The sequence below is a fragment of the Orbicella faveolata genome, unplaced genomic scaffold, assembly GCF_042242905.1.
Source record: "Orbicella faveolata isolate gen_17 unplaced genomic scaffold, um_ofav_v1 contig_34, whole genome shotgun sequence".
Lineage (NCBI taxonomy): Eukaryota > Metazoa > Cnidaria > Anthozoa > Scleractinia > Merulinidae > Orbicella > Orbicella faveolata.
The window spans coordinates 15,401,455-15,473,543 of record NW_028301563.1 but is presented as its reverse complement, the minus strand read 5'-3'; the positions used below and the strand labels follow the sequence as shown (position 1 = coordinate 15,473,543).

The window sequence follows — 72,089 nt, the reverse complement described above, 5'->3', positions numbered from 1 at the left end:
CAAAACTATGGATAACTGGAAGGTGTGGTTCTTTAATATTATAGTACCATAGGTCTGCAGTGGGTGCAAATTACTACTTAAACAGCTACGTACCCCACTGTATGTCCAGTACATGTATGCACGCAGCTGGTAGTCTAATGGTTAATATACATAGACACGAGCCTGAGTCTTCTATGAGCAAATAATCAATAGTAAACTCATGGTTCAAACCAAAACAACTTTGGAGGGGAATGGAAAGAATAAATCGCGGAATGAATAATTCATTGCTGGAGTAACACATACATTATATTTTTTGGACATAACTTCTACAGCTTACCTACCTATACATGTACTAAACAGTAACTGTACGGCTCAGTGCACAGATTAATTAGCTGAGTTTGTAATTCACTAGAGATTGAACTGAACAGGCAGCCAGGGAGCAAAGTTGCAAAGGTTCTTAGCTAAAAACCAGTTACAACATGCTATAGGAATCTTCTTGGGGTCATTTGACAAATTGAGGAGAGAGAGACAGTATGTACCTGCCACCTAAAATTAAACTACCTTCATAAAATAATAGAAAAGAAAACCTAACAATGCACATAATAATAACATTTGGTTTCCTTTTCATTGCAGCCTTGTGAGTCTTTGACGTGCCATAATTTCTGGCACTGGGCTTTGTACTATGTTGAAAAGGTGAGTTCTGCATAAATGTTTTGTCAGATTCACTCAGGCTTTTAGCCAGATGGGCGTCCAGGTGTCCTGCAGATGGCCACTTGTTAAAGAAAATCTAATTATTTTTCATATGTTGCCCCATAAATTGTTCATTTGAGTAGGCGCTATGGCACATTTTGGAGGCCACTTCTCAAATCCTGGCTGTAAAAGCCTGGGTTTGCTACAGTCATGTCATGAAACTAGTTTGTGAAGGTGACTTATCCGTAATCTTTGTATTACAGAGCACTCCTTTTCCCTCTTATTCTAATAAGTGACAGACTTATGACTTGCTCGACACCAACAACTTCGTGGAATAAAATTGATCGTCAATTTGTCTTCATATTTTTCATCTTGTTTTTTTCTTACTTCTTCTCAGGGAGACTATGAAAGTGCATTGAACATATATGACACAGAGGTAAACTATTTATCTAATGTGTATGGTGACCATTTTATTTCCTCTTAACTTACTTTACAATGTATCGATTGGAATCTGTCTGCTGACAGGGATATTTTCCTTGACGAAACCATTATGCGCAACCTTTGTACCTTTCTTCTCAGTGCCTTAAGGGTGTTTTTGTTGTGTATCAAAGACAGCCACAATCAACTCCCCTCCCTGCCACTACAACATGTAAACAAGATATATAGCTTTTTAAAGCTCAATACAGCTTGTTTATATGTTGGAGTGGCAGGAGGGGGAGTTGATGGTGGCAGTCTTCAATACGATACAATACAATATGACAACTTTATTTATATACATGGTATTTCCATCAGTCTATTTATGATAATCAACTAGCTATACTTATCTTCCTAACTTAAACTACAATAAAAGAATAGAAATCGTGTAAGGTAAGCCAATTGGGGAAGAAATCAAACAAGTGCTCAATTCTACTATATAGGTGCTATTTTTGATATCAGTTAAAAAAAAGAATTATTGCACAACTTAATTTGCCCATCAAAGAAATCATGCACAACCTAACTGAGGTGAGAAAAAAGTTTCATGTGCCAGAAAACTGCCCACCCCCACCCCCTCCAAAAATATTGTCTTGTTTAAGAGCACAACTCAAAAACACTGGTCAACATTCAAACCCAGACTGCTTACTCAGGAATCCAGTGTGCTAAGTCTTATTACAACTGCAAACATGCTCACAACAAACCATTTCCCTCTCTCCTCAACCAGTTGATTTTATGTGAACACTTGACAGTTTTTTTGTATATATTTTAGTAACCATAGAATGAGGGCTCTTCATATTGAGAAGTTTATTTACTAGCATTTTTTACACTGTAAGAACGCTAAACGGATGCGTATATCTGAAGAGCCTTCATTGAGGCCCCATTAGGCGGGGTAGCAGGGGGGGGGGGGCATTTCTGAGTATCCGATATCATGTTAATTTTTGGCTTTAATATCCTGTGTGGTGTTAACTCAATTTAAATGTTATCACTTTTCCTAATGGATATCCCACAATATCTGTTCTAAATATCCCACATCCGTTAATTTTTCCCCCAATTATCTTGTATCCTGTTATTTTTTTTTTTACCTAAATATCCCTCAAGTGACCTCAAGTGTTCACGGAAAGTTTCCTTACTGTAATATGTTGATAATTTTTCTTTCCCCAACTTGCAGATTGCGCCAAGATTTAAGAAAAGTCAAACTTTTCCACTGACAGATGGTTCATCGCTGTTGTACAGACTGAAATTTGAAGGTACGTATTAGAGGAGGGACATTGATCTTGGTTCTATAAAGCCAGTGGGTATTTAATTCGTCTCAAGGCTGATCTACCACCCGGGGTGGTGGGGGGGGGGGGGATACTCTATAAATTTAGGGTAGGGGTTTGCTGCTTGGACGGTGAACCCCTTACCCTATTCCCAAGACCATGATCAGCTTGATTTTGCAACCCTATTCTAGACTAGCCACCAAAACTCCCTGTAGTTTTCACTGCGTAATATTTATACCCTATCTGAACTGCCTGAAAACCATACCCTTCACAGCAGCACATACCCATATAGCTTATAAATAGGATCCCCTCCCGGACCTACCGCCTGTATCCTGACCCTTTCTCAGACCCACATGTAGCTAGATCACTTTCCACACTATGGTCAAGGTCGTGCACAATACCTGGGCTGAATTGCACCCTATCATTTGGAAAAACGCAATTTTTGTTTCGTTTGAAATATTTGTTTCCTTTGTTTTAGTGGCATGCCTGTAAACTAGCTAAGCTTGCATGACCACTATAAGAAAGATTTACATTTTACATTTTTACATTCGAAGAGGAAAAGGCCGATGAGCAAAATAATGTCAATACATTATTAATTCATTCATTCTCATGCCCAACATTTTTAAGAGCAAAACAGGTCAAAACCACGCCCTTTGTTGCGGCATGTACCCACATGTTGCATGTATATCTGTGTAGCCTATGCATAGAGGATATTACACGGCCGCGTGAAGATATGAATTATATTTTCGAGCGGAAAATATTGGTTTTTTTTATGGGTTTAAAGAGGAGAAAATAAATTCATATCTTCAAGCCATCGAGTAAATTTTTTATTATGATTAAAGACAAACTGACTGTGTGCACAAACAAAAAATGATCGATAAAGCAGGAAATGATAAAGAAGTCGTCAATATCCTCACAAGCGACTACATCCGGAATGCGAGTGACGTACATCATAACAATGATGTACGTCACTCGGGTTCCGGATGTAGTCTCGTTTGAATTATACGAGTGGTGTATTTTCCGTGATAACACTCCTGTTCATATAATAAAGGGGAATACACACTACTGGACTTCAATTTGACTTTTTGACTGTTACTACACTTAGCTTATGAGAGCTCTTGTAGCAAAATGAAATGTGTACTGACGTAGAATAAGTGTTAAAGGTAACTGTAAAAATCTTATCTTGCTAGGAGTTGATGTCGGGGACAGATGGCAGCAGCTTTGTCAGTATTGGGAAAGCCATGCAGATGATCACTTTTTGGTGAGTACAGGGCCTAGAAAAACGCCAGGACAGAAATGTACCAGGCGGTTTTTAAGCCTGGTTCACACTTTTGAGATGAGCAGAAGCGTGTACACATTCAAGCCAAAGCACAAGGATGTTCGCACTAGTTAGCAACATACGCATGTGCAGTGACAGTTACATCGCTGGGGAAACAAAATGGTGATTGGTTCAATTCTTGCGCCTATGCTTGTGCTTATTTCATGCCAGTTCCCACTTGTGAAATAAGCGTAACACTAGTGAAATAAGCAGAAGTTCCGGCAAAAGAAAAAAGTAGAATGTTTCTTTTTCTTGTACTTATGCTTCGGCTTATTTCACCCCGTGCACATCAGCGTTTTGTTGTGCTTATATTTACGCCAGCGCTTGTGCTTATCTCACAAGTGTGCACCAGACCTTATGGGTTGAGAGATGTTTGCTTAATGGCTACTGCATTGGACCAAGGATAAGGAGCTGGGGGTTTGAACTTTACGCCAAGATCACTGTATGGTTTTTTTTCTTAAGACACGCTTCTCTGACTCTGTCCGCTCTCTTTACCCAGGAGTAGTATTTTATGGATATTGATAAGGTGTTGAGGACAACTTGAAAAAAATTGTGGTACCAGTAGCGTGTGAGGTATACCATTTAGTGGGACTAACATTTTATCAAGTCTCTACCTGCTGTGGAATCCGGGATTTAATCAGGCTGCATGCATGTAAGCCGGCCGGCTTTGCCATTTGACTTGCTTTTATGAAGGAATTGACACTTGCTTAATTGTTAGGGAATAACCTGAAAAGTTGTTTGAGATAACTGTAGCGTGCGAGACATCCCATTGAGGGGGACTAATATTGCATCTAGTCCCCACCTGATGTGGAACCCGAGATTTAAATAGGTTGGATGAGCCTGCTATCTTTGTTTGTTGGTTTCTTTTTAATTGCTTGTGTGAAGAAAGTGAGGCTAATTTAATTCTAATGACGTTCTCCAGGCATTTAATGACAGTCACATGCTGATGAGCACGCTGGGAGCCCAGAATGAAGATCTGACTATGAAGGTTTTAGATTCATTGAGAAAATTTGTCAGGTATGTCACCGTTAGTAGCAAGTACACATACATGTATTTAACAAGGCACAAAGAAAAAATAATTAATCGGCTTTTCCTTCGGGTAAGCTGTGAAAGTAAAGTCTGCATACGAGCCAAGTGGCCCATCAGGCTGGAGCTTATCCCGGTTTCTGTACCATGAAGCGACTAGGAGTATTTCTACTACCCCCTGGATGGGATGCTAGTCCATCATGGGGTTACCCTCCAGCATTAAATTTGCCGGTACGCATTTATACACCTGGGTGGAGAGAGGCCGACCGTGAGAGTAAAGTGTCTTGCCCAAGATCACAACACAATGTCCCCGGCTAAGGCTTAAGCCCGGAGCGCTCGTTGTGGAACCGAGTACATGATGTACTAGCCCGAAAGACGTTCTCACTAGCTCCACAAATGTTCATCTCTTATCATAAGTAGTTCTATTATTTCACTTCCCTTCAAAATCTTCCCGAGATATTTCACGGTTATTGCGTGGTGTATTTTAGCATTAAGAAGACTTTATTGTCACAGTGCCACTGTCAACCCAGGTGTACTGGCGACTGGTGATTGCGCTAACCCTGCAATATAAGCATGTGAGCTGTATAAATTCCTCGAGTCTTTTCCTTGAATGGAAAGCGGACATGAGTGCCGACCTGATAGGCCACTAGGCTCTAACGTAAACTTAACTTTTACGATTGAAATGAAAATGGTTGTGGAAACATGGGCACGTTGTAGTTTCGCGATTATTATTTTTTTTTTGCCTTTATTTATTTATTTATTTATTTATTTATTTATTTATTTATTTATTGCTACAATTACAATTACAACAATTACAATTCTTTTTTTAACAATTAAGTTACAGAAGAATGAATAAAGTTTGGTTTACAGAAATTAACAATAACAATGACACCATATTGAATTAATTAAGAAAATAGATATTGTCAATTCTTATCTACATACTTATTTCACTTAACGATTTTCCTTAATAATAGCGTTGTCCGACTTTAATTATTAGTTAAAATTGTATCCTCAAAAATCTTCCATATTTCTTTCAACAAATTCGTTTTATTCGATATGAAATATATGTGTTCAGTTTCGCGATTGGTTTTGCTCAAGACGTTCACCTTCAACTTTCTTGCCTTTTTTTCAGAGATGGATCAGGCCCAAATTGTGAGGTATCTCGTGAAGTTGGCTTGGCAGTGTGTGAAGCATTTGTGGAGGCTGACAAAGTACGTGTGCATCTTAGGACCTCCACAGACTAGACACTTTTTCGGCAACTATTTGTTATCGACAACAAAATGTTATCGGCAACTAAAAAACGTAGTGTGTGACAACTAAACGCTTTATCTTGAGTTGTCGACAGCAAAGCAGTTTCCCTTTTCAAAAAGGCAAACTGTTCGGCCGTTTTTTCCGTGTGTGGGAATCATTGGTTTAGTTGTTGACAAGTATCGAAACATGACACACATTTGAGCGTGCGTTTTGCGTTTTGAGCATGCGTAGTGAATGTTAGTTTCTAAGGTCTTGCTGACCTGACTTAGACAACGACAACAACCACTCCAATGTGTGGAATGCTCGTGTCGAACACAATTAGTTGTCGATAACATTTAGTTTTTGGATAACAAGTAGTCGTTGACGACTAAATGTCTAATCTGTGGAGGCCCTTAGCGAGAGTAGCTCGTGAAGTTGGCTCAGTTGAAGTCAAACCAAGTGTAACATGGTTTACGGTTATTCATTTGCAGGGAAACTTTGACAAGGCCGTGGAGATTTTAAAACCTTTGCGCTACAGATTGGATCTCCTAGGTGGAAGTCGAGCTCAGGTGAGAAAACTGTGTTGATTGTGTGGGAAATCTAAGTATAATCTGGAAATGTTTTTTTCTTTGGGCGAGAATTTGGTTAAAAACTCTTGATATTTATGTAAGGATACTGAACCGTGCGGGTGGGCGTCGTCCTCGAAAGAACTGCTGTTGTAACTGACGTTTCGACAATCCATGGGCGGATCCACGATTTTTCTTAGGAGGGGGTGCGCCACTAAGGAATGGCGTAAATGACTGGTGAGGTAAACAAATTTAAAGCAAATACGAAGTAGAAGGCGGAATCATCTGGGAGAGGGAGGAGTGGGTGCGCACCTTCTGCAACCTCCCGCTAGATCTGCCCCTACAACCTGAGCGGAAGTCATCTTCAGAGTGAATTGAAAAGTTGTTCCTCAGTCGACGGTGTTGAAAGTCCGGTCCGTTGTCAACGATTGGCTAATTTAGTCGTGATAGTATTAGCCGTAAGATTCGCTTAAAGTTCAACAGTAATTGGTCAGTTTGTTCTTGTAAGTTATGATATGCTGATCTATTTAGCTATTGTAAAATTGTTTTTAGATAACCGTATGTGTGTTTGTACAGTGTGGCTGTAATTGTTATGTTTTTGTAAATAAATTTTAGAGTAGGTAAGAATTTCGATCCATCTAAAGTAAAAATCCGCGTGTAAGAACCTGGTGGTTTAAGATCCTACTGGCGGAAATTTGCAATTTTAATAACCAAAAATGTAGGAACCTGTTTGGCCAAGCAAGGTCAAGCAGGTTCTTATATGTGGGTTACAGTTAAATTATGAACTCTTGTTATAGAAACAACACTACATAAACATTCTGTAATCAGTTGTGTTAGGCCTGTCATAATACAGTACTGTTGTGAATAGATACTCTATAATTTAAAAAAAAAAAAAAAAATTATTTCAGGACCAAACCCAAGTTTATTTATTTGTTTGGTAATTAACAACTATTTCTCCTTCATAGAGATTAAGACACTAATTAAGAACCAACTTAGCCTAATTTGCTAATAACTACCCTAAGATACCGGAGCCTATTTTCCCAGACTTCAAAAAAATATGTGTTAATCGCTGTAGTCGAAGTGCCATTCAATTTTTTAGTTGCGTTCATCGGGTTTGTTGTATCGTGACTACATACATGCAGGTCGTTTGTTAAAGTGCAATTTGCTATGTTGCTTTTCAACTGATAATGAGCAAATATCTTTAGGGGTTGCCGATTACTAATAGCATGGTTGTATCTATTCTAGCGTGATGTTTACGAGCTGTTTTTGATTAATGCTGCTATGCAGTCCCAACGTAAAGAAGATCATCAATATGTCAGGTAAAATTTTATCCACGTGAGTACGTCCCTTCTCTCGTAACTTTACAGTGTCTTTTGTCGTGCTAAGCCTTCATCACGTTACGCGTGTTCCACCATTTAGATACATACAGCAGCCCATTGCACAAGGATGTACAATAGGCCACATTCGAGATATCAATATTCTAACATTGCTCAGAGGCTTTCACGACAAAATTGCTAATTTGTTAAGTTCCTTTTGTCTCTCAATTCCCAAAAGAGACTTGGACACCTAGAAAACACCACCGAATATAGAAGTTTGTCCCGGAGCCATGTTAGAATTTTGATATATCGAACGAGGCCTATTATGTGTGTATGCAGCATCCATGTACAGGAACAACGTCGCCGTTTGCGCGTCTTGAATAGTTAAGCTTAAATTTTTCAAGTTCGTCGTTTGCAATCCGTGTCAATCTTCTCCATTCTTAACCATCCTTGTTCCTTTGTGGTTTAATATTAGCTCTTTGGTGTTTTTCTATCTTAACAAAGCACTATTTTCAGATTTACTTTCATTTAAAGGTAGTTTTGTAAGTGGTTAAGATAACTCAAAATGCTGCGACTAAGCTCCTTTAAGTTTGCTAGTCGAGTGTACACGTTGGCAGAAGGAGATGGACCCGCAAAGCATTTCAGCGGCATTTTGTGCATTTCCCTTTTTATGTCAACCCTTTAACTCCAGGGGAACTTAGGCCTTCTTTCTTAATTGCCTGCACAATTCTCCGCCCAAACTAACCTAGCACAAACCCGCAGACTGGCCCTGTTTAAAAGGGACACCGTCCTCTAACTAGCGGTTGTTTTCAAATGGTACACCCTGCTTTTATTAACACCTCTTGGTTGATACAACTACCTTATCTGTCGGCAGTTACATGTTTTGATTACTCCGATCCTCTTAGTTCTTGCATTTTAATTGTTAAATTGAGACAAGGGCCATCAAAAAGTGGCCAAAATAGCTGTTTGTAAATAAGAATATGACTACTACTGTTATACAAAAGGCTGCTAATGATCAAGTTAAAGGGGCTCTGCAGTAAAACATTGTCGAAGAAAAGTCAAAAGTAATTTCATTTTGTAGTAGAACGGAGCTTATCAAATAACAGGAAGCGGGGTTTGGCAACGAGAACGAGTATGGAGTTGGTAGTTTTAATTAGTTTAATCTTACCTGTACAACACAGGGTCGTTTATCCAGTTTGATTCTCATTCCTTATGATTCGGCTTGGAGTTCTTTAAACCAAAGAGAGTTCATAAAATTAGTCGACTTCGTGTTCGAACGATTTTTCTTTGCACAGTTACATGTAGGTACACCTGCGTTCTTCTTCGAGGCCTGAGCGACCGTGCGCCTTTTATTCAAAATATTTGCGTTTCAATTTCAGATGCCTCCTTGCTGAGAGAAAAGCCAAAAAAGATAAAGCACCTATGACAGACAGGTTGATGGCCAAAGCTCTTGCACTCCAAGTCGATTAAAATGCATATGGTCCCTCCACACTGCAATTTGAAATTTAACAGTAGCTTCAAAATAGTTTCGAAAGTGTTCCGCAATTGCTTTTACAACGCCCTTTGATTGGCTTAACACAGCTCGCGCCACCTAAGCGTACTCCACCAATGAGATGTGTAACCAAAGTCAATAGACAACTTGGTCACGTGGTTTTTTCCCGCGCTTGGTTACAGTTACATGTTCGACTGTTGTGATTGAGTTTGTGTTGGTGTCGGTTTACGAAGCTTGCTTGAAAGCCTTTTTAAGAGACGAAGTAAAAGTGAATTACTGAGCTTCGAATCTCTGTCATCATCACTCCTTGTTGCGCCATGGGACTCATTTATAAGAACTCAGCATGTGCCATGACGGCTAAGCCAACGAAAACTCTTCAGCTGAATCATCCAATGATCCAGGTTTTAATAATGTCCTTCATAGTTTTTTTTAATTTTTTTATGACAGTCGTAACTGTTTTTTTAATCTAGCGATAAAATCGCATGATAGATCGAGTAGTATCGATGGAGAGTTGTTTTCATATGATCACAACGATTGCTGAACGTTTTTGTTTGGTGATCGTATAGTAGCGATGACAGCGATCATATGAAAACTATGATTCATTTTTCTCAAGTACCTTCAGCACATATCGATATCGTGATGAACATTTATTCGCCGGGATGTTTACGGCGTTAATATAAATTAAGAAACAAACAAATGCAATAAAGAAGATCACTTTCTTAACGTTCTGATTGTTATCACTAGTAAAGTAAGTAAGAAACTTAATTTACGTTTCTCAAACTTATTAATAATTCATCAAGTTAAAACAAAGAAAATCACAACCGTGAAGGAGGTGTGGATACCCGGTCTTAATTAGCATAGATTTTGACGGTTTTATCTCTCCGTTTACGCCTTAGTTTTTGTGTCGACTGAGAAGATATATCAAGCACTAGACACAGTGTTTCATCGGCAATCCAAACACCTCGAATTTCGTCAAAAATACTCTGCTGCGTGTCGCATTTTCAACTCCATTCTCGGTGTTTGGACATCGCGATGAACCACTGTCTCTCGTGTTTGATTTATTACGTCAAATACTTCTAGCGGGGTATGGGCTAACTGGGAACACAGTATTGTCATATGACCCGTACGGCCCCGCGCGCAATTTCCATGGAAAACCGTAAGAAAAATGGTCCCGTATGAGGGCCGTACGCGTGGAAGTGATAGGGCCGGATAAACGCGCAAGGCCCTACTAGCAATGCGTACGGCCCCACTAGAAACGCGCTCGGCAAAATCGATGCAAGTTAATGACAAAAACAATTTTGTTGCTGCAAAACTTTGTTCTCTTCAAAATGAGTGATGAAAGTGAACATTCTGAGAGTGAATTTTACTATCCAGGCGAACTGTCCGATGCAGAACTACTTCAATCGCCAGTTGACTCACTACGAAAGTCAACACTCCTCGCAAATGAAGAAGCTCACAACTTTCTCAGGACCTCTCAGAACCCAACAACAAGCAAACAAGCGGTCAAGAAAACAACTTTTTGGATGAACTGTCCGATAATTAACCTTTGGAATAAGCAAACAGGCTTGAGGCGAAACTTCTTTTAGTGGAAAGCATTAAAGAATTCCTCGTGGGTCAAAAGCAAGAAAACCGGCAACGCGAAGAAAACAAAATACGATATAAATGTTTTCTTCGAGTTTCCTGAGTTTCTGGGAGAAGTTTGTTAAACCAGAGAAATCACAAACATACCTTGTGTACAGAAGGACGGATAAATTGCTCTGCAGTTTCTACATCAGTGTTTTTGAAGAGACAAAACTGAGTACGAACACTAGTTCATTACCGTACAGTTCATCCAGATAATAAAACTCGCTTGTGTTTAATTTAAGAAATGGACAGAGTGGATGAAAAAGTCTGTGCGTGTTTATCTTCGCCGAGAAGAAACTCTTCAACCCAGCGCAAGTTACTTACCAAAACAGCGAGAAACGAAGCTAAAATCAACCAAGCATTGGGCGTTCCGCAGGTTAGATTTGCCTCTTGAAGCTTTTGCCGCGTTTTGCTGATGAACGATCTTACCTAATCTCTAAGCTTATTTCTTTCACAAAAGTAGAATGCTTGAACCTCTCGTCTTCAAAAATAAGATGTGAAGGCTCCGGCGACGTCTTTTTGGGTCCTTCTTCGTGTTTTGCCTCGAAATACAGAATAATTTTAACCTGTATTTCTCAACTGGGATTTTGTACTGGCGTCGTGTTCGGCTCCGGCATATTTCACTTCAAGGTTAGTTTATGTTTTTGTCCTCACCACTTGGCTTTGTAATGAAGTCTTTGTATCAAAATTCAGATAAAGAACTTCAATCATCGTCTATTTTTGTCCGCCATTTTGTCTGTCCAAGCTCAACTTTATCCGAGCTTTCAATCATTTTCAATTTCATCATTTTGCACTCAATTTTACTTTTCTGCACTGATGAAATTGCACTGACTTGGGATTAATTGACGTGTTCTTAGCCAATCAGAATATAGAAATTATTGCGTCCATATTATTAGGAGTGTCAGCAACAACTTGCTTGAGCAATCTGCAAATATTGAGTCTTAAATTCACCATGTATTCTGTGAAACTCTTTCATTAGATTTTGTCGATTGCACCTCGAGGTGTGAACTGAACCTTAAAAGAAGTGGGTTGTTCAACAGTACTACTCAGGTCAGTCATTTCACTTCAAAATGTGGTCATGGCTTTGTATAGGTAAAAAAGGTAAAGTCTGCATACCAGCCGAGTGGCTTATCAGGCCGGAGCTTATCCCGCTTTCAGGAGCATGAAGCGACCAGGAGTATTTCTACTACCCCCAGGATGGGATGCTAGTCCATCGCAGGGTTATCCCCCCAGCATTAAATTCGCTGGTACCCATTTATACACCTGGGTGAAGAGAGGCACTGTGAGAGTAAAGTGTCTTGCCCAAGAACACAACACAATGTCACCGGCCAGGGCTCGAACCAGGACCCCTCGATCCGGAGTAGAGCGCACTAACTATGAGGCCATGACGCTTTGTGTATTTTCCTCATAAAAAAGGTTTGTGGAAATCTCATACTTGTGTTCTGAAGGGGCTTAAGAGGATCTGGCACCATTTTACTAACAGTTTTTGGCCAAAGGTTTTGGTTGTACATGGTCTGCTGATCACATACACTCAAAGGTAAAGCTGTGGCAATACTTGAATTTATGGAAACAATTCAGCGTTGGAAGAATGACCATTTTGCCTGTCTACCTTAAAATTACTAGCACGCTCATTCAGTTAACATGGCTCCTGCGCCATCTCTGGGTCCATTTCAAATCTCCCTTAGCAGACAAGTTACAAATTAAGCTATACGGAATATCACCACCATACAAATACAACTGTTTCCTTATCAGCGGCACAAATTATGCCAAAGCATGTAAGCAGAAGTTGATTTCTTGACTGCATGATCTGTTTCTGTCTTAAAATTCACTCGTATAAATTCTCGAAACTGATCATATTGTAAGTAATCAAAGACGTACAAACCTTAAGTGAAGCTTATCTTAATGTGTTAAAGTTTGAGCCTAAATGTACAATGCTGAACAGTTAAGTTGAGAAATAGAATTTACATCCGGAGGCTTCGCCATATACGATGGCAGTGATATATAACAATCGTTTTGCATTTCAATCATACAACAGTTTATTCCATACTGACGGCAGTTAGCAAAGAGAAGGGTTGCGTAAAAACCCAGGCTAGCTAGCAACACGATAACACACGATAACATGATTTTTTCTCAGTCTCGGCTTCTGTTCAAGTTATCTCCTCGGCTCCTGGGTGCTTTTATCTATAACATCTATCACAAATGCGCAATCGCAAGCAAATCAAACCAATGGCCGTATTAGCCTAAAAGAACTATGACGCCCCATAGAAATAATACTGAGGCCATGAGTAGTGAAATAAAACGTGTTATTGATCTTCTTACAAATATGACCATCGCCCGTAACTCAGTGGGTCAGACACCATTACGTCTCAGCCGGGTCCGGAGGAACTCCCCATAATTGACTATTCGGCCGTGGAGGCTACGCCCAAACAGGGGTCCATTTTTCAAGCTGGAGGTATATAAAAGGGAAATGCTTTTACGAGTTGAAGTATAATAACTTAAGATTTTTTGAAAAAGAGTGTTTCAAAATATCCCTTTCAGGTCACAATGGTGTCCTTTTTCAGTGAGTTTTAAATTAATGTTAAGGGGATTTTTGGGGGTAAAAATTTCCTAGTGGACCTTTCTTGGGTCGAAAGATTTCAGCAGGACATTTTTTAGGGAATTTGAAAGGAGTACCATTTTCTTTGGAAGATACATATGAAAGGGTTACCTTTATGTCAAAAATGGTGTATAGAAGAGGCAAAAACTATGTTGAGCATCTCCTCCCGTCTTTCCAACAGATGTTTTAGACATTTTTTCTGGTAAACACGGCCGACCCGGTCCTTGTCAAGGTGGCCTTAAAATGTCTTTCAAAATCACAACTTGCAATTGTAATTTTCTTGTACATGGCATAGTTTATCCTAAATCTTTAAAGGCTGTTACTACCTGTACGTACTTGTGTTAACTAATTTGAGGTATGCAATTGCATTGAGAAGTAGAAGAGATGGTATCAGGCGCCGATGCTAAAAATCTATCGGTCTGATCTTCATTTCAGCTCTCTTAATGGGGTGAATGCTACTCCATAACATAGTACCATTGTCCTCTTCGTTTCGATAGACACCATTAAGGTTGCTATCTCTACAATGAAAGTACCACCAGGTTCCTTGCACTTGCCGTTGTGCGGCACAGTTAACGCGAGATGGGTCGTTATCCTGATCCTTTGTAGAGAATTTATGGCGGTTATGACGAGCCAGAAAATCTCCAGCAGTGCCTAAACCAAATATAAGAAGAAGATACGTCGTTATCATGATCTTGTGTAGAGAATTTACGGCCATCATGATAAGTCAGCTTATCTCCAGCAGTTCCTAAACCAAATATATCGGAAGACTACAATAAGAGAACGAACTTCATTGTAGTCATCGAACGAAACTTTCGGAAACAATTGCGCTTCTGACATGGTGATGAACATGACAATAAAACGCATTGTTGGAAAACAAAAACTATATCTTTTTACTTGACCTTTCGTATGTTTCGACATGCATCTCCAGAAGTGACCGTTGAGAATAGAAGTAACAACTAAATCTTAAATTTAAGATAGGTAACTAATGAACAACAAAAATTACAGAAGCTGGTAGATAGGTTTCAATTCCCGAATTAGCAGTCTCCTTTATCCTGCAATGTGTATCCGACCGACCGTTTGCTAATATGTCAAAGTGGTCCCATTTTAAGTTATGACCAGTTGACGTGACCGGGTCTGCAATAGCAGATTCATGACAGCTACTCGTGATCACTTTACATGTAAAATGTTAAAAATATATAAACTAAATTTACTTTGTTTAACCAGGGTAACACACAAAAGTCTTACGACTGACAAAGCCGTGGCACTCGAATTCCCGATCGAATTGGAATGTAGAAATGTTGATTTTCGTGGAGGGAGGAAAACTGGAGAAACCCGGACAAAAACCCTCAGAGCAAGGACGAGAACCAACAACAAAATCAACCCACTTATGACACCGGGTCCAGGATTTGAACCCCGGTCACATTGATGGGAGGCGCCACCCGTACTCCCCCAATGTTCAGTTTTTCTACGTTTTGTTTTTCCAATGTTGAAATCCTGGCAGTCCCAACAACAAGCCTTATATACAGCTTTTGGCATTTAGGAACGGTTGATCCTATCTTTGTAGGGTGATGAGATGCGATGAGACATTTGGAAAATAATCCTGAGGTCAATGCAACCATAAAATTCATTAATGCAGGCCTTCAGTTGTTTGGTAATAATTTTGCTTTGTACCCCTGAATAAGGTAGAAATTGAATGCACTCCCCGATCCACCAATACTGCCCTGCTCAGTCTTGAAGAGCCATTTCATGTTTGATGCTAATACTACGACCAAATTGAAGCTAATTGACGTCAAGTAAAAAGAAATAGTTTCTGTTTTCCAACGGTGCGTTTTATTGTCATGCTCATCACGGAAGTTTGCGTGGTTTTTCTTGTTAAGCTACGATGCCAAAGGAAAAGAGTAACGTCACTTATGTTTTAAATTTCCTTCAGTTTGTTAAAACCTGTCAAAGGTCCGTAGGTGCTGTAATCGAACGGTTTGAGATAAAAGAATGGATATTTTCAGAAAGATATTAGCATCGGACATGATGAATTACTAGGAGTATTTGCCCAAGACGTAGCGAAATAGTACGTATATCTCCAGAACCACCTTTCCCTAGTACCAAGGCCCCGTTGCGTGAGAGCGTCAGGTGAGTCTGGTGACGAAAATTCCCACAAAGGGCGGGAAGGCGGCGGAAATGGGTTCTTGTCTCTTGCTAATTTCTCCCCTAAAAACACCCGCCTCTCTTACAAGCTGATTTTTTCGGAAAAAAGAGAGACAGAGAGAAACAAAACAAAACTGCAAGCAGCTTCCCTCAATTCGCTGATCAGGGGCGCTTTCCATTCAACCAGATCTTCCGAAATTTTCGAAACAGAGAAAAATGGTACGGAAATTTCCTGGAAAAGGTTCCAAAAAATCCGTGAATGTTTGAATTTCAGAAAAGCGAAACATTCAACCAAAAATGACGGAAATTATAGGATGAAAATCAAATGGAACGGAAATTTCCAGGAAAACGTTTAAAAAAAATTGGGTATACCTTAGGGGGTTGTCCTCTTTTTCGGAAATTATGTAAATTCGCAATTTTCTATTGAGCGCTTGTTCTTTTGGCCGGGATCACAGCGAGTTGGACAGCCCACACAAAGGTTACTGCACACAGTTGTCCGTTTCGTAAACGGTCGATGCCATTTACGCGACACATTTTTCTCTACTAAATTAAAGAAAAGAGAATATTTGTAAGTAACCACCCAGTATCGTACCCGGAACCGTTCTCTGTTTCCTAACACAACACTACCAGGTTGATCCGCCAAATCTCCGCAAAATGTAATCATGAAAGGAGACTTTCTTAAACATTAATGACAGAATTGCCCCAAGCATCAAGTAAAAGGTAACCGCAAGCAAAACAGTGTGAGTATGAACCATTAAGCATTTGGTGAGAGCGTTATACTCCATCAACAAATTGTAACCAGTTTCTACATTGTCCAGACCTAAACTAAAGCAGAAATGGCGTCGTCCATTCTGAAAGGCTTGGTTACCAATGATGGCATCGAACGGAAATCAGCTACGGCGACACGTATTCGAAATAAGATTAATATTCTGCTTCAGAAACTTGCCACTTGTCTTTCAATAAATACTAACTACAGCTAAATTCGCCAAGAAAGCGTTTAATTTCAATAATAATGATAAAAAAACCAAAACAATATCCCCCATGGTGTACAGTTGTTTTGCATAGGTTGGCTAAGAAATGTACGAGGATTTATAACGCGTGCAAAGGCCATTGTACCACTCATTAGGGAGTTTACGAAACCACGACGGCAACGGCAACGGGAACATCAGAATTAATGAGCAACAAAAGAATTAATGAGCAGAACAATGGCTGTGCACGTGCGTTGTAATTCTTGGTACATTTCTTTGCCGTCCTCTGCAAGACTACAACGTGAAGTGACCAAATTTTGCGTTGTCTGGAGAACGTGAACCACGACGGCTAATTTGTTACATTTTTATTTGAAATTTATCGTCATGTTCTGGAGTTAGTTTTGCGATAGTTTTGACAGTGATAAACAAAGTAAATGACTTTAGAGTCTCGCGAGATTCGTAAGTAAAATATAAATTCGTTTTTTAATAGACGTTATCCTCGACGTCGCCGTCGTGGTTTCGTAAACTCCCTAATAATTATAACATGGCGCGCGCTAGTCCTATCTAATTCCTATTGAGCCATCATGAACGAAATCTCTATATACGCACGGCCGTGCGTAAATTAGATGACGTGTGCCGCTTCAATTTATCTGCAAAATTTCGGCCGAGTTTAGTGTGAGTTTCTTTTGTTTAATTTTCGGCAATGTGAAGATTATTTTGAAAAATCCAAACTCTACTTCGAGCCTTTGATGTTTGCCAAGCTAAGATGTTTACTTAAGGTCACTCCGCTGAAGTAGAACCTGCACTGAGATTTTTGTGAAACTTTGCCTATCGATTGTTTATATTATAGGAACTTAAATTTTGAAATAAAAATGAGGGGTTCCCATGTTCGTTTAGGAGCAAAAGCACCTTGTTTATACCCATATAAATCCTTATAATAGCACCATGATTGTAGTTACGATCGATTGCTAAATTCACGTTTCCGACGATTGCTTTTTGTTCCACACTGAGAATTGGTCCATATTTATTTTACACAGAGAAATTTATTACTCAATTCAAAACAACAGAAAAAAATGATAGGTCACCATACTCGTTTGCGAGAAAATGACGATTTACCTCTATGGCGAGGTCCAGCTGTAAAGAAAAAGCCGCCATTTTTTAATGTGCGCGCGCTAATCACGCGTGAAATTATGCGCAGTAGGGATGCGCAATGCAATACTGGGGAATGACCTTAAACGTGAGGATTTTGACTTTGTTTATACTTTCATCCAGTATTTTTGACTTTGTCTGCCTACATTTTCATTATAACCAATTCGAAGAAGCGAATTTTTCATTGACAATTTTAGAAACCAGGTTAAGCGTTTTCGCTCAACCGTTGCTCAACTAATTGTGGCGTGTTAGGATCCTAATGACCTTTGTTTTTCAGCTTCACCGTGCATTATGGGAACTTTGTAGTCAATCAGAAAAAAAAAAACAAAAAAAAAAAACATGTTTTAGCGCCCAATTTGTTGACGCCATGTTATAAAAGAATCGGTTCATGGTTTTAGCCGTGCGTATATCGAGATATGGATGCACTTGGGAAGTTTGGAGAGCACTCAAAAAGCTAGAGTTGCTCTCGGCTGTCGCCTCGCTTCTTTCGATTCGTGCTCTCCAAACCTCCCGCGCGCATCCATAACTCGATATACCCACGCTAGACATGAACCAATCCTTAATATAAACCCTTTGTTTTGCGACGTTTTCGCTGCCGTTGTGGTTTGTACAAGGTCCCTGCTGTTGTGGTCTACAATAAGTCAGGACGTCAGCTTATAAGTCTTCTGTCTGCTTCTATGTTTACGATTTAAACCTCGAAGTCATTGAAAAATTCCAAGCAGCAGAAGTGCAGAATATCGTTCTCCACTCTTGTACAATCAATCAGAAAATTCTGTTCCATTCGTCCCAAGAAATTTCCAAAAATTCAAATCGGAATTTTTGTACGAATGGAAAGCGTCCTAGATTTTACGGAACCTTTTCTAAACTTAAATTTTGTTCTTGCTCTAAAAAGGTCGTACTAACTGATATTAAAATTCATAAATCGATATCAAAGAAGGTAACGAAATCAAACCTGTGTAACTTCCCAGGCTCAATTTGTATTTCTCTCCCTCACTCGCTACTTTAAAGGAATCGTATTCAGCGCAATAGGTGTTCCCTGAAAAGTTTTCCAGATCAACACGAAGTTTGTACTCTCCACGGGTAGTCAGATGATGTATCTTGTCAAGCCCAAGCCAAAATTCACCAGTCAGATTTCCAAAGCCACCTTTGTACTCGGTCCAGCCTCGGTAAAAATTCACCGAACCGTCCAGTCTCTTCTGGAACACTAACCACCCCTCCTCCGGCTGTTGTTTGGTCACAGAACACCTCAATGACTCGTGCAACATCTGGGTTGTTCGTATACACACTGTTTTTCCTTTTTCTAGATTTGTAACGGTCAGTACACACTGTGGAAACTGTGGACCCCAAAAAAGTTACGATCCGTCATTGTAAGGCAATTATGTGGGAAATTCTATTAAACCATAACAATTTAATCGCAACATCACATTTTTGGACCCCACAGACATAACTCCTTTCTTATACTTGCCTCGTGTGAACGCCGACTGCACGAAAAAAACAAATGAAAAAAAGACTAAAGATCAAAAGGATGCTTGTAAATGAAATCGAAATGGGTCATTTGACTTATTTGTGGGGAATAAGATTTCAGATTTAAATTGTTGTTTCTCCTAAACATATTTAAGAGAGGAATCTGGTTGAACTTTGAGGAACTTTGCAGAACGTTAAAGGAAAGGACCAATAAAATCTGAAAATTAAAAGGTTAAATAGCATCAGCAAATTAATTATCCCCTTGCACGAGGACACGTTGGGTTGGCGCAGGCCTAGATTGAATTTGGCCACTTAACCCTCAGAAGAAAAAGGGAGAAGGAGGTGGAGCCACGGCAACTGCAAATTTCATGTAGGTCTGGCCAAAAAAATTTTTTTTGACATAATTTTTTTCATTTTTTTCCAGCTCTCTTAATTAAATTGCATAAATTAACCAATTTGGCTTGATTTGGTATCAATTTTCATTACTTCCTTTACTTTTAGTATAATCCAAGATGGCGGATATAAGATGGTGCGTCAAATGACGTCATTTGACGTCATATGATGTCATAACCAACAAAAATGGTATCGTTTTCTAGAGCAACCTCAGGGCTATCTAATCAATGTAAATTTATATCGCCGTGCCTTAACAGAACGAAACTCCAAGGGAGGGGTTCCATCCATCCCCTCCCCTTCTACCACGTTGGGGTATGAGTTAGCTTGTACGTCCGAGGGTTAAGCAGACAATAGATATGTGAGATATTTGTGTGAATAGCTTTTTTATTATGCCGTCATTTTAAAATATACTTTACGAAAGGCAGAACTACACAATATATGTACCTTGTTCCCAGTGTTCGCCATAAAATCCAGGATTACACAAGCATCTATATCCCTTGTCTGTAAACCCCGACTGACAAATGGCGCTGTGCTTGCCCGCGATTTCTTTTCACAGAAGTTCTTGAATAGGGAAAAACGCCAGAACAAAAAAACAAAAACAAAAACAAAAACAAAACAGAAACAGAAACAGAAACAGAAACAGAAACAGAAACAGAAACAGAAACAGAAACAGAAACAGAAACAGAAACAGAAACAGAAACAGAAACAGAAACAGAAACAGAAACAGAAACAGAAACAGAAACAGAAACAGAAACAGAAACAGAAACAGACACCTTAAGAAGGAATCCACCGTCTGGGCAACTGTATTAAATTTCTTATCAAAATAAATCACTTCTACCGAGACCAAATGGGGGAAACAAATTTTGAAGTTCATATGAAACACTTGAGAGTACTGGTCAAATGAAACTGATGATGAAATTTACCTGTGATGCCACAATTTCTAAGAACTTTGAAATTTACTTTCTCGAGTTCTCATGGTTAATTGTTTTTGGTGTTATTTCAGACAACTATTTACATCTTTAGCGTTTAGAAATTGCTCGATTCCCTATCGGATTTTGTTTTATAGTGTGTTAACTTTAATACTCTTTGACTTACAGGGTGAGAGTCTCAAAAGCTTCTTCCCCCAATCTCCCTTCCTGACCACAAAAAGCCTGTACCAGGTTGTTCGAAAAGTGGATAACGCTATCCACCCAGGGTAAATCACTATCGACTGGATAGCGCGGTTTGTTTAATTAACACTTATCCACTGGATGCCTTTATCCAGCTGAACTACTGGGGCCAGTTCTTAATAGGATTAAGAGAAATTCTGTGGTCACCACTCTTGATAATAACTTGTTAATTAAATAAACGAAAGAGAACAGCATATATGTCCTCATTACCTGTGCACCGCGATAGTAGAAAACAGGGTTATTAACGAGGTCTGCGTCATGTCCCGATGAGTAGAGTTATTAAGCTCACACGCATGTGTTCCACTTTTGGGATCCTTATCTTTAATATTAAGACTAACACAGTTGTCATCCAGGTGGCAAAGATATTCACAGTCATCTAGGTTGTTGACGAAAAGTTTTTTTATCCTGTGGTTCATTAAACGTCTTTCGGCAAAGAAGTAGTTGGCTGGAAAATACAGTTCACGATTTTGTCCTGAAATAAATATTTTTATAATTATTAAGATGCTATTAAACTGCAGCTCGAAGCCTTCACTGGAGATCAAGTACTGTGTAAAGAAATAAAAACGAAAGTCAACGAAATTCGACAAAGACAGTGGCGATAATCGTTGTACACCAACGCGTTCGACGTCGCATTGAGATCGCGTCGCGCTAGATCGACTCATTGGACGTTTCAGATACCCGTTTAAAAATTGAAATGGTCACTTTTTAACATTTATGTAGCCCAGCATACGAAACGTTAAGGATTAAACTTAATCGAGGGATTTTAACCCCATTCAGGCCTGGCATTGTTCGGTCTGCTGGGACTGCATGGGATGTAGGAAGGGAGAAAGTTTAATTCTTGGTGTAGGTGCAAGAATCTTTTCGTTTTTGAAGAAGGTCTTTGTTTTCCCCTTTCGTAATTAGTGTCTTTTGTATTTTTCCCTTTGTTGTACTTGTTACCTTTTTTACCATACTGTATATATCTATTGCATGCAAATCTATTTCAGTTGAGTTTTGCGTCCTTTCAGTGAAGAGCCGTCGAGTTTGGGCAATATTGTATTTTTACAAATCGGTTTGGTTTGATTTCTGTCGTCGTCAGATTCGTCTTGCAAGTTTCTTTGTTAGTTTGGATTAGGTTATTTTACATTTCAGTCGTGTCGGATTTTTTTAGTGACTGTTCATTAGGTTTTATTTATTTTCAAGTACCGTATCTTTGGCTTCGTTTAAATTAAAATTTGGGTTTGGCAAGCCATGGGCTCGAGTTGAATGCTTCTGTGACGACACTTGTAGCATTAAAGCCGGTTAATACTTCCAAAAATCATTCCCTGAGGTCACAAAATTGAACGATGAGGTCATATGACGTAAAAATGACGCAATATTTTCCGAACAGACGCCATTTTAACTCGTGAATCGCGTATCCAAGTTATTGGTTGTAGCAGTGGTCAAATTATGCCAGTGAAGGAGTTTGGGCAATATTGTATTTTTAGAAGCCGGTTTGGTTTGGTTTCTTTCATTGTCACATTCGTCCGGTAAGTATCTTTGTTAGTTCGGATTAGGTTATTTTACATTTCATTCGTGACAGATTTTGTTAGTTACTCAATCTGCATTAGGTTCTATTTATTTTCAATTACCGTATTTTTGGCTTTATTTACATTAAAATTTGGATTTGGCAAACCATGGGTTCGAGTTAAATGCTTCCGTGACGACACTTGGAGTATTAAAGCTGATTAGTACTTCCAAAAATCATCCCTTGAGGTCCACAAAAATGAACAATGACGTCATATGACGTAAAAATGACGCAATATTTTGGGAACAGCTGCCATTTTAACTTTTGAATCGCGTATCCAAGTTGTTGGTTGTAGCGGTGGTCAATTTTTGCTAATTAGGGGTCAACTTCCCCTCGCAATTCCGCTGTTTTGTGAGTGCATACATGTGCAGTCGAACCTAGGGGACGAGACAACTGGCCGCTTAATAGAGGTGGCCGTTTAATAGAGACTCACCCGAGACCAACGTTGGGCGTGGTCCAGTTTTCAGTTTGTCAAATATAAGTACGAACAAATGCAAGTGGAGAAAAAGTAGAATAATGATGGTTATAATACGATCGATAACGTTGACAAAATATAAAGAAACAGTTACGTGTAAAAACGCGACGTGTCTGTCAACCCAACACTGGCTTGTGTGCTGTATAGACAAACTAAAACGCTTCGAGACTTTGTTTTGTGATTGTTTTAATTAAATACTGCTGAAAATTTGTTTTTACAGTATTCCACATTGTCATTTTTTTATCTTCATCTAACTAAAAACTTCCAACTTCAATCAAATCGCTGAGAGTTGTTCCGGGACTGGCCGCTGGCCACCAAATAAGGGTTTGCCGCTTAATAGGGAGCCGCTTAATAGAGGTTCGACTGTATACCTCTGAAAGAGTGTACGACGTATCTGCGAGTGTTGTGCTTAAAATGGCACCTTTAGTTAGAATAACTCAAATTAAAATGGTTGTTAAAACTTCTGTTAATCTGTTGATCAGGAAAATGTCAATGGCAGCTTGTTTTAATCGCGTGTTTAAATTTCCTCTGCTGTGAGCATGAAGCCCAGAAAAAAAGATGTTTATGAAAGCTTACTCTCAGAATCGTTATTTTTCGTAAAAGAAGCTTTGGTTGTATTTTTTCCGCTTCAAATATTTCAACACAGTTTTGGCTATTAAAAGGTTAATTCCATATTACGCAAAGGTTAGCTCATAGGGAATTCACGAGTTTGCTTATAGAGCACTTTATGGATCCACCAGCTTATAAACGAAAAAAAAAACAACATTAAAAAACATTAAAAACTAGTTAAAACGGATAAAGAAAGCCAAAAGGAACTAAAACAGTATTTCTTCCTGCAATAAAGTTAAAATTTACATGTAAGACGTCATTGAAAACGAAACAAGAAAATCGAAAAATATTCCTGTCAAAATATGATTGTCATTTGTCATCAACTTGCGTAACGAATAAACAGTCATTTTAATTTGGCCGCAGATTAATTTTTGGAAGAGTCACCACGTGCATTTGGAGTTCATTGCTTTAATTCCTGTTCAATCACTTATTTATTTCTTTGTTCACAATTCTCTTCGTGTAAGAAATTGTTTTTATATTTTTCTTTTAGTATAATTTCAGAGCTGAACAAGGAGTTTTCAGCAATCTGATTGGTTGAGCGGTCCCTTATATGAAGAGGATATTACACGGTGGCGAGAAGATATGAATTTTATGTTCGAGTGGCAAGAATGAGATGAAGTGAAGTGAAAGACTTTATTTACTTTATTTTGTTCTTGCCACGAGAACATAAAATTCATATCTTCGAGCTAACGTGTAGTTCTTTTTACTTTATAAACGTACTCATGACGGCGTTTTTGACGATTTTCCGAAGATGTCCGACCACTTTCCGAAGATTTCCGAAGATTCTCTATAACTTGTCCGAAGGTCACACGAACGTTGGCGAACAGTTTTCGAAAGTTTCCTAAGATTGCCGAAGATTGCCGAAGACTTTCGAGTAAGACCCGAAGATGTTTCGATGTTACTCCAACGAATTTAAGCCCAAGTTTACCAGAGAACCAGGCAGGGGTGATACATGCCATCTCTCCTTTTTGGATGAAACTTTCAGTAGCTGTTCATTCATCTCTCACGAATATTTTAATATGTTAATTGTGTGTCCATCATTTTTTATGTTTCCATAGCAACCGCTAGTTTCATGTAGGTTTGGCCAAAAATCAACTTTTTTGACCTAATTCTGTATTTTTTCCCAGTTTTCTTTATCAAATTCAAGAAATTCACCAATATGTACATGCAGAAGCATATCACCTCGAAGCGTCTAAATTCTCTTTATGTATTCGGAACAATGCTGGGGTTTTTTAGCCCACCAATCAGAACCACGGAATTTTTTTGCCCAAATATGGAATTAGCGGATTGAGGTAAGTTTGTTTTCAAAATGGCGGCTTTTTGCTGTCTTCAAGGCCACTTAAGAACAACAATGCAAGCCATAAACCCTCTCGGGAAAGCGCTGTCGGAATTTTATATTGTCAACAGGGTCTGCAGAAAGGTTCAGGGAGCTTTTTCTGATTACTTTGAGTCAAACTTGGCTGGTCAAGTTGCAGATGCTTGAATCGAGTGTGTTGTTTCGTGCCTTTCGTGGACTCTTAACTTTCTAAACGAAAGGCGAAGAAACAAAATAACAACAATAAAGTCTGGGGTAAACGGGAAAGGGCTCGGAAGTGATCCCTTCCGTTTAATAGAAATTTTCCGAATTGGAAAAGGTAATGTACAAGGAATATAACAACAACAAATAATTAGGGAGGGGAAGGGGGGGGGGGGGGGGCGAAGCTACGTTGTGCACAAGCACATGGCGAATGAAGTACGTAGAGCGCATGTCAGAGAAAACTAGTACCAGTCCTCTCCCCCTTCCTCCAGAGTTAAATACAAATAAATGTAATTATTTTAGACTTAACTCTCTAAACGAAAGGCGAAGAAACAAAATAACAACAATAAAGTCTGGGGTAAACGGGAAAGGGCTCGGAAGTGATCCCTTCCATTTAATAGAAATTTTCCCGAGGGAGGAACGACCTAACCCCAGACGAAAAACTGAGCAAGGAAGAAATTCTAAACAAACGAAGCCAGCCGACTAACTGCTTGCATTCTGTCTTTAACTGGGATGTGAATATAAGATCTATAAGCATCTGACTGCCAGTCTCCTAAGCGTTTGATAAGTTCTGCTGAGATTTGAGCTTGAAAGGCCAGAGTGGCCCCACCTGATCGAAAACTATGTCCACTAAATTTAGATGCATCCAAGTTCATCGTGGTTGCCAATAATTTAAGTAGGGAGTTAAACTTTCCATACGTCAGAGGGACCAGACCTCCCTTGGTTGAAGCTGGGATGACAAAGGCTGGGCCTGATAAGGAGGCTGGTACTAAGCTGAAAGCATGCTTGAGAGCTGTATAAGGGCAGAGTGGGTGCTGGGCAATGCGTGGTAAAGGAATAGTCAAAATGCGCTGGCTAAATTGGATTGTTTTTGACCATGTGTTGATAATGATGGCCCAGTCTGTAAAGAAGAGGATGTCCCCTCGACGCAGATGCTTTGATGGGTTGAAATGTGTTAATCCTCTGCATAGCAAGTTAGCTTTACGTAGGAGGCCGAAGAAAGCTACCAGACAGACTGCCCAAAATGTTGCATGCAAAGGATCATCTAAGTTTAAGTGATTCTTGAAGGCTAACAGGATCTGAGGCGTAATTGGTTTCTTTTGGGATACTGATAAACCTTTTATACGTTTAATTCCCCGAAGTATAGTTGCCAGCTGAAAATTGTTTTTGGTTGGGTCCGCAAGTCCATTTTCAAGATGTAGGATGCGAACTGCATTCAAATAGGCTGGGATGGAGGATGCTGAAAGTGATCTTGCTAGGAAGGCTGCGTAGCGGTTAAGGGTTGATACTGATGCTGGGATAGGCTGGTAACCGTAGTATACACAAATGGAGAGGTATGAGCGCATTTGACTCATATAGGTGGACTTGGTAGTAGGGGCATATGCTTGACGCCGGAAATTGATGACTTCGCGGTCAAGTTGCTGCTGATTCTTTGTATCTAAGGAGTGCAAGAGACAATGATGACATGTGAGACTCTAAATCATATGATACAGGGGATTCGGAGAGCCATGCCTGAAATGTTGGCCAGTAGTGTACATTGTCAAGTCGTGAAACACTATCTGCTAGGGTATTGGTTGTTCCTGGAATGTGTTTGACTAACAGGCTGAAATTGTAATACTCCTTAAGCCAAAACAGAGAACGAATCCAATCCATTATTACTGGGCAACACGTTGAACCTTTGTTTAAGATAGCCGCAGCCACCTGGCTGTCCGACTTGACGACCACTTGATAACCTGACCAAAAGGGTGCCCAACGATGGGCTGCCAAAACGATTGTGAATGTCTCCTTGTAATTGATGTGCAGAGAGCAGAGAGCTGGGTAGTCTAAGGCCCAGTTAACATACATCCAGTCAATTTCCCATACGCACCCCCCACCAGACAGGGAAGCATCCGTAAGCACTGCTGTAGGAAGTTCTGGGGTTGCTGAGGGGAACAATGTTTTACAGTTGTGTGCAGGTAAGAGGGAGGTCCACCACAGGAGGTCAGCTCTGGCGCATAGGTTTAAATAAACACGGTGGTACGGGCGTTTAACAGCATTTGCCAAGGTGATAAGACGCCTGAGAAACGTGCGGCCCCCTCGAACAACACGTGCTGCCCAATTGAGCTTGCCAATGAGTCGTTGGAGGTGAAGCTTGGAGCATTTACGTTTTGAACTGGTTTCCTTGAGAACGAATAACAACTCAGATACACGATCTTCTGGGAGGCAGAGTTCACACTTAACAGTGTCAATTTCAACTCCCAGAAAAACCAGACATTGGGCTGGGAAGACAACTTTTGTCCAGTTGACAGTGAAGCCAAGAGACTCTAGTAAGTTTAGTAGAATGTCAAAAGCTGCTTTGCACTGAAGCTGAGTTGGTTCAATGATGAGGAAGTCGTCCAGGTACGCCAACACAGTATACCCTCTTCGCGACATCATTCGACAGACTGATTGTGTAAGGCGATGAAAAATCATTGGTGAGGCCCTGGCTCCAAAGGGGAGTCGCTTATCATAGAGGTAGGTAGAATGTTTAGAGTCCTTGAAACACCAAGACATCCCTGTAACTCGCCAGCTGTCGGGGTGAGTACCAACACTTCTGTAAGCGTGTTTTAAGTCAACTTTTGCCAACCAACAACCTGGTTGACAGAGGTTTGCTGCATCATCAACAGTAACATACCTGTAATGTTCTAAATCCATGTATGAGTTGGCATTTGCCATTAAGGGTCGGCTGCAATCCATGATCATCCGTAATTCATTCGAATCCTTTTTAGGTACAGCCCCAAGTACATTAACGATTATGGGCATGTGGGACTTGTCTGCTACAGCAAAATGGTCTTCTTGAAGACCCTTAACCAGTTGCGCTTCAATTTGATCTTTAGCTCCAGGTCGTAGGGCAGATTTATTGTTGTGTGTAAAGGCATGTGAGACCGTTGAATCAGGAGGGAGTAGCTGAAATCCATTTTTAACACCATCTAGGATAAATTTCATGTCCGGGTCATTTGATAGTTCTGCTGCCCAGGTCCCAAAAATTAAGTCTGTGGAGACCTTGGCTGCTTGGGGCTGCTACATAGATTCCAAAAAGGCCCCTGCTTTAATAGGTAAACTTTCCCCACACTCTGCGGGACAGCATGTCATTAAGGCGGGATCGGTCCCTGCATGTCACAATGTGGTCGAGATATCTCCTGCTAGTTCTGCCGTTAAAGTACAATTTGGAGAGATCTCTGCAGTTGAGTGTCGGTTCAGTATTGGGGGTCTTGAGCAGTAGCAGACTGGTGTTGCCATTGTGGGTGGGTTCCCATACATTGTGGTTTGATGCAAACATAATCATATCTACAGGAGGAGCCAAAGCGGCAACCTTCACGCCGTTGGAATTCAAAGCAAACCTGCTTCCCTGTTGCTTGGTTTATGACTGGGCGGGACGCTTTGCGAAGAGGTGGACGTGTGGATGTGGGAGTCGATGGATCTGGTCTGTGAAGCGTTTGATGGGATATGAATTGGCTGTCAGATCCCCATTTACAGCTTGTGGCAAATTGCATTTTGCGGTACAAATCATCATACTGCATCACTTTTGGCAAAGGGTAACACTTCGCTAGTTCAGAAATTTTTGAACTGTACACAATATAATCGAGAATTTCCTGGGTGGACGAAAGAAGCCCATCTTTCATGAGAGTATGCATAATGCGAAAGTTAGCCGCTGACCACTGTGGGAATGAAATTTTGTCAAGGGATAGCTTCTTTTCTTGAGAGGATTTTAACACAATTCTAGCATCACCAGAGGTTCCAAGCACGGTCTCCTTATCCTCCTGCAGAACTATGGGGAGGGAACTAATGAAATCAGGTATAAGTAAAGGACGTTTACCTCTTGAAATAGTGGGCTCTAACAGCTGTTGAGCTGGATCCTGCTCCTCTTCAGTTAAACCCAGTAAAACTGGATCTCCCAAAGAGTCCATGAGAGATTTAAGCTCCGATTGAACGGTAGGATCTTGCTGAAGGCTTTTTAAGGTTGGTTTTGCGATAGGATTATCATTAGGCGTTGTTGTGATCGTCGTCGCCATCTTGGGGGCACTGGGCTGCGCTGAATCTTGCTGTAGCTTCAACAGCTCGAGTTTGGTACGAGTGAGGTGCAATTCTAGCTTCAAGTTCTGGTTTCGAAGATCTTCTACTGCTCTCTCTTGCTCTTGCTCTGCTTTAAATTTTGTCGGAGAGAGGTCTTTGATCATGGACTCGACCTGACTCAGTTCACGTTCAACTGCTTCGCTCACCTGTTGCGGTGTTGATTCTGCTATTAAGCCGTCGATGTCGAAATCTTTCAGTTTAAGCGGAGGTTTTATTCTCCTGCTGCTCTTTCTAGAAGCCATAGTGTAAACATCGAGATACGTACTGTAAAGAAGAATTCTGGAAAGAAACTTGCGTTGAGCCAAACTACGTTGTGCACAAGCACATGGCGAATGAAGTACGTAGAGCGCATGTCAGAGAAAACTAGTACCAGTCCTCTCCCCCTTCCTCCAGAGTAAAATACAAATAAATGTAATTATTTTAGACGAAAAACGCTACAGTGACACCTTTTTTGATTTATTTTCCGAGAAAGGGAAAGGTAAATCATATGATAAATCTGCTGTGCTTCACGTAAGATGGAAGTAGTTTGTTCGTCAGGCGTTACCTAGCCAGGATGAGTGTGAAATCGTGAAGGAGATGCCGTTGCAGGGTAAGGATGGTGTATGTTTAGAGAATGTGACGACAGAGAAAATGAACATTGTGGAGGACAATGTTTCGGTTTTAAAGCTAGGTTCTGGGCCAGTGTTGAATATAAAAAAAGTTTACGGCCCCCAGAGAAAATGGAGGATCCCGAAAAGAGGAATATATCTTGTTCTGTACGAAACGTAGACAAAGGAAATCTGTTTGTGCTTAATTAATTAAGGTGGAATTAATTCCCTTCTTGCGGGCATTTGCATGTTTGGAAACGTTGCAAACCAGAATGGATTTCAGTTGTTTAATTTGGTGTAAAGCTCCTCAAGATTTACGGTTCTACAACTTAGCAAGGCAGTACTCATCCCAGATGGTGTTTTGGCTACAAATGCATGATTGTCATTTCTAATCTGAAATTCAAAGTTTTATTTCAACCCATACACTTACATCCGTTGACATGATGTTGAAATTTCTTCTAGCTATGCATGAATACTTGAATTATATAAATCAAAATAGCTTTGAAAACTTGAGCACACTGATCACCTTACCTTGTTATGGGACTGAGTTGCAAGGATGTTTCTTTTAACTGAATTGCCAAGTGCCATTAGTACTAAAACGGCAAAAAAGCACCATATTTTGGAGGCATTGTAGGGCAAAATTACAAGATATAACCGAAAGAGCCTTAGCCTGATGATGGTGAAACCACAGATGCCATTATAAGTAAATTTTTCATCGTTAAATGTTCTAGTTAAATTGTGTTGCTCCTCAAAAATTGCTATAATCAATTGCATTGATATCAGAAATCCACTGAAATGGCTTTAAAGTCACCTTGTTACATTCACCATTTATTTCACTTGTAATATTTAGTTCCCAATGATATTTTGTTAATAACTGGAAGATTATCTCCGATGGGTACAGTGAATTAGCAATGAAAGCATAGCTCATGGTTTCATTGGTAACCCTCATGTTATACCTCTTCTCATAATGAAATCAAGCCAGTGCAACTGTAGAAGTAACTGTCAATAAATCGTTTCTGTCGTTAAATCACTTCTTTTGTTTGTGTCCTCTAGGCCTCACTATCAAGCTGAATTTTAATATATTGAAAGTGGCCTATTGCAACTGAATTCACTATGACCAAGTTTAGTTGTATATCATTTATACCGAGATGTTTTGACTAAAATAACCAAATTGTAACAAAATTTGGAAATAAAAGCAGAACTGATGCAAGTGCGTTCTTGAGTACTTGCAGTAGCTCTTAAAATTGGAGATCACTACACAGTATGCCCCTTTGTTAGTCAGTTGCAAGGTCATTAAGTAGTCTGTTTTGGTCAATTACAGTAGGTTCTAAAATTGATATTGTAGACATGCTGCCGCTTTCCTTGTTTGATAACTACAGTGTAGATGGAAAAAGTTAAGTTATTTCTTGGGAAATATAGCCAACATGTTAATCCCAGTCCCATAGTCTTTCAAAATACCAATTGGTAATTTAGCATCTGCTTCAAATATTTTGGCTGGTTTAGAAGCAGACTTGGCGGGGGGGGGGGGGGGTGGGGAAGGGCTGGATTGAGTGGCTAGCCACCCCTTTATGGAGAAGCAAAAAAATTTTAAAAAAGTGAAAAATATTGTGGTTACGATAGAAAAAAAAAGGCAAACACTCTGAAAAGGTACCTAATAATTCATTGCAATTTCTACTTTGTGGCATTGCTAGTATTTCTGATGTAATAGTTTTCGATAACGTGTAGGGCTCAATTCGCAAAAAGCAACATTTTGTGGGCATGTCCCAGACTTGTCCCCAGTCGTTTTCATATAGCACACGGCAGCATGCGAGGTGGAGGAGCAGGGGCTGACCTGCCCATCTCACCTTGCGCTCCCTTTCTTGGTAGCCATCTCTCCCTGTGCTGTATCTCCTGTATGAAGACAGCTGGGGACGAATTAGGGGCATGTCCCATTAATTCTGCTACCAGGGTTCGTACAGGTCCTGGAAAACCTGGAAAGTCCTGGAATATTGTGGCATTTTCCAGGACTGGAAAGTCCTGGAAAAGGGCTACTGGACCTGGAAAGTTCTGGAAATCTGTTAAACTCAAGTAGAAAAATATGAAATTTATGGCAGACAGTAAGGAGAATTAATATTAAGATCATGGGAGTGAAAGGGTTAATGTGAATTTGAGAGTCCTGGAAAAATCAATCTGAGTCCTGGAAAAGTCCTGGAAATTTGTTTTTGAAAAAGGATACAAACCCTGTGCAACCCCGAGGTACCAGCCACCCCCCACCCCCTCCCTCTTCCAAAATCGTTGATCTACCCTTGCTGGTTCTGGCTTAATCTTTGTGTGAATGAGGAAGATTTTGCGCCCACTACTCATCCGGACACACAGGGCAATTAAATTGGGTGGGTTGGACAGCGAAGCTACTGTCTCTTTTACCAGATGTTTCAAAGATTCGAAAACTAAGTGCGACAAAGCCGGAAAAGAAATCTCCAAAAAACCAGCAGGTGGAAAAAATAAGGAAAGCGTGCCCCTGACCAAGGTAGTGGTGCCACCCTTAGGGTTTTAGGGTATCCTAATTAAATGTAGTGTACACAAATGTAGTAAATTACAGTGATGTAATAAAATGACAGCACTAAAAAAATTTATACAATTTGAAAGTCACGATTGTGCATAGCCAAGAAAAGGAAAACAAACTTTACAACTGTATACGCTGAAGGCTGACCATAGAATGTATCACCTTGCTAATGACAACTAACTGCTGAACATTGCGCACCTCGAACCTGCCCCGATCCCTCTGCTCTGTGCCAGCAAAATAGTAATTTGTGCTAGTTTAGGATTATCACAAATTACGTTTTCCATTTGCCCTTTTGTTGAAGCTGCCTCTGGCAAAGGTGACCATTTTTAATAAGAATATTTCTTACCAGAAAACCGTAAGCAAATGAAATGTTAACCTGTATAATCCTATATAATTTTACCTCTATCATATGACTTTTAACCAAAACGTATTCATGAATAATAGACTGAACAAAACAAATATTGAGAAACAATACTGATACTATTTTTTTATTGAAATCATCTGTACAATGTTTAACTAATCAAACAATTTCCTTTTCAAAGAAGTTCCTTAAAATAGATCCCTGTAATGAAATTTGACACTACACTGTCAGTACCCCCACCCTGTTTAATACAGCAAAATTTTCATGGCCCCTTGAGTATCATAAGACTTAGCATTAACAAGGTTTCACTGTAATGTGAAATAAACATACAGTTAATGATTATCCAAGCTTATGTGTTATCTTGAAGTACTACTTCCAAAATTCAAAGGGAACTAGTATCATGGCCCTACTACTACTATTACTACTACTATGGCCCTGTCATTCAAACCTACTCATCCCCCCCTGGGCATTTGATAGGGGTTAGGTTCCCACCATGGGGCCATTTGCTCCCAAAGGGCTGCCCAGCGGTGGGGCATTTGATAGTTTTCATTACAAAGAATTTCATTACAAAGAATTATAAATTCAATTTGGTACTTTTAAAGTACAAAAGCATGATTTACATCATAAGGATTAACTCTTAGTAAAGAATGCAGATGTAAATTCTTTTTCTGAGATTTAACCCTTTGTAAAGTTGCTTGTGTCACAGCACCACCCCAAAAATTCATGATGGTCATTCACACATGAGAGAATCAATGTAGGACAAAAGGGCCTAGAATGTTTAAAAGGAACCTTGAGAGGTAAGTTATTGTTATTTTTATAATAACAATGGATTCTATATTAAATGAGTTTTGTCTGCAAACATCACGTTTGTGAGTTTGTCTTTGTGGAGACCAGTGTGCATTACTTTTGACCACGTATGAATCAATATTTCAATATGCTTTATACAAAAAAAGTTAAGTACATGAACGTTAACAGTCCAAATCAAACTTTAACAGGCTAGTCACCAAATAGAAGATGCTTTTTCACGTTATATTAGTGCTCATGAGTACACAGCAATACCATTAGAACACAAACAGGGCATTTGGACACTATCCCATGGGTGGAACATCTGCACTTACCTCACGGCCCCACCATGGAGATTTTCTGTGCACCAAAACAAACTGTCAAAAGCGCGGGAGGATGAGCGGGCTTAGAATTGACAGAGCCATGAAGAACTGGGAGTTCTGAAAAGCAGTCAAATTATTGTAGATGACTGAACAACATTTGAGAAAACAATTCAAGACAGGCAGTGAACATGATAGGAGAAATTTACTATAATCGATTCGATATATTTACACTGCAACGAATTTATCATATCGAGATCCAAGCTCTGGCAGATTAATTTATACTTGCTTGAACAATTGGTACCTCCTGGTTGTGACTAGAGTGTCCGAACATCGGCGAAACAAACGGATTACATACACCCTACAAAAACAAATTAGCAAGAAAACATTGAAATATTAAAGGAACAAACCGAGCCACAAAATTATACACTTATCGTGAAAAAAAACAAAAAACAAAAAAACAAAACAAAACAAAACAAAACAAAACGTGTAGGAATCACACCAACTCCAGCGAAATACCCCGAATGTATGACCGGGTATGACACAATTCACAGAAAAAGCCCCAAATTTCAAGTCCGATTTTGACCGTTAAAACCCTGTAAAAACGACGGGAGCCCCAGACTTCTTCAAATGGACTACATGTATCGTACTAAAGTTCCATGCAAAAATAATCACAACACTGATCCCTGTCTCCCAGCAAACGACCAAAAGATTGTTTGTCAAACCCCGGTGTGCTCAACAAACATTTTCAACATAAACGTGATTTTCAGACTTGTTTTGATACAAAAATATGCTTACCTGCAATTGAGACTTCGATAATCTCTGGCCTTGATATTAAACTAGCAGCTCCTAGAAGACGTTCGTTTGATTCTCTTGATAAGCGCAGAAAAAGGTTGAGAAAACGACAACCTACCCTCAACACGAAAACAACAACAGTATCCGCCATTGCTCCGCCAGAGGCGACGATATTGTGACGTAACCGTGTGCAACACTCCATATTAGGAGGTTAATTTTGATTGGTTCGCTAAAAAACCTCAGCATCGGAACGGAGTTAATCGCTTCGAGGTGATATGCTTCTGGTACATGTCATAAGCATTTTGGCTTGATTTTGTATCAATTTCCGTTATTTCTTGACTTTTTAAGAAAGAAGTAAAATCCAAGATGGCAGATCCAAGATGACGAGTCAAATGACGTCATTTGGCATCACATGACGTCACAACCAACAAATATGCTATCATTTTGTAGAACAAGCTGAGGGCTATCTAATCAATATAAATTTATTTCGCTGTGCCTAAACAGAGTGCAAACCCAAGAGGGTTCCATCCATTTCCCCCTTATACTACGGTGGGGGTGCTAGTTAGCTTGTACATCCGAGGGTTAAAATAACAGTGCAAAACACCTCAATTCTATTTGTACAATTTAAATATGGGGATAAAGGGCACTGACTAGTTAGATGAGAGTTTTTCTGGGCAAATCTCACTTTTTAGATTACCTTTGAAACCCTGCTCGATCATCACGGGCGGGTCATATGCTTGATGTGGCAATTGATTATTGTCAACTTTTACTGTACACTCGGCATACAAACTCATCAATCCTGAGAAGTATTCTTTGCTGATATTATTGTTTGCCCTCATATATTAACTCTTGAGCTCATCCAATGAATATCCATTTCATGCGAATCGAGTTAAAAAACATCTATGATTTTTTTTTTTTTACTTGCTGCATCAGGAAGGCAAGTAAATCTTAATTGGTATAAAGATAAACATTGTGCATATAATTTTGAAAGCATGGGAACAAGAACCAAAGACCTTGATCAGTAGCAAATAATATCACCAAGTGATAATTAATAGTTTGTTGTTGTTATATTATTATTTATCATATTTATTTATATTTATTGTTGTTATTTATTACTTATTACCACTGCGCAAGGGATTTCAATCTCTATTTGTAGATGTGCACACTCCAATGATAAGAATGGCTTCGATGTTTTGCTCAATTGTAACTTTTTGGAAAGAAAAGCTCGACAATACTGGATGTTACCTTTGTTCTCATCTCATCCACTCACTTTCCAGCCTTAGAGAGTGCACAGGCATTAAGATCGTCAGATATGATCTCAGTGATCCACAGGCTGGAAAGGACCTCTGTGACAAAAGAATTGCCACAGTGCAGAGCCAAGTGCGTTGTAACATAAATGAAGGGCACGACATTAAAAGTGCTAGTGATATCCTATGGCGGGTTGAAGGGTGTCAGGCATCAATAATATTGTTAAGACTCAAGAGTCAGGCCAGTCCATGAAGCACACAATGTCTGGGATCCTGTCTCTGAAATTTTTTAGCTGTAAGTCCGGAGGTTTGAAAGTGTAGAAGGCTTATGATATGGGCCCTGGTAAACGTTTCACACCTGCACACGAGGAATGGATTTGGAAGACCTCAAGGGCCTACAGACTTATGCATAGAGCAGCCCTTAAATGTACTGCAAGAGAGACTGCTACTCTTACAGCCTAGAGTTTGACAAGTGTCAGCTCCAACAGCCTCAGTCTAGGCATGGTTAGTAGAAGGGGATTATTATGAAACTCAACAAAGTTCTTTGTTGTATGTTTTTGTTCTCTTTTTTGGCCTTGACCGTGCACAAAACACAACTGTTGTATACCACTGACCGAGTAACTGACCAATAGAAACGTTTTGGTTACGTAATTCATGCATAGTGTATGAGCGCAAAAAAAGATTTTGCACGGTCGTGGACCTTCCAACACAAATCTTGGCATCTTCGTTTGCTCCTTTGATGTTTGCCGGGCTTCATAACCATTCCTGTCTGTTAAGTATGGTCTAGCTAGGACCTCGCAATCTATTGAAGAAGAGTCCCAAGTTGTCAAAGCTACAAGAGTGTATTCCTCCTACCCTGAAGAGGGATTCACAAAAGCATACCAATCTTTTGCAGTCTGAAGAGACACATGGATGCGGATAAACACCTAATGAAGTTAGAGAGAGAAACAGCATAGACAGCGTCAAGATAAAATGGGTTGAAATCCCAAACGTCTTTTAGTGATCATGATCCTCATGAGAAATCTCAAAGGGATGGGTCTGAAAACATCACGAAGAGAAACCTGCTTTTCTGAGAAAGTGAACACGTATCCGAAAAGAACATTCTTGGAAGGTGAGGGGACAGGACGAAAGGGTAGTGATGAGTGCGGTAAGATGAGACTGTGCAAGACAGTAGTTGCAGGAAAATGTTCAGCAAAGAAGAGTAGCTTGCTGCAGACCAAATAGCCCAGTACTTCAGCATGTTGTCTGTAATGTACAGAGGTGGCCGACTAGCCATACACCAGGCTGATCTGAGTCCGTCTCAAGATGAAGCAGAAGAGATCTTGACCAGGCTTGCAGTACGAAGACAGCACTACTTGCCAGCTACTTTACCATCCACCATGTAGAATATGTAGGGAGGCGCGGTGGCCTCATGGTTAGTGCGCTCGTCTCCGGATCGAGCGGTCCGGGTTCGAGCCCTGGCCGGGGACATTGTGTTGTGTTCTTGGGCAAGACACTTTATTCTCACAGTGCCTCTCTCCACCCAGGTGTATAAATGGGTACCGGCGAACTTAATGCTGGGGTAACCCTGCGATGGACTAGCATCTCATCCATGGGGGAGTAGAAATACTCCTAGTCGCTTCATGCTACAGAAACCGGGATAAGCTCCGGCCTGATGGGCCACTTGGCTCGCATGCAGACTTTACCTTTAACCTATGTGGAATATGTAATACAGTCTTGTGACCAGACTTATTTCACAGCGCTATGGAGCTACGGATATACACAGGAGGCTACTGAGCAGAAAAGAAAACGATGGCCAAGAGCCACTCAAGCCTCTTGAGTGCCTAGAAAAATTAAGAAAAGTTCAACCGGGCCAAACCTTGCTAAACCTAAGGCACTGGTGCCGTGTATGTTGTCATGTGTGCTCGCTTGGACCCTAGGTTTAGATAATTTCAGCTACTAGATCTTCTCGAGGCTCAATTTTTCCTCAGAATTGCAATTTTTTCACACATCTTCTTACTCGCAGACATGCGGATTATTTACAATTTCTTGTGCTAACATCTTTGAGGTATAACCTTTATCTGCGGTTAATTCAGTATAGCAACTTTCAGAAGAAAAATGTAATTTCATAAAAGCTAGCTAAAGCTCAATCTTACAGTTCAAGCATTGTATACAACTGTACGTGTTTACCAAGATATACTTGCATGCCTGATGCAGGAAAATGAAATTTTCAAGGGGTTTTTGAACTCAGAATTAGGGCGAACAATGATTTCAGCAAAGAATACTTCTCAGGATTGATAAGTTTGTATGCCGAGTGTAAAGTAAGAGTTGACAATAATCAATTGCAAGATCACCTGTGATGATTGACTAGGGTTTCAAGAGTAATCTAAAAAGCGAGACATGCCGAGAAAAACTCTCATCTAACTAGTCAATGTTTTAGAATTCAAACATTACGGCCGTTCATTCCCATATTTAGATTGTACGAATAGAATTTAGGTGTTTTGCAATGTTATTTAACCCTTGGACGTACAAGCTAACTCGTACCCCCACTGTGGTATAAGGGGGAAATGGAAGGAACCCCCTCTGGTTTTTGTTCTGTTAACGCACAGCGTACTAAACTTACATTGATTAGATAGCCCTGAGCTTGTTCTACAAAATGATACCATATTCAATGGCTGTGATGTCATAATGTCAAATGACGTCATTTGACCCACCATCGTGGATCCGCCATCTTGGATTTTACTTTTTCTTAAAAAGTCAAGAAATAATCGAAATTGATATAAAATCAAGCCAGAATGTTTATGAAATGTACAAATTGGTGAATTTCTGGAATTTGATGAAGAAAACTGGAAAAAATACAGAATTATGTCAAAAAAGTTGATTTTTGGCCAAACCTACATGAAACTAGTGGTTGCTATGAAAACATAAAAAATGATGGACACACAATTGACATATCAAAATATCCGCGAAGGATGAATGAACAGCTAATGAAAGTTCCAGCCCCTTAGAGTAAATCGTCTTCTCAAAATTTTGAAAATACCGTATTGGGGGGGATGACATCCATTCCCCACCCCCCTTTGTACGTCCGAGGGTCAAGGGATATTGCAAAGAGTTTTGCATTCATTGAGCTTCCACTGCCCTAAATAATATTCAAAGACTTTGTTATTGACATTAACATAGAAATAACTTTGATGAAATCATTCTATAATATCTAAAATTCTTAGATTTCGCCCTTGTCTCTTTGTTAAAAGTAGCCTCTTGTCATGTTGTTTGAACAGCTGTTATTACCGAAAAATAGCAGATGCCAAAAATTTTATTCTTGATTTCATCAGGCCAAGGGTGACTCTAAACTGTGATGAAATTAGTTTTGATTTAGAAAGTTGGACTTAAGCAATATTTGAGTCAGAATTTAAGCTAATTTGCATTATAGCTAAATGTTGCGCGACATGGGTAGGAAATGACATTCCTTGATTGGTACCTGTCACTTCAAATGACTTGAAATTCCTGATGTGAACTAAGATAGGTCCAATCTTTATTTGTGTGAAGTACCAATGAAATTCAATGTATTCTGTAAGCAGGAGCGGTGTTTGAATTTGATGCTCATTTTAGTGACATCTTTGGGATTTTGGGCAAAAAACCAGGGGGAAGGGGGGTGGGTCTAACTCCTAAGGGAAAAATCACAAAGCCGGCACACTTTGTCTTTTAGAGTTGTTGGGTAGTACTTTCAATCTGCCGAAGTTTCATCCAAAAAGGAGAGATGGCATGTATCACCCCTGGCTGGTCCTCTAGTAAACTCGTTCTTAAGTACAATTTAAGAGACAAACTTGATATCAGTGAAATTATCAATATATTCACTAGCGAGGATATGGAAAATACGCCACTCGAGTCCCGGATGTAGTTTCGTATGAATTTTACGACTGGTATATTTTCCAGTAAAACACTCGTGTTTCTACAGTAAGACGGTTTATTACCCAGCTGCGGGGAATACCGTCCAAATAACAGTACAAATATAGAGCGATATTGTACAGTTATTTGTACAGTAGAAAACGTGTTTGCAGTACTGGTCGACGTGCGCGCGCAAAACTGTCACACTCTCCGTCTTTCACTGATAAATATATTGATTACACCAGTTGGATAATAAATCTCCTGTTAGATGTTTTGGTGTGTAGTATCGCTGTATATTTTTACTCGTTGTTTGTATTTTGACTTGCCCTACGGGCTCGTCAAAATACGGCATAACTCGTTAAAATATATAGCGATATTACACACCAAAACATCTAATAAGATATATTTATTATATAGACACGAGTGTTTTACTGGAAAATACACCGCTCGTAAAATTCATACGAAACCACATCTGGGACTCGAGTGGCGTATTTTCCATATCCTCACTAGTAAAGATATCGACGATCTTCCGCGAAAGTCTTCGGCAATCTTCGGAAATTTTGAGAAAATTTTCGGCAACGTTCGTGTGACCTTCGGACAAGTTTTGAAAATTCTTCGTAAATCATCGGAAAGTGGTCGGAAATCATCGGAAAGAGGAAAGTGGTCGGAAATTTTCGGAATATCGTCAAAAAGGCTGTCATTAATAAACGCAGTGGTTAAGCTGATCGCCAGCAGATCAGATCGATTGGCCGAAATTTATTTTTGTTCAAAGTAAAGCTACTCATTTTTAGACGATGATGACAACTGTGAATGAAGTCAACAACGATAAAACAAAGTTACCGGATAACTTTATTTTTCCATTTTGTTTTTATGTTTTAGTCCCTTATTCTGTTGTCCTCTTTGTTCAGCTCTAAAAATTATACTAAAACAATTATTTGCCTCAGGCTCAGTGAACCTTGGCGAATATTCAACTCGACTTCGTCTCGGCGAATAATTGTTACATATGATTCGCACAATGCCCGAAATAATTGACTTCAAAACACAATATTAAACTAAAGTAGTTTACACCCAACCCAATGGCGAAAAGCTGGTCAGTTTATGACCACAATTATTTTCAAACATTATATTTGAGAAAAGAAGTGTCACATATGATCAAAAACTATGTTAGAGTTATAGTTAGAAGAAGTAAATTTCGATTGTTTACTGTTTTAAAAGTTGACGTTTCCTAGACTTTAAAGGTGTTTGTAAAAGATTGCCTCATCACCAAATTTACGCAAAAAGCGTTGGAGGCAATAAATGTGAGATTAAATGCGTTGCACAGATGAACGTAAAATACTTGCATCAACCTTCTTTAGGCCACGAATTATTAAGTAAACAGGCAATTTCTACATCCCTTTTTCCTCATTTAGCGCAGGTAACTCAAGTTTTCATATTATTCCCTTCACGGTATTTATAGGCATATGCTACCAGGCAATTACTTTTAAGAAGGTTGTAAGTGTTTTGGAAATATCGCGACATTTCTATCCGGGAAAATTAATTCTAACATCATGCCAATTTTAGGTGATCTAACTGAGCTCTGCAAAAAATAATTATTCAAAATTCAATTTTAATTAAGACTTATGGTAGCATGTAACAGAATTGCGACCTACAAACTCGTTGCCCTTGGATTTTAAGAATTGGATTGTTGAAATTTTGTTTTTGTTTATGAGAGAGAAAGCGGAAAAACATGGTTAAAAACCAACAGAAACAAGAATAACAGGTCTAAGAGGAGAAGCAACAAATTCGCTTATGACAAAGTGCGGGATGGCAACACGGGTTACTGGTGGGTATTAAGATTTATTGAGTAGGGGAGTATATAACACGAATTTATGGAAGTGAATTAGAATGTAAAGACGATTATGAACTCACCCTCCGCTTCCGTTGGGTAAAACACCATTGAAATCCATGACAGGAAAACGAGGAGCCGCGAAACATTCATTTTTACACCACAACGGATGTCTTCAGTTCTTCAGAATTCTGAAAAAGTTTTATCGAAAATGTTAAGATGTTAACAAAGTGGCACCAACTAAAGATGTAAAGTCAAAATAGCATCTCCTTGCAATTCAAGCCTCTGTAATGTGCTGTGTTACTGCACTTGGCAAACGTAGCAGCTGCAAGAGTTGAGCCATTGCCATTCAGAATTATTCATGTTGGTTTGACACGTCCTGCTCTTAGTTAAGACTTCCTTTTTAAGTTATGGATGTTTAATGTGTAAAGGGAGTGCCGTGATTTCATTGGCTGGCGGCATATCATGTTGATATACATCTCAATAAAGGGGTAACATATGTACAACTCTTCAAACGGCGATAACGCGCGACAGTTTTACGCGAGAGTACCACCTCTTTAAATGAATTTTAATTCATTTCACCCTGTTCAAATAGGGTGTTTAGAGTTGGTAGATTATCACGAAATTTGACCCTTTCTTTATCTTTTGTCTCATTCAGTTGTGTGTTTTAGGCATAGAAATTTTTGCATGATGAATGTGTCTAAAGTTATGAGGTAAAGCTTATCTTGATTCAGAATTTATTGTTTCAAATTTGATGAGCCATGCTTTTATGTCATGTTTAGATCTTCTTCATTAATTCTAAGAAAGGATATATTTTTCTCAAGGAAGCCTTCGTATCGCCCAACAGGTGGTGAAGTAAATTTTAGTATCAGCTTACAATTCTGAGCTTTTAAAGCATGAAATATTTTTCTTCATATTCTTTGGTTCATAAGCTTTAGAGAAATAAATAGTTTTCTCTAGTTTGAAATAAAATCTTACATATGAAAAATTGTTGAAAAAGTGAGAGTTTTTTAAATATATTTATAAATTCATAATCCTTCGCGTGTTAGAAACTGTTTATATTTCCTCTTTATATGCTGTGCACAACTCGCGGCAAATGATAACTTCAGAACACGAAGTATTTTAACTAAAAAAAGCTTACACCCAACCTAGGGTGAAAAGTTGGTCAGTTTAGGTTCGTAATTATTTTCAGACAATACATTTTGGAAAAGAAGCGTCACATGATTAGAGGAGTATATAACAAGAGTATAAAGTAGAACAATTTACCACGAAGGACTATATTTAGATTGTTTACTGTTTAAAGTCGACGTTCTCTTGACTAAAATGGTGTTTGTAAAAAGACCTGCGAAAACTTTACACAAAACTTGCTCGAGCCAATGAATGCCTAATTAAGTACCATACACAAATGAACGAAAACTGCCGCCCCGACCTTAAGACCTTAATTAATAAGAAAACATCGCTATATCCCTCATCTAATGCAGGTAAGACAAGTTTTCAGATTCCCGGCCCCTGACCGCATTTCTCTTCACGTGCTACCGACCAACAGTTTTAAGAAAGTAGGAAACGTACTGGAAATATCGCAACAGTTGTATACCATCGAAAACTTTAACATCATGTTGATGTAACTAAACTCTGCAAAAATTAAGGGTTTTTAACATGCAACTTTCTTAAGACACAGGCTTGTGACTGACAAACCCATTGCCCTTGGACTCCCAATCAAATTCGAAGTTGTAAATGTCGGTTTGGATAAAAAGAGAAAAGTCTACAACCACGGATGAAAACCGAGAAGAACAATAAAAAGATGTCTAAGAGGAGAAAAAGGAAACTCGGTTATGACACAGAGTTCGGGATGGCAACTCAGGCCACTTGTGGGTATTAATAAGATTCAGAAAATAGCATCAGAGAGTATAAAACGCGACATTTATGGGTATTAATTAAGGTGCAAGTTTTAAACTCACCCTCCGCTTACGTTAGACAAAACAGCATTAAAATTCCTGACAGGGGAACGAGGAGCTGAGAAACATTCAATTTTACAGCACAAGGAATCCCTTGAGGGCTCAGTTCTTGTGGATAATATCAATATAGTATTGAGTTATCACTAGCTAGAGATGCGTAGTCGAAATCACACCTCACTACGAGTCAGCAATGCGCACCCGTTTTCACGATGCAACTGGCCTCACTTAATAGTTCTAAAGGTGCTCTGATCTGCTTACTGACTTACTCGAACGACGTAAACTTGATGGTTGATTTTATGAGTATGCAAACAGACAATTTGAGGCAAGTGAATTAGAATACAACCGTTTGAAGTAATGGCGAGAGTTGCAAGACGAAGCTGTGTTTATGCGCTTGGGCTTTAGCCGGTAAAGTTAACGACTTCAGGAAAAGCTGAGATTGCTCGCAACTAGAAGCGGGAGAAGAAGAACAAAACCTCTTCAGTCAAAGCGGAAGACACGTCGCAGACAAAAAGCTGCGCAGATTCTGGAAAGTCAAGACCACAATTTCGTTTCTAGCGTTAGATGAACTTGGGAAATTATTGTTCGAAAAAGAAACGCGTCTGTAAAATTTAGGGGATGGCTCGTTTTTCTTGTGGATATTTCCCTTGCAAACTTGACGAGGCACAAAAACAGAACGCGTGTTCTTATTTTTTTTGCCATTTGACAGCTTTATTTAATGTTTGACAGCAAGCGGCTCCTTATTGGCCAAAATTAATTGCCAGCTTATTTAAGCTACCTGGTTTGGTAGCTGCCGACTAACGTAAACTTTAGCTACTTTGACGACGCTAAGTGACTCTAAAAATCGCTCCTGAGACACTGTTTAAGAAGAGATGACGGGTTGTTGACTAACGTGCCATTTAGAGTTATTCATGTTGGTTTGACTGCTCCTGCCCTTAGTTAAGACTTTCCGTCTAAATTATGCATGCTTAATTAATGTGAGCAAACGAAATATTTATCTTCGATATGGACTCGTAATATATAATATTTCTGCCGTTCTGTCTGCGTACGCTTTTAGCAAAGGATTCCATCTTTGGCGCCTTTTTATGGCCTCTTTTTTTTCAAATAGACGTTAGGAGTAGTAAATAATTGTGTAACACTCCTAAACGGCTCGAATTCAGGTTGTTATCAATTACCCAGTTAAAAATCACCAAACTCGACAACACTTTCCCTATTTCCTGTCTTTGTTTTGGTATATAATTAGATATTTTAACTTTCTTTCTTTTCCTCTGAAACGCTTGTTTTCTTTCGACTTGACTCGTGGTTATAAAGTTAGTGTGAATCTCGATGCAGTCTCGAGGTTAGCTTTTCTCAAATTTACCACCTGCTAGCAGTGCATTTAGTGCCACTGAAAGTCATTTTTCAAATATCAGTACTACTGAATAGCAGTGTCAATAACATTTTTAATTGATTATCACTTTCTATGAATCTAAAATAAATTTGCGATAGCACGTTTTTGTCGGCATGAATTTCTCACGGTTTTGTTAGGCTGCAGTGGTTTCCTTATGATCTCTAAATTCATTGCGATCGCTCAAGAATTTTTAATGTTATTTTAATACATCGTTCGCAACAACGTACCTAAATAGAAAACGTTTTCTTGGTTTTTTTTTTTTTGGTATTTGTCAGTATTCACGCCGTTGTGGCGTCATCGATCGCTGAACGTTTTCTGCAGCGATCGCAACGATCATTTGTAAACTGCAAGTAGCACGCGTTTTGCGTTAGTTTTGACAAAGAGTGAATGTTGTGTCATACGCTTCTCGGGCTTAACCCCGAGAGGTCCGCGGAGATTAAACACAAGAAGACGCTAATTATCAAACACGAGAGACCGTGTTTTACCATATTACCCAGCACCGAAAGTAAAGGTTGAATTTATTGCTTCAATTTGATGAGCCATGTTTTTATGTGATGTCCGGATCTTCTTCGTTAATTCTAATAAAGGATATATTTTTCTCAAATTAATTAAGTAAGCCTTCGTATCGCCCAGCAGGTGGTGAAATAAATTTTAGAATCAGCTTACAATTCTGAGCTTTTAAGACATGAAATATTTTTCTTCATATTCTTTGGTTCATAAGCTTTAGAGAAATGAATAGCTTTCTCCAGTTTGTAATAAATCTTACATGTGGAAAATTGTTGATAAAGTGAGAGTTTTTGATATATTCATAAATTCAGAATCCTTCGCTTGTTGGAAAAATTGTTCATATTTCCTCTTTAGTAAATCCATTTTGAGATCACTGGTTATCCTTGCAATGTGATTGGCTCTCATTGGTGCGATTTATTCACGAATCGCACTATTTTTTGCTCTAAATCGCATCTTTTTCTCAGCCAATGAGAATGGGACAGTAAAACAAAACAACCAATCAGATTTCAATGTTAGTTTAAAGTAACCAATACAATTTCAGGAAAATTAAAGGCAAAAAGCCATTGTGTGGCGAATTTTTCAACTATTATTGTCAAAAAATTGTTGTTATTGTTGCTCTTTTTCCCAAAACAATTAACAAATTTAATTAATTACAGTTTCTGAATGACAATTATGAGCTCCTTCATGCTGAAGACCTACTTTAATGGAAGTTTCCAACTTTCTGTGTCCATTTTGACGAATATTTCGGTGTTTTTTCTTCAACATCTGCTCAAGATCCGTATGATACCAAGTCTAGCAAGCATAAACAAACAAAAACCACACAACAGCAAATTCAGAGCCATCTCAAGAAGGTAGATGTTTCCAGGTTTCCGGCAGTTTCAAACGAAGCAACACAAGAACTCAACTGTGTCGCTGTGAAAAAAAACATGGTCAAAATATGCCCCGCTCCACAAAACAGTGAATGAACGAACGTCTTCCGAAGCTGGTGTCAGTCCCGCCATCTTGAAAATATCTTGAAAAAGTGGCGCGGCAAGAACTTGAAGGTCCTGATTAAGTTCTATGGAGAGGTCACAAAAAGAAACGGAGATAATAACGAGCTGGAATCCCTTAAAATCGTGCAGAGTGCCACAGAACGGTGTTTAAAAGAAAAAAACTATCCACTGCATGGGCATCGTGCACTCGAGGGAGTTTCGCAACTCAAAAGAAATCTATCACACAAGTACACTGGACGCACCTTGCAATTCCTTCTCTAAAGACAACGAAGTCTCAGCTTCAACCACAGAAGAAAGGAATTCAGGCGACGAGAATTGAACTTTTATGCATGAAGTAAACAGTTTTCGTTCTGACTTCAGAACTGCCTGGCTCTTCGTTATGCTCGAATGAGTTAATTCGTCACATGACATCGTTTTGCATACTACATGAGACGTAAAGCAGTTTCCGGTTCCGCTATTTTCAACAAACCGGCTAATGAAACAATACACCAAAATCTAAAATACAAGGCGATAAAATTGCGCAATTTCCAAATGGATCTAATAAAGTGGCAATTGAACTTCGTGTCGTGCAATTTTGGTCTGAAATCGTACTTGCGATTTCAAATCGAACTCGCGCTGCGCGCTCGTTCGATTTTGAAATCACGCGTATGATTTCAGACCAAATTGCAACCCACTCAGTTCAATTGCCATTATTAATATATGTTGCACACAATGCAAAGGATAAGTAACTTCAGATCACAAAATATTTTAACTGAAAAAAAGCTTACACCCAACCTAGGGGTGAAAAGTTGGTGAGTTTAGGTTCGTAATTATTTTCAGACAATACATTTTGGAAAAGAAGCGTCACATACGATTAGAGGAGTATATAACAAGAGTATAACAAGTATAACAAGTATAACAAGAAGGACGCTATTTCGATTGTTTACTGTTTAAAGTCGAAGTTCTCTTGACTACAATGGTGTTTGTAAAAGATTGCCCGAAAACTTTACACAAAACGTGCTCAAGCAGATAAATGCCTAATTAACTACCTTGCACAAATGAACAAAAAATGCTGCCCCGACCTTAAGAAGCTTTAAGACCCTCGCTATCTTCCTCATCTAGTACAGAGAAGGCAAGTTCTCAGATTCTCGGCCCTTGACTGCATTTCTCTTCACATGCTACCGACAAAAACTTTTAAGAAAGTAGTGAACGTGCTGGAAATATCGCAACAGTTCTATACCATCGAAAACTTTAACATCGTGGTGATGTAACTGAACTCTGCAAAAATTAAGGGTATTGAACATGTAACTTCTTAAGACAGAGGTTGCACGCAACAGACTTGTGACTGACAAACCCATTGAACTTAGACTCCCAATCAAAGTTGTAAATGTCGGTTTGGATAAAGAGAGAAAAGCCTACAACCACGGATGAAAACCGACAAGAACAATATAAAGGTGTCTAAGAGGAGAAAAAGGAAACTCGGTTATGACACAGAGTTCGGGATGGCAACTCAGGCCACTTGTGGGTATTAATAAGATTCAGAAAATAGCATCGGAGAGTATAAAACGCGAGATTTATGGGTGTTAATTAACATCCTTGTGCAATACTGTCGAACAGATACGACCCGTGAATGGCTTTACACGACTCGTACGACTCGTACGACCCCGGCGCACAGGTCGTGAAACAATGGTTAACGAGTCTTACAGTTGGCGAACCCCATAAATAATTACATGCTAATGATAAGCAATACCGTCGAACTCCTCAAAGCGCAAAACACTGGAATATTCTTCGTTCTTAAAGCGTGAGAGCCCAAGAGAGTTTAAAATATACAGTGTACTCGGAGTCCTAAGGCAGGAGATTCCAAAAACGCTACTTAGCGTGAGAGCCCAAAAGCATATTATACTGGGAATACTCTTCGGAATCCTAAGTCCAAAAAGCGCTAATCAGAATGTATATTCCTCGTTCTAAAATCGTGAATGCCCCAAAGCGCAAGACACAATGAATATTCTTCGTTCTCATAGCGTTAGAGCACAACTGCGCTATCTGCTGTGTATACTTTTCGGAGTTCTAGGGCGTGAGAGTGTAATAGCGCTACTTTATAGAATGTATTGTTCGTTATTTTCGTGCCAGCAGTTTGTTGATGTTTAGATCCCGTCACATCTCTTACCGTCTCATAGCAATCACTCGTGCAACCGACTTTCATACTTATTTGGACTTATTTACATTTTGATGCTACACGCGACTTCAAAGATGCCTAGCGTTTTCCAAAATTTTTCTTATTTATCTCGTCTTTAGCTAGTGATTAGTAGGATTGGGAATACATTACTTAATCCAAGGGAGTTCACGACTTTAGTTGAGCGTTTTGTGTTCGGCTACGATGTTCACCAACTTATTGAAGACAGCAGTAGATTTGCCGCCAAGAGTGGGAGTTTACGTCAGTTGGTGCCGAATTTGAAAGAAAGCAGCCCACAGGAGTTTAAACAATTCCATGACTTCACGGTGGAATGTGTGCACCCAATGGCGTGTGTGTTTGTGTCGGAGCACCAGTCCTGCAGAAAGTGTGGCCGAGCACTCGTCTTGGAGAAAAAATCGCCATGTTGTGGTAATTTACCACTCTGAGCGTGGAAGTTATCTTGGTTGCCGCATGACCAAACATTGTCGCAAGTGCAAGATTTATGAACATTATGGATTCTGGACATGCGATGGAATCACAGTTTTGTCAACAGTGTTTACAAAACAAGTATATGCTGTCAACAGAAGATACAACTTTTGATATGGCCTTACTCCCTCCTTCTCCCCCAAAGAAATAACTTGACTTGAGCCTGCGATCCAATGGAAAACCAGTACCTAATCAACGGTCAACTTAAAACAGTATGCGACCTTAATAAACTCGAAACATGAGCTCGCGCTTTGGTCTCGTGATACTGGTCAGCGAATACATTGTTTTGATAGCTCGCAATTAACCATAACATGGATGTCTAATCTCAAAGATGAATCGATGGTAATGATGGTACTATCGTATGTTTTAAGGTTTTGGGCTTTCGTACGGACGTGCGGACCGACGTACGGACAGTCATATGACAGCCAAAATTTTTTCGATCCATGGGTTATCAAATTTTCTAAGGTATATAGCTCTGCTCGCTGGCCTTCGGCGCGCAGGAGCTCCGCTATAACAGCGGCAAGGCTTAAAAAATAACAGATTTTCCAAATCCGGTTGGTAGATTAACAAAAACATCTTTCTTCATGTCAATAAAGTATTTTACAACAACTGTTTAATTTCTCGCGCGCTGATTGCATGGCTCATTTTCATCATCAATAAGAATACAGACAGATAAAATTTTAACTTATGCAAGCTTTCAAGTTCAAGTTTCAACTGTCAAACTGTCAACTTGTTAACCAATGAGATTTTATGGACTTTTTTAAGTAGCCAATCAAAAAGCTAGAAAAGCTATTGTCAATGTTCGCGTCGTTTTGAATAAAATTCAGTTATCATATTTTTAAGGCAAGTTAACGGCGTCTTTTCCCCTCATTTATTCCCGGCATTTGACCATTTTGGGGTCTTGTTATTGTAAAAAACAAATTGACGTCAGTTTTTATCCGTCTGTCCTCTTATTGATGACAAATTTCGTTATAACATTGTCAAAGTTTACTGCGGGACCACTCGCCTGCGGCTCGTAGTTTCAGAGCGTTTTTCCGGTGCTCATTGAGAGTTTTAAACCCCTAAACATCGTTATCTTTACTGTATGCAAGGTCCGCATTATCCACCATTGTTCGGAAGTTTGAGTTCGTGACTTGCGCAAATACCTCACCTGGTAGTTCTAGGATTATTTGAGCTAAACTGCGACTGGCTTAAAATTCTGCGACCGATAAGACCGATAAGCGTAGTAAAAAGATCTAGACAATTGCGAAATTCGAAGGTAAAGATTCAGTTTTAGTCGTGGATACGCGAAGCATAGAAACGACTATTGTTATGGGGCAAAATATGCAAATGTTCACTCACTCAGATGTAAACTTCTGGCAGATAACATGGAGAGCCTGAGTACGAGTTTCTCGAAGACCTCTAAAGTTGAGAGCGGCTATTTTGGCGGTCCATATGTTTCGCTTTTGTAAATGTGTAGTATTTTGCCTAGCACTTTTGCTCACACGTAGATGAAAGCTGAGAGAGGTCTTTATGACTGAAGTCATGTACATGTATCGGTCACAACACCACGGCCGACGAGGTCAAAGAATTGACACAAGTCAAAGGCAGGAAGTGAGATTGTGTTTACTAGACGTAGCTCATAGCTTTTTTTTCTTGGCTAGAGAATTTGATGGTATTGCATTCGCTTTCTCTCCTTGTCGAGTCCAAGGTAAGCCTAAGGTAGCCTGTTTCTGTACTGCATTTTTTGTCACGTGCACATTGAAATTCTGGCGGTGTTCGTATCTTAATTAAGTTTGATACCCGTAATTTAATTTGTACTTTAAAATAAGTTTACTTCAAGCAAAAAATTCAAATTGCTTTATCTTTTAATTTTTTTTGTTCTTTACACTACATGTTGTCATTCTACGTAGTTCGACCAGAGTGAACATTTCTTTATGAATGGTATACAAGTTAGCATCACGATCGAGTAAATATCCTCTAAAATTTAAGTGACGGATATCAGACAAATTAGCATCCAAAAGACTGCGTACTTTTTGCGAGAGAGATTTTCTGTCCAATCATGTCAAATACAAGCCATGCAAAACAGGCACAGTGGTTGGCGATGTACATATAATTTTATTTTTCTTCTAGAAACGAGATGTGTAAACAATTAGAATCAAAACTGGAAATAAATCTTAACTGTACCTGTCAATTTTTTTTTTTTTTGAATATTTCTGCATTGCTAGTAAAATTAACACAAACAATTGCCAAGACAGAAATAAACTACTGTAATTTCCGTTTCATAGAAAGAAAACTATTGTTATTTTTATTGTCTACATTACAATCTACAATAACCTTTGTATTTTGCATTGCATCAAGCTGGGGGGAACTCCCTATAATTGACTCAAGGTGCACTTTTTATCAGGAGGGAGGTATGACAAAGAGGCAGGGATTTTAAACATTCATTGCTAATTTATCCACGAAAAGAGATGCAATGGGTCTACTGTAGATATGTGAAAGGGGTTTCAAGCTGGAAGCTACATGCATATGAAAGGGTAACCTTTTCTGGAAAAAAAAAAACACTATACAAAAGAGAAAGGATTTCCACCTTGGGCAGAGCCTCCTTGTGTAAAACTTGGCTAGGTCTCTTCTCCCTCCCCGAGTTTAACGGAGTCATTGCTATAAGTTGTCTGAAAGACTTAAGGGTTAACTTTGTGCGTAGATATTGACTGTTAAGAGGCTTTGAACTTCCCGAGACATTGGCTCGCCAATCCTCTAAGCTCAAAGGCAGTTTATTACTTCCAGCTGGCTAGATTGCGAGCCTTAACTTGTGAGTGAATTGTATCAGTGAAACTATGATCGAACCTTCTAGCACTCTTAGCAAAATTATGAATCAATCAAAGCAAAACAAAACAGAACAGAAAAGAACAGAACAGACTAAAACAAAACAAAACAAAACAAAACAAAACAAAACAATTGGAAACATAAGTAGGACAACTTATAAGTCCATAGTATCCAACCAAAACTTTCTTGTGGCAAACAATAAGAAACGCAGTTACAAAACTGGATATAAACAAAATTATCTACTTTAACGCAAAAATCCCGAACGTCATTTCCAGGTGTTCCGGGAAATTTGTAAAGACCACACAGGTGTTAAGGGGTAATTTTTCAATTGTTTTAGTTTTCGGAGTAAGATAAACGTTTAAATTGTAGCAAACAAAATCCTGTATATATTGTGCTGTAAGGGCAGAGTTATTTTGACTTTTTTCATGGCCTTGTTATCTTCAAAACCCGGTGAAGCATATAGTAAATGATCAAAGGAGACCTCTTCATTTTGTAAGCAATGTATCCACGACTTCTTCATAGTTTTCTTTGATTTACTTGGTGTTGTCCTCGGGGTCGCCGTCATAATTGCTTAAGCTCCTTATTTTTCGGTAGAGACAAGCGACAGCCGAAAATACGTTTGCGTTCGCATGTCCTGCTTAGCCAACTTGAGATTTTAATTAGTCATTGCTCTATTAGGTGAAAAAGTGGGGCAAAGTCTGTGTTCGAGCCTAGTGGACAATCACTACTATCCTGGGTGCCAGAGGGTTTTAGCAAAGCTCCGCCGCACGTAGCCCCATACTTATGGAAATTGGGGAAACCCGTGAATCGCTTTTGTCATAGTAAAAATGGCTAGCGGTATTGCTCGCGCGCGCGTACGCTCGACGACGACAGCGGAGTTGCCCAACATGGCGGCCATACTCCAGCTAATAGGTCGACCGAGAAATGCAACCTTGGAGTACAGCGTGTTTCATGTGTTTAGAGAAATTGCAGAATGGTAGACACAGCGGAAAAAAGTACTTGATTTTTTGATCTATCGAAAAGATAAGTTCAACATGTGCCGGAAGTTTCTTATTAGAAAATTCACCCTGAGGTGAGTTACCACATTGCGGTGAGTGCTCTTTGTTGTACAAACTGCCGTCGTGTTTTTTGCTTCGGCGAGATATCTTGAATAGGAGTTGCAAAGTCTCCCTGATTTGAAACCATAGTTTGAGGCATTGTATATATTTCATTGTTTTAATTTTTAATTTCGCTTGTCTCTTAACAATAACACTTGAGTTACTTGACTTGTCGAAACTGGTCGAAGTTGCCATATGGTAAACAAATAGTTTTTAGTCGATTTTTGCCGATAACCTGACGTGTATAAAATAGGTCCGGAAAGCGTACTTCTGTGGGCTTAGATTTACTTTTATTCCATTCAGTTAAACGTCAGTTTTCGGGAGTTAATGTACTATAAGTGATTAGGCCATCACTTAGAAAGATAAAGGTATAAATTTAAATAGATTTAGCTCTTATTAACCGAGCAGGAGGTCTGTATGGGAGAATCTTGACCGACGTTGTGAGTACAGACCGAGCGCAGTGAGGTCTGTACACACGACCGAGGTGAAGATTCTCCCATACAGACCGACTTAGCTCGGTTAATAAGATGTTTTGCTCGTCCTCTTTACCTTTTTTTTTTTTTGTCGTCAGGCTTTTTGGCACTTTCATAAATGATTGAGAAGAAAACAGAAAAAAACGGTGAACATTTTTGTATTTTAGTTTGCTGCTTTTTCAACGCAAAATGAAACCGTTCTAAATGCCGGTCTAGATTGGAAAATCTAGACCGCGGTCAATATCGATTTCAGCCAATCAAATTCGTGAATTCGGTAGTTCCCAGTCCTTGTGAGACACAGCCATATAATAAAAGGCAATATTGATTATTAGGTATTAACATAGGTGAGGTGTTATTAATTTTATTGAAGACTGTTTACAGATATCAAGTTAACTTGTACATGTACTGTCGAGAGGGTTTGCTGCAATATCTAAGCCAGTTACATAATAAAGTCAGCAACCGAGAATTCAACAGTTGGTGCCAAATAGACACCTTGTCAATGGTGTCGATAATTTCCACTAAAGTTCTGAACACGTTTTGTCATGACTGCAAGGAAATGTTGTCACGTGAAATAAGAATAATCAATCTGCATACAGGATGTAGGTTCTTTTGTTGATTGCAAGCTTTAAGATGATGCAAAATGTTACCGTAAATGCGTTAAATATATATATATATTTATATAATAACCCAAGTTATTCTCGCATTTCGATTGGTTCTCGCCTATGATCTATTAGAAGACAGACGCACGATTGACGTCATCATTTCAAAGTTTTTCCCTATGTGTTTTAAAACGGCGGAAAGTTTTGAGAATTTAGATAATATTTTACATGACTGGGCAAAAGATAAGGTACAAGAAAGTCTTGTCCAGGCATTGAACAGGTACCAGAAGCATAGTCTAGCAGGAAGAAGAAAGATAAAGCCGTTTCTGTTCTAGAAAATGACTCGGAAAAAATACTCGAGCAGTCTCAGTCGGCAGTCGAGCGAGACTAAACCAAACACAAAATTGGCCGTGGTAAGCCGAGACCATTGCTTTATCTCGAATTTAACAAACCCAATAAACAACATGTTTATGAGATTAATTTATTTAAAACATTGAACTTTTCTCAGTCCCAAAATAATTGGTGACGCAGTGATTGTCTGGAATAAAACGTCAAAACCACTTCTTAAAATCAGTTAAAATAAACACACAACCTTGCTTTCCGATGCGAATGTTCCAGTCCGTTTCAGGGCACAGCAGCGAGCAAAGTATAGCTCACTACAGCTCACGGCCAACTGTAGCGCAGCTAAAAGGTGTCTCCGACACTATTTCACACTGATTTGAGAATCACCAACCACAGAGGACACAAATTTCCACCATCACTAAGGTTCCTTTCATTCAAAACTCGAATCGAATGGCCTCCAGGTTGACCGCAACCGCAAGTTTTCCGAGCGTAGTTTTTCAACTCCTGCAATATTCGAAGCAACATCCAAGCTTTTCGCCTCACAGGGCTGCTCTGATGAAAAAAGCTGACTTGACTTATCCGGCATTTTCTTTAAGATTTGTAGATTTCGCAGTTCAATTTTGCTTTCGCTGTAAGTTTTCATTCCACGAGAAGCGACGCTCGAGTCAAGTTTGACAGTGGCGTGATTTTCCTGGACCAATCAAAATTCTTTGCTACGCATAGCAACCAATGAGATTGCTCCAATTTGTATAGACAATAGATTACGTCAAATGGCTTTTTTCGTGTTCGCCAAAGTGGGCAAAGGCCGGCTTTCGTGTTATGTTGAAAGATTTTGAAATAAAGAAAGCTTTATCTGTAGTAGTTTGTTTCGTTATTATATAAAACAAATAGATTCCATGTTGCCGTGCGTCTGTTCAGTAATAGATCACAGAAGACGTCAAAATGTGGTAAGAACATCAGGGACACACTCGGCTATCGCCTCGTGTGCCACTTTTTTGTTCTTATCACATTTTGACGTCATCTGTGATCTATTACTGAACAGACGCACGGCAACATGGAATCTATTTGTTAAATATATATATAACATATTGTTCTTACAGTTTGCATGCTTCTTTTGACACATGTAGATCCTTGTGATGTTAAAAGTATATGTTGATGATTGACTAGTAGTTTGCATAATAATTTCTGGATAGAGGAGTGCATCCATGTTTGTTTCTGGATTCAATATTGATCTTCAAGTGGCTGTTAGCATACAATTGTGTAAAGAGTTGTGTAATAGAGCTACCACTCACGTGAAAAGTATACAGTCCAGGTTTATCAGCTGGAACTTGATAAAAAGTCAAATGCTACATGCCAAATATCAAAATTATGTCTAAAGGAGTGTTCCACGTTGCTTAGTGTACTTCACGCTGGTTTACTAGGTTCTTATGCTCCCATGACCTGGTACAGATGTGTCTCATTGCACGTGTTATAATTGTTTTGTCAAACCCAATACTGCTTTGATCGGTTGGATCTGTTTTAAAATACAGAAAGATAATAAAATATTTTTTCTCATGCTATTCACAGTGGGAGGTTAATTAATTAAATGTTATTTGAAGAACACAATGCAACTGTTATCTGCATTTTTAGGAGAATTTCTTGTACACACATTCATTCACTGTAATCACATTCCTGGCCGTGTCGAACTTGTTGCATATCAGCTTGACAACCACAAATCAAGACATGTGCAGTACACCTTTCATTTTGAAGGGACCAGTCCACGTTTGTGAGCAAGACAATTGCAAATATAATAGGTTTTTAAGTTCTTCAATGCTGACCAAACTGTATCTCCCAAATGAAAGGGGTATCCCATACAAATCCTCGAAGTTAAATTAAAACTATGTCAAAGCTGTGCTCTGACGTCTTTAAAACTGTAACAAACAACAATTGTAGTAACAATGATGTAATACATCAAGCATTTCCAAATATAGAGAAGAGTGTTTAAAATATCACACACAGCTGAGAATTTTTGACAAAATTTGAGGTGTTGGAATGTGATGGAATGTGGTCTTCGGTGTTTGACACATTATATACACAAGTACACCTATCTTCTCAACTGAAACTAAAACTAAGGAGAAAAGGGCGACTTAGAATTACAACATCTATGCCAAATAAGATCAGGTATCCAAACACCACCACATTTATGATTTACATTGTTTAAACTTGATACGTCATTGATGAGTTTGAGAAAATTATTTGAAAATGCTTCTGCAAGTGAATTTTTAAGAGACATATATTGGGCATTGTTTGATGCCATTCTGGCAAAAACTGAAACTATTCCTGGAATATTAGTTAACCTCATTGTAACAGTTAAAGGCAAATACACATTTTTTTGTACAGAATTAATATCTTGTAGAACTGTATAGGCTCAATCCAATAAGCATATTCTGAGTACAGTGTCTTCTATTTGATTGTAAATTTTAACAATAATCAAGTGAACATAATTTGCAACACACTGCTTACCAATGTTCACCAAAGTGTGCTTCTGTCAGTTCCTTGACTTGTGGCCAGCAGGCACAGTGGTTGTTGGATTATTGTTATTAAATACTGCAGGGCCTGGATTGTTCTCCACATCATTCACTTCACCTTACAAGTACAGGGATGTAGACAAAATGTAGCCCATCATTTCTGCACATGTCCAGAATTTGTTCCAATGTTGTCAAGTAAAATACATTTAGCTAAAACATGGTAAAAATGGATCCCCGTTGAACATGTGATAAGGCATCCTTCGCTTCCTCGACCGGTATTGTTCAATTGATGTCCCCATACTCGCAGTTAATATTGCCATGAAGTTAACAAACAGCTCCAGTACATGTAAGTTCAGCAGTTTGATTGCATTCACAGCTGCTCAAAATGACTGCACATTACAAGTGCATGTATACGATTTACGTGATAACAGTAAAGTCCAATAACTGACACTCGTTTGGGTAAAGCAGGTGAGTGCTTGCGAAAGCGAATACATCTCCCCTGCAATCCACCCTGAACACGAGCCGAGCCTGGATAAGTTAATGGCTTGCGTAAGGAAAACAAATCTTGTATCGCCGAAGAAATTTTCTCACGGAAATCGAAGTGAAATAACAGAGGGTATACAGTTCTCGAGGGCAGTGCGGGAAGAAAGATAATATCTAACAAAAACGAGGCGAAGCAATTTAGAAATGGAGAATAACTTACCTTGAAAACTACAACCAACTCGCGACGGTGAGCTGTGGAAAATATTTTACAGGTACTCAAAACAGCAATGGCCACCGTATCGAACCCTCACGTCATATAAGCCTGCTCAATTCCTCCCAGAAGACCTCGCGATACGCTACACGTAGACAAATAAATTCCGCCGACGGTAACATAGTGGGGGCTGAAGCCCGGCCCCACAAAAACGAATAAACCGTATTTGTAAATAAGCTTACTACCAAGGCAAGTTTTAAAATTTTCTTTGTGTTAATAGGGAAAACAGCTCCGTAGACTGCCAAAATTTATCTTTCTGTTACGGTTGGAAATCTACAAGAAAGCGAGAAAATTTCCTGGATTAGAATATAAAAGCAAAAGTCACGTAACATATATGGCCATTTCCGGTAATTGTAGTCAGACTTCCTGTGCGTATGCCAACTTCCGGTAACGATGACCTCTTCGATTTCACGACATGACTTTTGCTAAGACGACTCGTCTCTACATAGAGACGACTCGACTCACTTTGAGTGTATTGGACAAACCCAGGCTAGCTAGCAACATGATAACACGAGGTTAAATAATGCCTGACCATTATTTTATTTTCTCTCAGTCTTGATAAAGGTCAAATGAACGAAAATTTAGACATCTTTTCTTCAGCCATTTTATATCGACGAAGTTTTAAAAAAAGACATGTAAAAGGAAACTTATGCGGAAATTTTTCTTTCTGAGCCGTGAAAAGGAATAAAAAAATTAAAAGTTCGAATACAGTCGATGACTTCAGGAAAACGTTTCTAAAATGACCGCGCACTTTAATGGAAGGAATGGAACTGAGATTATGTTTTGTGACGTCATTGTTGTCTTCAACATTGCTGCGTTTCTGCGTCAGTGATTCGTGGGGAAGGTTTTGGATCTAAGTACAAACCTTATTTTACTTGGGAAATGGCCGAGGAGTTCGACCGCTGTTCAGTGGGCAATATTCGCTTGTTTTTTGTTGTTTTTTTTGTCCAATTGCCGGCTTGCAATCGTTGGTACCGCGTCTTTCTTGACTACAAGTTGACGAAGCTTGAAAGAGGGTCCCAACAAACTCCTTACTACAAGATTTCGTTCGAAGCTGTCTTCGGTAAAGTGTTTTACACAAACGCCCGAATGCTTCCGAGGCATGAAGCATTCTCGTTATATTTTTATAAGTCATTCTTTTTAAAGTTTTGGGTCCTGGGGGAACTTGAAAGCGCTAACTTTTGATTTTGAGTGGTTTTCCTCTGAAGCTCACTGTGAACTTGAAACCAAAACATTTTCAAATTTCCCGCATTTCTTGAGCTCACCAACATTGACGTCACAAGTTTTATTTCCGACAATTATCCGACAATTTTCCCAACCGCTCTACGATTATGAAGGATAAAACACAGTGATTTTAACATTCCAATATCTCCTCAATGCTTCGTCCAATTCGTTTGAAACTTCAGCATTTGTTCATTTTATACTTAATGAAAACATTGAACTCAAATGAGAAAAATGTCTAAATTTTGGTTCATTTGACCTTTAATTCTGTTTAAGTTAATTATCTCCTCGGCTCCTAGGTGCTTTTATCTATGACATCTATCACAAATGCGCAATCGCAAGCAAATTAAATCAATGGCCGTATTAGCCTAGAAGAACTATGACGCCTCATAGAAATAATACTGAGGCCAATTAAAAGTTTAAATGAGTAGTGAAATAAAACGTGTCATTGGTCTTCTTAGAAAAATGACCGTCGCCCGTATCTCAGTAGTTCAGACACTATTACGTCTCAGCCGGGTCCGGGGGTGCTCCTCATAATTGACTATTCGTTCGTGGAGGCTACGCCCAAACAGGGGTCAATTTTTTAAGCTGGAGGTATATAGAAGGGAAACGCTTTGACTAGTTACAGTATAATTAGTTTAATTTTTTTTTTTAAAGGGCGTTTCAAAATATTCCTTCCATATCACTATAATGACCTTTTTCAGCGAGTTTTAAATTAATGCTATTGGGATTTTGAGGGGTGGAAATTTTCTAGTGGGCCTTTCTTGGGTCGAAAGATTTGAGTAACACATTTTTTAGGGAATTTGAAAAGAGTGCCATTTTCTGTGGAAGGTACACATGAAAGGGTTATTTTCACGTCAAAATTGGTATATAAACGGAGTATAAAACTATGTTGAGCACTTCCTCCCCCATTTCCAACGGATGTGTTAGACATATTTTCTGGTAAACACGGCCGACGGTGCTTGTCAAGGTGACCTTAGAATGTTTTTCAAACTCGCAACTTGCAATTGTAATTTCTTTGTACATAGCATAGTTTATCCTAAATCTTTAAAGGCTAATACTACCTGTATGTACTTGTGTTAACTAATTTGAGGTAGGCAATTGCATTAAGAAGTAGAAGAGATCGTGTCAGGCGCCGATGCTCAAAATCTATCGGTCTGATCTTCATTTCAGATCTCTTAATGGGGTGAATGCTACCCCATGACATAGTACCATCGTCCGTTCCGTTCCGATAGATACCATTCAGGTTGCTCTCTCTACAGTCACCGTACCACCAGGCTCCTTTTAGATCTTTGGATGCTGCGCAGTTAACTGAAGATACGTCGTTATCATGATCTCGTGTAGTGAATGTACGGCCATTATGATAAGTCAGCCTATCTCCGGCAGTTCCTAAACCAAATATATCGGAAAACTAAATAAGAGAACGAACTTCAGTGTAGTCCTCGAACGAAACTATCAGAAATAATTGCACTTCTGACGTGGTGATAAACATGACAATAAAACGCATTGTTGGAAAACAAAAACTATATCTCTTAACTTCACCTTTCGTATGTTTAGACAGACATCTTCAGACGTGACCGTTGAGAATAGAAAAAAAAACAACTAAATCTTAAATTTAAAATAAGTAACTAATTAACAACAAAAATGACAGAGGCTGAAAAAAAATTGCTAATAAAGGTAAAGCTTTTCGCAGCTAACATTATCATTTAGGGTAGGTTTCAATTCACGTATTAGTCTCTTTTTATCTTGCAATGTGTATCTGACCGACCTTTTGCTAATATGTCAAAGTGCTCCCATTTTAAGTGATGACTAGTTGACTTGACCGGGTCTGCAATAGTAGATGCATGACAACTACTCGTGATCGCTTTACATGTAAAATGTTAAAAATAAACAAACTAAATTAACTTTGTTTAACGAGGGTAACACACAACAGTTTGACGACTGACAAACCCGTGGCCCTCGAATTCCCGATCGAATTGGAATTTCGAAATGTTGATTTTTGTGGAGGGAGGAAAACCGAAGAACCCGGACAAAAACCCTCGGAGCAAGGACGAGAACTAACAACAAACTCAACCCACTTATGACACCGGGTCCAGGATTTGAAGCCCGGTCACATTGGTGGGAAGCGAGCGCTCTCACCACTGCGCCACCCCCGCTCCCCCAATGTTCAGATTTTCTGCGTTTTGTTTTTCCAATGTTGGAATCCTGGCAGTCCCAACAACTAGCCTTATATACAACTTTTGACATTTAGGAACGGTTGATCCTATCTTTGCACGAAAAAAAAAAAAGACTTGATGGGAAGAGGGATTTGGAAAATAATTCTAAGGTCAATGCAACCATAAAATTCATTAATGCAGGTCTCCAGCCGGTTTGGTAATAATTTTGCTTTGTACATATACCCCTAAATAAGGTAGAAATAAGATTATTTCCTTTTGGGGACTTGACTAAATGAGACAATACAAATTTGTCTTGAAAAAATGTATGCCCTAACACTGCCCCGCTCAGTCTTGAAAGTTCTGCTTGAGTTTGCCACAAAGAAGAGCCATTTCATGTTTGATGGCTAATACTACCACCAAATTGAACCTAATTGACGTCAAGTAAAAAGACAGTTTCTGTTTTCCAACAAAGCGTTTTATTGTCATGTTTATCACGGAAGTTTGCGTGGTTTTTTGTTGTTAAGCTCCGAAGCCAAAAGAAAAGAGTAATTTCACTTATGTTTTAAATTTCTTTTGTTAAAATCTGTGTCCGGAGGTGCTGAAATCGAACGGTTTCAGAGAAAACAAGGGATATTTTCGGAGAGAAATCAGTCAAACGATTAATTACTAAAAAGATTTGTCCAAGACTTAACGAAATAGTGCGCATATCTCCAGAGCCACCTTTCCTTCGTACCAAGGCTCCGTTGCGCAAGAGGGACAGGTGAGTCTGGTGACGAAAATGCCCACAATGGGCTGTAACGCGACGGAAACGGGTTCTTGTCTCTTGCTAATTTCTCCCCTAAAAAACAGGGAGATAGAGAGAAACAAAACAAAACAAAACAAAACAAAACTGCAAGCAGCTTCCTGTAATCTGCTGATTAAGGGCGCTTTCCATTCAACCGAAATTTTAGAAACAGGGACAAATGATACGGAAATTTCCTGGAAAAGGTTTCAAAAAATCCGTAAATTGTTGAAATCGGAAAAGCGAATCATTCAACCAAAAATTACGGAAATTATAGGATGAAAATCAAATGAAACCGAAATTTCTAGGAAAACGTTTGGGTATACCTTAGGAGGTTGTCCTCTTTTTCGGAAATTATGTAAATTCGCAATTTTCTATTGCCGAGCTTTGTACTTTGCTTTGTCATGAAGTCTTTGTATCAAAATTCAGATAAAGAACTTCAATCATCGTCTATTTTTGTCCGCCATTTTGTCTGTCCAAGCTCAATTTTATCCGAGCTTTCAATCATTTTCAATTTCATCATTTTGCACTCAATTTCACTTTTCTGCACCGATGAAATTGCACTGACTTTGGATTAATTGACGGGCTCTTAGCCAATCAGAATATAGAAATTATTGCGTATATATTATTAGGAGTGTTAGCAACAACTTGCTTGAGCAATCTGCAAATAGTGAGTCCTAAATTCACTATGAACTCTGTGGAACTCTTTCATCGGATTTTGTCGATTGCACATTCATGTCCAATACACCCAACTAGAGCCGATTCGTCTGAGGCACTTGACGATTCGACTCGATTCACACGGAGTCGATCCGCACCACCGGAAGTTAAGACCCGTGAAATAATGATACATAAACGTTTCTCGTTCTTAAAACGTGACTACAAACTTGAGTCGATTCGTGTGAGGTACTTAACGATTCGACTCGATTCGCACGGAGTCGATCCGGACCACCGGAAGTCAAGACCCGTGAAATAATGATACATGAGCGTTACTCGTTCTTGAAACGTGACTACAAACTTGAGTCGATTCGTGTGAGGTACTTAACGATTCGACTCGATTCGAACGGAGTCGATCAACCTCGTTCCCAGGGTCTCTCATCTTACCGCCCTCTTCGCTCGCTCCAGGGGGCGGTAAAATGAGAGACCCTGGGAACGAGGTTGGGAGTCGATCCGCACCACCGGAAGTCGATACCCGTGAAATAATGATAAATGAACGTTTGTCGTTCTAAAAACGTGGCGACAAACTTCGGTCGATTCGGTGAAGCACTTAACGAAGCGACTCGATTGGTCGGGAATGTTTCCTGCAAAGTGAAATCGTGTCCCTTGCTGTCGATTCGTCATACCGGAAATCGATTTGCGCAAGACTTAGAAAATATAGCGCATCTGGGCTTTGAGGGTGGGTTCAAAATGTTGTCGATTTGACACGACTCGATCGATTCGACACGAATCGTATCCCTTGCTGTCGATTCGTCATACCGGAAATCGATTTGCGCGAGACTTAAAAAGTATAGCGCATCTGGTCTTTGAGGGTGGGTTCAAAATGTTGTCGATTCGACAGGATTCGACCGAATCGACACGAATCGTATCCCTTGCTGTCGATTCGTCATACCGGAAGTCGATTTGCGCGAGACTTTGTTAACAGATCCAGATAAAGGAGTAAACGCCTGCATCATACGTGTAAACCGTTAACGTCGGCCATGTGCTAACGAGTTATGCAATATATGATTTGCCGAGTTCTCATGTTCTCGTGTTATAATTCGAAATCTCGTGTTACTAAGTCGAGATCACGCATTATAAGTCGAGATCTCGCGTTATTAACACGAGATCTCACATTTTAAGTTAAGATCTGGCGTTATTAACACGAGATCTCACATTATAAGTCGAGATCTCGTGTTACTAAGCCGAGATCTCGCGTTATAAGTCGAGATCTCGCGTTGCTAAGTCGAGATCTCGTGTCGTAAGTCGAGATCTCGTGTTATAAGTCGAGATCTCGCGTTTCTAAGTCGAGATCTCGTGTTGTAAGTCGAGGTCTCGTGTTATAAGTCGAGATCTCGCGTTTCTAAGTCGAGATCTCGTGTTGTAAGTCGAGATCTCGTGTTACAAGTCGAGATCTCGCGTTACTTAGTCGAGATCTCGTGTTACTGAGACCCGAACGAAATCGACAGTAATATTTTGGTTAGAAAAAAAGATACTCAAATCCAGATGGCCCTTACGGGCCACCGTAGTTTGATGATCCGGACAGTGTTCTAGTAAAGTGCACAAACCAGCGTCAATATTCCGCGGAAAACGCCGTAACGGCCGTCTTTTTGTAAACATATATTACGAGCTTTAACTATAATGTAGAAATAAGAAACAGGTTATCAGAAAGGATTGTGAAGTAATAATAAATTAACCAATCGATCCAGTTACAAAAAAGCTTGGGCTCTGTTACCAATCGTTGTTGGGGAACAAAGCCAAAGCTTTTCTAGTGAAGAAAACACACATCGAATTGAAGAATAACATTTCAATATCACTGGATTAACATTAGGTAATTAACTTAGGTAATTTCTTTATACGCGAACAACGTGAAATTAACGTGCGCCCGACTCCAAACCTCGTTCTCAGGGTCTCTCATCTTACCGCCCCCTGGAGCGAGCGAAGAGAGTCGATCCGCACCACCGGAAGTCGATAACCGTGAAATAATGATAAATGAACGGTTGTCGGTCTAAAAACGTGGCGACAAACTTCGGTCGATTCGGTGAAGCACTTAACGAAGCGACTCGATTGGTCGGGAATGTTTCCTGCAAAGTGGAATCGTTTCCCTGGAAGTCTATTCGCAGTAGGCAGTAACTGGGATGTGAATTTTTTGACGATTCGAGTCGATTCGCCCAATTCGTCGCGAATCGTCTTTTGCAAAGTCGAATCGACTCACCGGAAATCGACTTGCGGTAGGCAATAACAGAGGGTGTGAAATTGTTGCGATTCGAGTCGATTCGGCGTTGCAAAGTCGAATCGTCTCACCGGAAGTCGACTCGCGCTAGGCAATAACTGGGAGTGTGAAATTGTTGCGATTCGAGTCGACTCGTACGATTCGTCGCGAATCGGCCTTGCAAAGTCGAATCGTTTCACCGGAAGTCGACTCGCGGAAGGTATAATAGGGTTAAGGACCTGTCATTAGGTTAAAAATACTGGCATTTCAATAAAGTTAATTCACTCATTCATTCATTCATCCATCCATCCATCCATCCACACGATTTGCCCGTGGCCAACGGTTTGTTTAAAGGCCGAATACTTTGACCATACGCTCTCTTTGGTCACAGGATTCTTCTTGAAGGCGCACGTTAATTTCACGTTCGCGTATAAAGAAATTACCTAAGTTAATTACCTAATGTTAATCCAGTGATATTGAAATGTTATTCTTCGATTCGATGTGTGCTTTCTTCACTAGAAAAGCTTTGGTTTTGTTCCCCAACAACGATTGGTAACAGAGCCCAAGCTTTTTTATAACTGGATCGATTGGTTAATTTATTATTACTTCACAATCCTTTCTGATAACCTGTTTCTTATTTCTACATTATGGTTAAAGCTCGTAATATATGTTTACAAAAAGACGGCCGTTACGGCGTTTTCCGCGGAATATTGACGCTGGTTTGTGCACTTTACTAGAACACTGTCCGGATCATCAAACTACGGTGGCCCGTAAGGGCCATCTGGATTTGAGTATCTTTTTTTCTAACCAAATATTACTGTCGATTTCGTTCGGGTCTCAGTAACACGAGATCTCGACTAAGTAACGCGAGATCTCGACTTGTAACACGAGATCTCGACTTACAACACGAGATCTCGACTTAGAAACGCGAGATCTCGACTTATAACACGAGATCTCGACTTAGTAACGCGAGATCTCGACTTACGACACGAGATCTCGACTTAGCAACGCGAGATCTCGACTTATAACGCGAGATCTCGACTTAGTAACACGAGATCTCGACTTATAATGTGAGATCTCGTGTTAATAACGCCAGATCTTGACTTAAAATGTGAGATCTCGTGTTAGTAACGCGAGATCTCGACTTATAATGCGTGATCTCGACTTAGTAACACGAGATCTCGAATTATAACACGAGAACATGAGAACTCGGCAAATCATATATTGTATAACTCGTCAGCACATGGCCAACGTTAACGGTTTACACGTATGATGCAGGCGTTTACTCCTTTATCTGGATCTGTTAACAAAGTCTCGCGCAAATCGACTTCCGGTATGACGAATCGACAGCAAGGGACACGATTCGTGTCGATTCGATCGAGTCGTGTCGAATCGACAACATTTTGAATGCACCCTCAAAGCCCAGATGCGCTATATTTACTAAGTCTCGCGCAAATCGATTTCCGGTATGACGAATCGACAGCAAGGGACACGATTCGTTACGATTCGATCGAATCGTGTCGAATCGACAACATTTTCAACCCACCCTCAAAGCCCAGATGCGCTATATTTACTAAGTCTCGCGCAAATCGACTTCCGGTATGACGAATCGACAGCAAGGGATACGATTCGTGTCGAATCGATCGAATCGTGTCGAATCGACAACATTTTGAATGCACCCTCAAAGCCCAGATGCGCTATACTTTTTAAGTCTCGCGCAAATCGACTTCCGGTATGACGAATAGACAGCAAGAGACACGATTCGTCACGATTCGATCGAATCGAGTCGAATCGACAACATTTTCAACCCACCCTTTAAAGCCCAGATGCGCTATATTTACTAAGTCTCGCGCAAATCGACTTCCGGTATGACGAATCGACAGCGAGAGACGACTCGTGTCGATTCCATCAAAGAGGGTCCTCCAATCGACATCCGGTTGGTCGAATCGTCAAGTTAAAACACGAATCGACTCTAGTTGGGTGTATTGGACAACCCTCTTTTTACAGGTGATACATTGCTCTTGAAGTGAAGGGTAGTTTTGGGATCTCAAGTGATGTACTTTTGGCGATATTTTCCTTTAAACTTCGCCTTTTTTATGGCGCTTCATGAGTAGTCCGAAAGGGAAGAAATTTAAAATTCTGTAAAAAAATCAGGTGATGATCAAATTGCCAAACCAGCCTCTCAATGTAACAAGAAACATTTGCTTGTCGCGAATAAAGGGTTTTTACCCGGATTTACATCGTTTTCTTTGTATGGCAAATTGTTAAAAATGTGTCCTAAAATGGCCGCTGAAAGCCCTCTCAAAGGGGCAAAACCAAGATGGTGGCCCCAGCGCTAAAATACGAATCGAATTGAACTGAAAGTTATATTTTTGTGAATCACTTATCTAGACCATTCATCTGAGAAAGTTTGAGGAATTTGATTTTTTCTGGTCCAAATGGCCATAGTTGAAATTTACAGAGGGCGCCTGTTAAGTTATGAAATAAAGCTTATCTTGATTCAGAATTTATTGTTTCAAATTTGATGAGCCATGTTTTTTTGTCATGTCCGGATCTTTTTCGATGATTCTAACGAAGGATATATTTTTCTCAAATTTATTAAGGAAGCCTTCGTATCGCCCAACAGGTGGTGAAATAAATTTTAGAATCAGCTTACAATTCTGAGCTTTTAAGACATGAAATATTTTTCTTCATATTCTTTGGTTCATAAGCTTTAGAGAAATGAATAGTTTTCTCCAGTTTAAAGTAAATCTTACCTGTGGAAAATTGTTTAAAAAGCGAGGTTTTTGATATATTCATAAATACAGAATCCTTCGCTTGTTGGAAAAATTGTTTATATTTCCTGTTAATATATGTTGTGCACAATGCAAAGGATAATTAACTTCTGAGCACAAAATATTTTAACTGAAAAAAAGCTTACACCCAACCCAGGGGTGAAAAGTTGGTCAGTTTAGGTTCGTAATTATTTTCAGACAATACAATTTGGAAAAGAAGCGTCACATATGATTAGAGGAGCATATAACAAGAGGATAACAAGTATAACAAGTATAACACGAAGGACTATATTTCGATTGTTTACTGTTTAAAGTCGACGTTCTCTTGACTAAAATGGTGTTTGTAAAAGACTGTCCGAAAACTGTACACAAAACGTGCTCGGGCCAATGAATGCCTGATTAACTACCATGCACAAAGGAACGAAAAACGCCGTACCGACCTTAAGACCATAGTTAATTAGAAAACATAAATAAAATAAATAAATATACATTTATATAGCGCCATTTTCCACTAATTGTCCATGGCGCTTTACAATACTTTAAAATTAAAATCCTAATTCTTTAAAAACCTAAAATCCTAAATCCTAAAAGTTAAAATCCTAAGAATTTAATACGCTATATAATACAATTAGGCTACAAATAAAAAGTAAAAACTACAAATCAAATGCACGCTTAATGCACGCTATATTCCTCATGTAATGCAGGTGAGAAGTTTTCAGATTCCCGGCCCCTGACCACATTTCTCTTCACATGCTACCGACAAACACTTTTAAGAAAGTAGGAAACGTACTGGAAATATCGCAACTGTTCTATACCATGGAAAACTTTAACATCATCACGGTGATGTAACTGAACTCTGCAAAAATTAACGGTATTGAACATGCAACTTTCTTAAGACAGAGGTTGCACGCAACAGGCTTGTGACTTACAAACCCATTGCCCTTGGATTTCTAATCAAATTCGAAGCTGTAATGTTGGTTTGGATAAAGAGAGAAAAGCCTACAATCACGGATGAAAACCGACAAGAACAATAAAAAGGTGTCTAAGAGAAGAAAAAGGAGACTCGGTCATGACACAGAGTTCGGGATGGTAAGTCAGGCCACTTGTGGGTATGAATAAGATTTAGAAAATAGCATCAGAGAGTATAAAACGCGAGGTTTATGGTATTAATTAAGGTGCAAGTTATGAAGTCACCCTCCGCTTGCGTTGGATAAAACACCATTGAAATCCATGACAGGAGAACGAGGAGCTGCGAAACATTCATTTTTACACCACAACGGATGTCTTCAGTTCTTAAGAATTGTGGAAAGAGTTATAGAAAATGTTAAGGTTACTGAGCTGGCACCAGCTAAAATTCAAGGCTCTGTAATGTGCCGTGTTACTGTAGTTGGAAACGTAGCAGTTGCAAGAGTTGAGCCATTGTCATTCAGAGTTATTCATGTTGGTTTGACACCTCCTGCTCTCAGTTAAGACTTCCTGTTTAAGTTATACATGTTTAATGTGTAACGGGGGTGCCATGATTTCATTGGCTGGCGGCATATCGTGTTAATATACATCTCAATAAAGGGGTGACTGTTTACAACTCTTCAAACGGCAATAACTCGCAATAGTTTTATGCGAGAGTACCATCTCTTTAAATGAATTAATAGGGTGTTTAGAGTTGGTAGATTATCACGAAATTTGACCTTTTCTTTTTATTTTTTTGTCTCATTCAGTTGTGTGTTTTAGGCAGAGAAATTTTTTATATGATGAACGTGTCTAAAGTTATGAGGTAAAGCTTATCTTGATTCAGAATTTATTGTTTCAAATTTGATGAGCCATGCTTTTATGTCATGTCTAGATCTTCTTCATTAATTCTAACAAAGGATATATTTTTCTCAAATAAGCCTTCGTATCGCACAACAGGTGGTGAAATAAATTTTAGTATCAGCTTACAATTCTGAGCTTTTTAGGCATGAAATATTTTTCTTCATATTCTTTGGTTTGTAAGCTTTAGGGAAATGAATAGTTTTCTCTAATTTGAAATAAAATCTTACTTGTGAAAAATTGTTGAAAAAGTGAGACTTTTTTTGATATATTTATAAAATGATAATCCTTTGCGTGTTAGAAATTGTTTATATTTACTCTTTATATGTTGTGCACAATGCAAAGGATAATTAACTTCAGAGCACAAAATAGTTTAACTTAAAAAAGCTTACACGCAACCTAGGGGTGAAAAGTTGTTCAGTTTAGGTTCGTAATTATTTTCAGACAATACACTTTGGAAAATAAGCGTCACATATGATTAGAAGAGTATATGACAAGAGTATACCAAGTGTAACAAGAAGGACTATATTTCGATTGCTTACTGTTTAAAGTCGACGTTTTCTTGACTACAAAGGTCTTTGTAAAAGGTTGTCCGAAAACTTCGCACAAAACGTGCTCAAGCTAATAAATGCCTAATTACTACCTTGCACAAATGAACAAAAAATGCTGCCCCAACCTTAAGACAATGAATTAATAAGAAAACATCGCTATATTCCTCATCTAGTGCAGGTATAACAAATTTTCAGATTCCTGACCCTTGACTGCATTTCTAATCACGTTCTACCGACAAACACTTTTAAGAAAGTAGGAAACGTACTGGAAATATCGCAACTGTTCTATACCATGGAAAACTTTAACATCATCACGGTGTTGTAACTGAACTCTGCAAAAATTAACGGTATTAAACATGCAACTTCCTTAAGACAGAGGTTGCACGCAACAGGCTTGTGACTTACAAACCCATTGCCCTTGGACTTCTAATCAAATTCGAAGTTGTGAATGTTGGTTTGGATAAAGAGAGAAAAGCCTACAATCACGGATGAAAACCGACAAGAACAATAAAAAGGTGTCTAAGAGAAGGAAAAGGAGACTCGGTTATGACACAGAGTTCGGGATGCGAACTCAGGCTACTTGTGGGTATTACGCTCTAGAAAATAAAATCGGAGAGTATAAAACGCGAGATTTATGGGTATTAATTAAGGTGCAAGTTTTGAACTCACCCTCCGCTTACGTTGTACAAACCAGCATTGAAATCCCTGACAGGAGATCGACGAGCTGAGAAACTTTAACTTTTACAGCTCAAGGAATCTCTTGAGGGCTTAATTCTTGTGTATACTATCAATACAGTATTGAGTTATCACCAGCTAGAGATGCGTAGTCGAAATCACACCTCACTACGAGTCAGCAATGCGCACCCGTTTTTACGATGCAACTCGTCTCACTTAATAGTTTTAAAGGTGCTCTGATCTGTTTACTGACTTACTCGAGCGACTTAAACTTGATGGTTGTTTTTGTGAGTATGCAAACAGACAATTTGAGGCAAGTGAATTAGAATACAAACGTTTGAAGTAATGGCGAGAGTTGCAAGACGAAGCTGTGTTTATGCGCTTGGGCTTTAGCCGTTGAAGTTGACGACTTCAGGAAAGGCTGAGATTGCTCGGAACTATAGAAGCGGGAGGAGAAGAACAAACCTCTTCAGTCTAACCGGAAGATACGTCGCAGACAAAAAGCTGCGTAGATTCTGGAAAGCCAAGACCACAATTTTGTTTCTAGCGTTAGATGAACTTGGGAAATTATTGTTCCAAAAACAAACACTTCTGTTAAATTTAGGGGATGGCTCGTTTTTCTTGTCGATTTTCCTCTTGCGAACTTGACGAGGCACAAAAACAGAACGCGTGTTCTTATTATTATTATTATTTTTTTTGCGATTTGACAGCTTTATTGAATGTTTAAATGCAAGCGGCTCCTTATTGGCCAAAATTAATTGCCAGCTCATTTAAGCTACCTGGTTTGGTAGCTGCCGACTAAAGTAAACTTAAGCTATTTGGACGACGCTAAGTGACTCTAAAAATCGCTCCTGAAAAATAGTTTAAAAAGAGAGGACGGGTTATTGACTAACGTGCTATTTTATTCCTGTTGGTTTGACTCTTCCTGCCCTTAGTTAAGACTTTCCGTCTAAATTATGCATGCTTAATTAATGTGAGCAAACGAAAATATTTATCTTCGGTATGGACTGGTAATATATAATATTTCTGCCGTTCTGTCTGCGTACGCTTTTAGCAAAGGATTCCATCTTTGGCGCCTTTTTATGGTCTCTTCTTTTTTTTTTTTTTTTTTTGAATAAACGTTAGTAGTAGTAAACCATTGTGTAACACTCCTAAAGGGCTCGAATTCATATTGTTATCAATTACCCAGTGAAAAATCGCCAAACTCCACAACATTTTCCCTATTCCCTGTCATTGCTGTGGTATTTAATTGGACATTTAAGCTTTCTTTCTTTTTCCTCTAAAACGCTTGTTTTCTTCGACTTGACTCGCGGTGATGAAGTTAATGAGAATCTCGATGCAGTCTCGAGGTTAGCTTTTTTTCAAATTTAACACCTGGCTGTAATGCATTTAGTACCACTGAAAGTTATTTTTTTCAAATATCAGTACTATTGAATAGCACTGTCCATAATATTCATACGTGATTATCACTTTCTATGAATCTAGAATAAATTTGCGATAGAACGTTTTTGTCGGCATAAATTTCTCACGGTTTTGTTAGGCTGCAGTGGTTTCCTTATGATCTCTACATTCGTTGCGATCTCTTAAGAATTTGTTATTTTATTTTGACATATCGTTCGCAATAGACTTTCTAAAAGTCCTTTCCAATAATTCTTCCCTGGCCTGTTGGTTTCGCCGTTGGGAAGGACTTTTCCCACTTGTAGCGCGCGAAATTTTACCGTCGGATTTTTCCACCGGCGACGTAAATA

At 39.2% G+C, this 72,089-nt stretch overlaps 2 protein-coding genes, 1 long non-coding RNA gene and 1 pseudogene across 5 annotated transcripts in view; 1 reads left to right on the top strand and 3 right to left on the bottom strand.

Moving 5' to 3' along the window:
• Window positions 1-10,073, top strand: part of LOC110062851 (tetratricopeptide repeat protein 38-like) — an 18,450-nt gene extending 8,377 nt beyond the window's left edge. For both annotated transcript variants that reach the window (XM_089298926.1, XM_089298927.1), the window contains 10 exons: window positions 1-22; window positions 613-672; window positions 1,067-1,105; window positions 2,312-2,390; window positions 3,593-3,663; window positions 4,643-4,737; window positions 5,879-5,957; window positions 6,468-6,545; window positions 7,788-7,861; window positions 9,238-10,073. The exon at window positions 1-22 is cut by the window's left edge and continues 98 nt beyond it. In XM_089298926.1, the coding sequence (XP_089155052.1) occupies window positions 1-22; window positions 613-672; window positions 1,067-1,105; window positions 2,312-2,390; window positions 3,593-3,663; window positions 4,643-4,737; window positions 5,879-5,957; window positions 6,468-6,545; window positions 7,788-7,861; window positions 9,238-9,328 (688 nt within the window). In that variant the 3' untranslated portion in view covers window positions 9,329-10,073. The remainder of the gene's footprint in view (window positions 23-612; window positions 673-1,066; window positions 1,106-2,311; window positions 2,391-3,592; window positions 3,664-4,642; window positions 4,738-5,878; window positions 5,958-6,467; window positions 6,546-7,787; window positions 7,862-9,237) is intronic.
• Window positions 10,074-12,856: 2,783 nt separating this feature from the next.
• LOC110062862 (fibrinogen-like protein A) lies at window positions 12,857-20,150 on the bottom strand (annotated as a pseudogene). The gene is made up of 4 exons (XR_016201705.1): window positions 20,130-20,150; window positions 19,294-19,309; window positions 18,781-19,162; window positions 12,857-14,220 (listed from the first exon to the last, which is right to left on the bottom strand). The product of XR_016201705.1 is annotated as a fibrinogen-like protein A (transcript).
• A 71-nt stretch (window positions 20,151-20,221) lies between these two features.
• LOC149105006 (uncharacterized) lies at window positions 20,222-41,763 on the bottom strand. Its single transcript, XR_016210102.1, has 2 exons — window positions 41,500-41,763; window positions 20,222-21,326 (listed from the first exon to the last, which is right to left on the bottom strand). It is a non-coding gene; the product is annotated as an uncharacterized LOC149105006 (long non-coding RNA).
• Window positions 41,764-59,753: 17,990 nt separating this feature from the next.
• Window positions 59,754-72,089, bottom strand: part of LOC149105005 (microfibril-associated glycoprotein 4-like) — a 38,784-nt gene continuing 26,448 nt past the window's right edge. The window contains exon 5 of the mRNA XM_089272311.1: window positions 59,754-60,082. Within this exon, the coding sequence (XP_089128437.1) occupies window positions 59,754-60,082 (329 nt within the window). The remainder of the gene's footprint in view (window positions 60,083-72,089) is intronic.